The 72,089-nt window shown below is 39.8% G+C and overlaps 1 protein-coding gene across 1 annotated transcript; it reads right to left on the reverse strand.

Annotated features, from left to right (window-relative positions):
- Positions 1 to 13,283: 13,283 nt before the first annotated feature.
- Positions 13,284 to 52,690, reverse strand: LOC141069245 (uncharacterized). Its single transcript, XM_073558699.1, has 43 exons — positions 52,673 to 52,690; positions 52,359 to 52,567; positions 52,120 to 52,226; positions 51,873 to 51,985; positions 51,264 to 51,410; positions 50,890 to 51,098; positions 50,654 to 50,760; positions 50,420 to 50,532; positions 49,830 to 49,976; positions 49,456 to 49,664; positions 49,212 to 49,318; positions 48,973 to 49,085; positions 40,265 to 40,411; positions 39,923 to 40,131; positions 39,332 to 39,438; positions 38,786 to 38,898; positions 37,333 to 37,503; positions 37,010 to 37,248; positions 36,410 to 36,495; positions 36,081 to 36,208; positions 35,633 to 35,779; positions 34,426 to 34,613; positions 32,841 to 32,929; positions 30,510 to 30,625; positions 29,646 to 29,770; positions 29,243 to 29,375; positions 28,898 to 29,107; positions 28,643 to 28,810; positions 26,607 to 26,744; positions 26,464 to 26,513; positions 24,631 to 24,751; positions 24,450 to 24,535; positions 24,019 to 24,142; positions 23,736 to 23,920; positions 23,339 to 23,429; positions 23,141 to 23,261; positions 21,990 to 22,174; positions 21,568 to 21,723; positions 20,221 to 20,354; positions 19,548 to 19,684; positions 19,303 to 19,397; positions 16,665 to 16,854; positions 13,284 to 14,167 (listed from the first exon to the last, which is right to left on the reverse strand). Exons 1-43 carry the CDS (start codon positions 52,688 to 52,690, stop codon positions 14,070 to 14,072), a joined length of 5,886 nt encoding a protein of 1,961 aa, XP_073414800.1. The 3' UTR covers positions 13,284 to 14,069.
- Between the last annotated feature and the right edge of the window lie 19,399 nt (positions 52,691 to 72,089).

Below are 72,089 nucleotides of genomic sequence, written 5' to 3' on the forward strand. Positions count from 1 at the left end.
GAAAAGTTCGATTTTGGCGCGCACGGCGCACCGTCAAAAGTGCGCAGCGCAGGTCAAAGCGCAACTAGCGCACGGCCTGCGCACGATCGGCGCACCCTATGCTAAAGATAGGGTGCGCCGATCGCAGGCGCCGCTGTCCGCTAGGAGGCGGAGCTACAAGGAAGGGGCGGGCACGCCGGGCAGAGAGCCGGCTCGGGGGCGGAGCTACCCCCGGCCGTGCGCGCTCTGAAAAAGCGCTAATGTGAATCCGGCCTAAGGGTGGCAGCAAGATCATCAGTCTTATCCAATTCTGTGAGACATGCAATTTGGTTAAAGTCATGGAGTGGTAATGTGATTTCAAAAATGAAGCTTTGTTCTATTCCCATTAAAGGGAAGTGCATGTTTGGTGGACCAGTCCTTGAAGACCTGCTGGAGAAAGTCTCAGACAAGAAAAAATCCCTGCCTGAGCCTAGAAGCTCTAGGAAAAGATTCTTTTGACCTTCTCAGGAACAATCTCCTCAGTACAGAATAAAGGGGAAGTTGGGCAGGTGGAGTTATCCAAAAGGTGAGCGGGGCAGAAATTTAATTTCTCTATCATGGCCAATGTCAAAACAAACCACGACATCAAGAGAGTAGGTGGTCACATCTCAGCATTCCTTCCCCAATGGTGCAAAATATGTGCAAACACATGGACCCTAAAAGCAGGCCAAGAAGGGGTAAAAATAGAGTTCTCTTCCTACCCTCCACAAAGGGTGAAAGTATCCAAACTCTCCTCTCCAAAGCTTCAAGATACCTTGATATTCGTCCTGAAAAGCCTTCTGTCCTTGGAGGTAATCTCCCTAGTTCCAGAGGTAGGAAAAGCAGGGGACAATACTCCTGACATTTTGTTATAAAAAAAAACCCAAGTGGGGTCCACCAGATTATAATAAACTTGAAACCCCTAAACTGGTACATTGTATACAAGATATTCATGATGGAATCCATTAGATCTGCTGTTTACTGATAGGACAGACACTTTGCCATAGCAACAATCGATCGCCAGGACTCGTATTATCACGTCCCCATTTACACGACATATCGGAAGTTCTTGAGGTTTGCCGTTGCCAAAGGAACACAAATAGTTCATTATCAATTCAATGTTCTTCCATTTAGGATATCATCGGCACCGTGAATCTTCACAACGATTATGGCAGAAGTCATGACTTACATCAAAAGACAGATTTGCATAATATAATACCTTAACGACATCCTACTGGTATTCCCTTCTATACCATTGCTTCAGGATCATATACAAACAACAACCCAGATCCTAACATCCCTGGGATTGCTGGTGAAACAGCAGAAATCAGACATGGTTCCCTCCATGGCAAAAACATGCCTAGGAGTTCTACTGGATTCTCACAGTCAAACATTCTTCTCAACCAAAGAAAAACAGATCCAGTTAAGATCAAATATAGGCATCCTAAGAATGAAAAAATTGATGTTGGTGAGGTTCGCTATGTCGATCCTCGGCTTCATCACATCTTACATTCAAACAGTAACTTGGGCCCAAGCACACACCAAACCCTTACAGACTTATGTTCTGGCAAATTGTGATGGGTCCCCAGAATCCCTGGACAGGAAAATCACAGTACCGGAACAGGAAAAAGCCTCTATCCTGGTGGCTCAGCAAAATGAACCTAAAGAGAGGACTCCCGTAGATCCAGGACTCTCTGGTAACCATAAAATTAGACACCAGCGAAAAAGGATTCTATAGCCTCCCGAAACCTCAGATCCTTGATTTTCTGCAAGAAGGCCTGGAAAAGGCAAGCAGCAGCACTGAGTTCCTATTTTGACTAGAACTTGGCCGATCATAGCTGGATGAAAAGATTCATAGATTCATAACAGCAGCGGGAAGCTTTTGTCCTAGAATGACCAACCTAGTTCCCTCCCAGGACCTGAATATTGTCCTTAAAGGGCTGACGCTTCCACCATTTTTGCCTTTATCGTCAATAAAGTTGGACAGACTGTCCTGGAAAACAGCCTTTCTGGTAGCGACCACTTCATCCAGAAGAGTGGGTGAGCTACAGGCCCTCTCAGTTAACGAACTTGAGAATTCTAGAAGATCGGCTAATTCATTCTCATTCTTTGCCTTGACCCCTCATTTCTCATTTCCACAGATCTCAAGAGATAATTCTTTCATCCTTCTGCAAAAATCCTAGCCAACAAAAGGGAAGAAGAATTCCATACTCTGGATGTACGAAGAGTGGTCCTTCATTATCTCCAAGAGACATGTTTATTTATTTTATTTATTTATTTTACTCATTTATACAGCGCCATTAATTCCACAGGGCTTTACAGACATTATTGGCACTGTCCCCAATGGGACTCACAATCTAAATTCCCTATCAGTATGTCTTTGGAATGTGGGAGGAAACTGGAGAACCCGGAGGCAACGCACACAAACACGGGAGAGCATACAAACTCCTTGCAAATGTTGTCCTTGGTGGCATTTGAACTCAGGACCTCAACAGTGCAAGGCTGCAGTACTAATCACTTTATGGCCAGAATAAAGTGAAGACTTCACAAAGCACAGTTGCCAACTGGATCAAAAGAGCAATTATCGAAGCGTATCAAATTCAGAACCTCTCGCCTGCAGAGAAACTAACGACTCATTCCACTAGAGTGGTATCGGTCTCCTGGCCTCAGGAAACCAGAGTTTCCATCGAACATATTTGCAGAGCTGCTACCTGGTGTTCAGTTCACAACAACTTTTCCAAATATTACAGACGTGCCTTGACGTCTGTTAAAAATCTGTACTTTGGTAGAAAAATTCTCCAGGCTAACATTCATCCGTGAGCATTAGTCTCTGGTATTCCTCCTATGGTGCTGTGTGGAGGCTTATTGGAGAAAATAGAATTAGACTAGTTTGGTTTCTAATGACCCACCACAACAGCACAGGTAAATCCCTCCCTTTTCTCAAATTGTTTCTTACATTATTTTGAATCGAATGAGAATAAATATAATTTGAAGCATGCTTGATAATAACATTGGAGTGAGAATGTGGGAAGGGCTATTTGACCTCTGTTGTGTTTCCTGTCCCTATTAGGGGATGTGCACACGATCAGTAAGTGCTGCGTGCTTATGCAACGTCCAACCCGCATCAGCAAAGCAACAAGATGATACAGCATAGTGGATGGGATTTCAAGAAATTCCATGCCCACTATGTGTCCACACACTCCCACTGCTCGCCGGCAGAGATAGACATTTGGCACGTCTCTCCAGACTGCAGCATGTCAATTTAACAGACCAGGGCAAGGTTACTGATATTACTAATGTCTGAGATGGACCCTACAGGCTCCTTCCTGCCCAGCTCTGCTTGACTGACAGATCAATTCCAATTACAGATTACAATATTCAGATTAATTCCAATTACACACACTTAGATAAAGACCTGTCAGTCAAGCAGGGCAGGGAGAAGCTTGCAAGGGCTTGCCTGTGAGACTAGTCATTCAAGTTACTTAGTTTCTGATAAAGTATGTCACAGTATTTCACAGAAAAATATGGATATTGTCATGCTCTGGCTTTGAACCCTTGAGCCTGTGCTTTGTGGTCAGCTTCTGTGTCTGCTAAGCCACAGCAGATTCACCTTTTCACTGGTTGTTTAGTATCTGTTATCCTTTCTGTAGTCTTTATAGGATAACAGGTGTTTTCATTTACTCATTTGTCTTCCCTGTCACCTTTTGGGTGTGACGTTATATAAATTCCCCATGCTGGTATTTCCTGCTGGTGATGGATTTTCCAGCCATACTGCTCTAGTTTAAGTCAGCTAGGGAAAAGACCAGTTAAGGTCTATCTCTTTGCGGTTTATGATCTTTACGCTGCACCTATCTTTTTTTAGGAACTAGGCGGCATATTTTCTAACAGTACATACTTATTCCTTTATTTTATATTTTGTGGTTTGTTTTACTCACTCTGGAATCTTTTTCTATTTCAGCTCACTTTCCCTTCTGAAGGTAATTTGCATTCTGCTCTGCCCTCCTTTTGTTTAGGAGGAATGTAAAGCACTTGACGGCCTTTCAGGCAGCATAGGTCCGAGTTGCCATTGTCTAGTCTGTGGTTAGGGCTGTCTCAGCTCCCGCAAGAGCCACTAGGGACTGAGGGGTCAGGATCTCTAGTCTGTACAGGAATCGGCAGGGTCAGTTACAGTTTGCTATGTTACCCATTTTCCAGAGTGAGTTGCTATACAGTCATAACAGATATTTTTGATGATGTAGCTTGTCCAGTAGCAAGGTTTGAGATGCTTTGACTACCTGGCTCCTAGGAGTTGTCATGTCTCTGAAATTGCTCTGCTTAGAAAAAACAAACACTGCTACCTGTGGATAAAAATGTAATTGCTGTCTCATGGCTAAGAGCATGATTGCTTAAAATGCCTTTAAATTGCAGCTACTGTCAACAGTATTTTTAAATACTTACATATTAAATAAAAGTTTTAGATTGTAAAATAATTATTGAAGCGGGATGTACTGTATAAGCCTTGGATTTACAGTGGGTGCGGAAAGTATTCAGACCCCTTTACATTTTTTATTCTTTGTTTAATTGCAGCCATGTGGTAAATTCAAAAAACTTCATTTTTTCTCATTAATGTGCACTCTGCACCCCATCTTGACTGAAAAAAACAGAAATGTAGAAGTTTTTGCAAATTTATTAATAAAGAAAAACTGAAATATCACATGGTCATAAGTTTTCAGACCCTTTGCTCAGTATTGAGTAGAAGCACCCTTTTGAGCTTGTACAGCCACGAGTCTTCTTGGGAATGATGCAACAAGTTTTTCATCTGCCATTCTTCCTTGCAGATCCTACCCTGTCCTGTCAGGTTGGATGGTCAACGTTGGTGGACAGCCATTTTCAGGTCTCTCCAGAGATGCTCAATTTGGTTTAGGTCAGGGCTCTGGCTGGGCCAGTCAAGAATGGTCACAGAGTTTTTCTGAAGCCGCTCCTATTTTAGCTGTGTGCTTAGGGTCATTTTCTTGTTGGAAGGTGAACCTTCGGCCAAGTCTGAGGTACAGAGCACTCTGGAAAAGGTTTTCATCCAGGCTATCTCTGTACTTGGCCACATTCATGTTTCCTTCAATTGCAACCAGTTGTCCTGTCCCTGCAGTTGAAAAATACCCCCATAGCATGATGCTGCCACCACCATGTTTCACTGTTGCGATTGTATTGGTCAGGGGATGAGCAGAGCCTCGTTTTCTCCACACATGCCGCTTAGAATTATCACCAAAAAGTTCATCTCATCAGACCAGAGAATCTTATTTCTCATAGTCTGGGAGTCCTTCATGTGTTGTTTAGCAAACTCTATGCGGGCTCTCCTCAGTCTTGCACTGAGGAGAGGCTTCCATCGGGCCACTCTGCCATAAAGGTCCGACTGGTGGAGGGCTGCAGTGATAGTTGACTTTGTGGAACTTTCTCCTATCTCCCTAACGCATCTGTGGAGCTCAGCCACTGATCTTGAGGTTCTTCTTTACCTCTCTCACCATCGCTCTTCTCCCACGATTGCTCAGTTTGGCTGGACGGCCAGGTCTAGGAAGACTTCAGGTGGTCCCAAACTTCTTCCATTTAAAAATTATGGAGGTCACTGTGCTCTGCAGAAATTCTTTTGTAACCTTGGCCAAATGTGTGCCTTGCCACAATTCTGTCCCTGAGCTCCTTGGCCAGTTCCTTTGACCTCATGATTCTCATTTGGTCTGACATGCACTGTGAGCTGTGAGGTCTTATATAGACAGGTGTGTGCCTTTACAAATCAAGTCCTATCAGTTTAATTAAGCAGAGCTGGACTCCAATGAAGGAGTAGAACTATATCAAGGAGGATCACAAGGAAATGGACAGCATGTAACTTAAATATGAGTGTCTAAGCAAAGGGTCTAAATACTGATAACCATGTGATTTTACAATCAAGATGGGGTACATTAATGAGAAAAAAAAGAACTTTTTTGAATTTACGAAACGGCTGCAATGAAACTGAAAAATTTAAAGGGGTCTGAATACTTTCCGTACTCACTGTATGCTCTTATATACGGTACTTGAATATAACTAAGTTGAATTGCCTCATAGTCACATGAGTATAACTTCAGTATTACTGTCCCGTGTACAATTAGATAAATGCTATTATACTGCCCTTATGTACAAGAATATAACTACTATAATACTGCTCCTATGTACAAGAATATAACTACTATAATACTGCCCCTATATACAAGAATATATCTACTATAATACTGCCCCATATACAAGAATATAACTACTATAATACTGTCCCCTATATACAAGAATATATCTACTATAATACTGCCCCTATATACAAGAATATAACTACTATAATACTGTCCCTATGTACAAGAATATAACTTCTATAATACTGCCCCCTATGTACAAGAATATAACTACTATAATACTGTCCCTATGTACAAGAATATAACTACTATAATACTGCACCCTATGTACAAGAATATAACTACTATAATACTGCTTCTATGTACAAGAATATAACTACTATAATACTGCCCCCTATGTACAAGAATATAACTTCTATAATACTGCCCACTATGTACAAGAATATAACTACTATAATACTGCCCCTATGTACAAGAATATAACTACTATAATACTGCCCCCTATATACAAGAATATAACTACTATAATACTGCTCCCTATGTACAAGAATATAACTACTATAATACTGTCCCTATGTACAAGAATATAACTACTATAATACTGCACCCTATGTACAAGAATATAACTACTATAATACTGCCCCTATGTACAAGAATATAACTACTATAATACTGCCCCCTATGTACAAGAATATAACTACTATAATACTGCTTCTATGTACAAGAATATAACTACTATAATACTGCCCCCTATGTACAAGAATATAACTACTATAATACTGCCCCCTCTGTACAAGAATATAACTACTATAATACTGCCCCCTATGTACAAGAATATAACTACTATAATACTGCCCCCTATGTACAAGAATATAACTACTATAATATTGCTTCTATGTACAAGAATATAACTACTATAATACTGCCCCCTATGTACAAGAATATAACTACTATAATACTGCCCTTATGTACAAGAATATAACTACTATAATACTGCCCCTATGTACAAGAATATAACTACTATAATACTGCTCCTATGTACAAGAATATAACTACTATAATACTGCCCCTATGTACAAGAATATAACTACTATAATACTGCCCTTATGTACAAGAATATAACTACTATAATACTGCCCCTATGTACAAGAATATAACTACTATAATACTGCCCCTATGTACAAGAATATAACTACTATAATACTGCTCCTATGTACAAGAATATAACTACTATAATACTGCCCCTATGTACAAGAATATAACTACTATAATACTGCTCCTATGTACAAGAATATAACTACTATAATACTGCCCTTATGTACAAGAATATAACTACTATAATTCTGCCCCTATGTACAAGAATATAACTACTATAATACTGTCCCTATGTACAAGAATATAACTACTATAATACTGCTCCTATGTACAAGAATATAACTACTATAATACTGTCCCTATGTACAAGAATATAACTACTATAATACTGCTCCTATGTACAAGAATATAACTACTATAATACTGTCCCTTTGTACAAGAATATAACTACTATAATACTGCCCTTATGTACAAGAATATAACTACTATAATACTGCCCCTATGTACAAGAATATAACTACTATAATACTGCCCCTATGTACAAGAATATAACTACTATAATACTGCTCCTATGTACAAGAATATAACTACTATAATACTGCCCCTATGTACAAGAATATAACTACTATAATACTGTCCCTATGTACAAGAATATAACTACTATAATACTGCTCCTATGTACAAGAATATAACTACTATAATACTGTCCCTTTGTACAAGAATATAACTACTATAATACTGCCCTTATGTACAAGAATATAACTACTATAATACTGCCCCTATGTACAAGAATATAACTACTATAATACTGCCCCTATGTACAAGAATATAACTACTATAATACTGCTCCTATGTACAAGAATATAACTACTATAATACTGCCCCTATGTACAAGAATATAACTACTATAATACTGCTCCTATGTACAAGAATATAACTACTATAATACTGCCCTTATGTACAAGAATATAACTACTATAATTCTGCCCCTATGTACAAGAATATAACTACTATAATACTGTCCCTATGTACAAGAATATAACTACTATAATACTGCTCCTATGTACAAGAATATAACTACTATAATACTGTCCCTATGTACAAGAATATAACTACTATAATACTGCTCCTATGTACAAGAATATAACTACTATAATACTGTCCCTTTGTACAAGAATATAACTACTATAATACTGCCCTTATGTACAAGAATATAACTACTATAATACTGCCCCTATGTACAAAAATATAACTACTATAATACTGCTCCTATGTACAAGAATATAACTACTATAATACTGCTCCTATGTACAAGAATATAACTACTATAATTCTGCCCCTATGTACAAGAATATAACTACTATAAGGCTATGTGCAGATCCTCCCGCGGACTTTACTAAATCTGCAGGTCAAATGACCTGCATTTTTCCTGCGGATTTCTTCCTTTTTTTTGCGGTTTTACTGCCGTTTTTGTGCGGTTTTCCACCTGCGGATTTGTAGAATGGAGCAGGTGGAAAACTGCAGCAAAACCGCACAAAAGAAGTGACATGCTGCTTTTTTTCCCCCCGCACAAAAACCGAGCGGAAAAATCCGCAGCATGTGCACAGCGTTTTTTTTTTTTTTTACATAGGCTATAATGGTACTGTACATCACCTGCAGTTCTGCTGCAGATCCGCTGCGGCAAATCCGCTGTGGATCCGCAGTAGAAACCGCACCGTGTGCACAGAGCCTTATACTGCTCCTATGTACAAGAATGTACCATAAATATCTTCTCATGTACAAAAATGTATATACTGTAATACTACCTGCTAACACACTATATTTCTAAATGGATAAGAGAACTAGTTCCCTTGGATGGCAGCTTCACACACGTTACTATCCTTTTTTCTGGGTTCTGCACTTTTTTGATTACATGACTTTCCTTGGTTTTTAGCTCCTCCTACTATTAACCCCTTCCTGACATCCGACGTACTATCCCGTCCACGGTACCCGGGCCCGTATGACCGTGGACGGGATAGTACGTCTACCGCGATCAGCGGCGCCCACGTGGTGAGCGCCGCTCATCGCGGCCGGGTGTCAGCTGATTATCACAGCTGTAATTTTGTAATTTTGTCCTGCGGATTGCTCTGCGGTTTTGTCCTGCGGTTTTTCATCTCCTCAATAGAGGAGATGGCAAACCGCAGGAGAATCCGCAGAAAGAATTGACATGTCAATTCTTTCTGCGGATTGAAAACCGCAGATAATCCGCACGGAAAATTCCGCACCGTCTGCACTGCGGTTTTTGATTCCCATAGGGAATCATGGTACTGTACACCGCAGCAGAAACTGCTGCGAGTCCGCAGCAGCCAAAACCGCTGCGGAACCGCAGCAAAATCCGCAGCGTGTGCACACAGCCTTAGGGTTAGGGCTAGGGTTAGGGCTCAGATTAGGGTTAGGGGTGTGTTGGGGTTAGGGTTGGAGTTATAATTGGGGGTTTCCACTGTTTGGGCACATCAGGGGCTCTCCAAATGCAACATGGCGTCTGATCTCAATTCCAGCCAATTCTGAGTTGAAAAAGTCAAATGGTGCTCCTTCCCTTCCAAGCTCTGCCATGCGCCCAAACAGTGTTTTACCCCCACATGTAGGGTATCAGCCTACTCAGGACAAATTGCAAAACAATTTTTAGGGTCCAATTTCTCCTGTTACCCTTAGGAAAATAAAAAATTGGGGGCAAAAATATCATTTTTGTGGAAAAAAATTATTTTTTTATTTTCACGTCCGAGTGTTATAAACTTCTGTGAAGCACTTGGGGGTTCAAAGTGCTCACCACACATCTAGATAAGTTCCGTGGGGGGTCTAGTGTCCAAAATGGGGTCACTTGTGGGGAGTTTCAATAGTTTAGGTACATCAGGGGCTCATGACACCCGCAGACCATTCCATCAAAGTCTGCATTCCAAAACGTCACTGCTTCCCTTCCGAGCCCCGACGTGTGTCCATACAGTAGTTTTCTCCCACATATGGGGTGTCAGCGTACTCAGGCCAAATTGGACAACTTTTGGGGGTCTAATTTCTCCTGTTACCCTTGGGAAAATGAAAAAATTGGGGACTAATTGATCATGTTTCTGGAAAAAATACGATTTTTTTATTTTCATGCCCGGGCATTATTAACTTCAGTGAAGCCCTTGGGGGTTCAAAGTGCTCACCTCACATCTAGATAAGTTCCTTAGTGGGTCTAGTTTTCAAAATGGGGTCATTTGTGGGGGGTTTCCACTGTTTAGGTACATTAGGGGCTCTCCAAAAGCAACATGACACCTGCAGACCATTCCATCAAAGTCTGCATTCCAAAACGTCACTACTTCCCTTCCGAGCCCCGACGTGTGCCCATACAGTAGTTTTCTCCCACATATGGGGTATCAGCATACTCAGGACAAATTGGACAACAACTTTTGGGGTCCAATTTCTCCTGGTACCCTTGGGAAAATAAAAAAATGGTGACTAAAAGATCATGTTTGTGGAAAAAATACGAATTATTTATTTTCACGCCCGGGCATTATAAACTTCTGTGAAGCACTGGGGGGGTCAAAGTGCTCACCACACATCTAGATAAGTTCCTTAGGGGGTCTAGTTTCCAAAATGGTGTCATTTGTGGGGGGTTTCCACTGTTTTGGTACATCAGGAGTTTTCCAAACGCGACATGGTGTCCGATCTCAATTCCAGCCAAAAACGTCAAATGGCGCTGCTTCCCTTCCGAGCTCTGCCATGCGCCCAAATAGTGGTTTACCCCCACATGTGGGGTATCAGCGTACTCAGAACAAATTGCACAATAACTTTTACGGTCCTGTTACCCTTGGAAAAATAAGAATTGAGGGTGAAAAGATCATTTTTGTGGAAAAAATATGATTTTTTAATTGTATGGCTTTATGTTATAAACTTCTGTGAAGCACATGGGGGTTCAAAGTTCTCACCACACATCTAGATAAGTTCCTTAGGGGGTCTAGTTTCCAAAATGGTGTCATTTGTGGGGGGTTTCCACTGTTTTGGTACATCAGGGGTTTTCCAAACGCGACATGGTGTCCAATCTCAATTCCAGCCAAAAACGTCAAATGGCACTGCTTCCCTTCCGAGCTCTGCCATGCGCCCAAATAGTTGTTTACCCCCACATGTGGGGTATCAGCGTACTCAGGACAAATTGCACAATAACTTTTAGGGTCCTGTTACCCTTGGGAAAATAAAAATTGGGGTGAAAAGATCATTTTTGTGGAAAAAATATGATTTTTTAATTGTACCGCTGTACGTTATAAACTTCTGTAAAGCCCTTGTGGGTTCAAAGTTCTCACCACATATCTAGATAAGTTCCTTGGGGGGGTCTAGTTTCCAAAATGGGGTCATTTGTAGGGGGTTTCCACTGTTTAGGTACATCAGGGACTCTCCAAACGTGACATGGCGTCCGATCTGAATTCCAGCCAATTTTGCATTGAAAATGTCAAACGGCGCTCCTTCCATTCTGAGCTCTGCCATGCGCCGAAACAGTCGTTCCCCCCCACAAATCGGGTATCAGCGTACTCAGGACAAATTGCACAATAACTTTTGCAGTCCAATTTCTCCTGTTACCCTTGGTAAAATAAAAAAAATTGAACCTGAAGTATTTTTTTTGTGAAAAAAAGTTAGATGTTCATTTCTTTTTAAATATTCAAAAAAATTCCTGTGACGCACCTAATGGGTTAATAAACTTCTTGAATGTGGTTTTGAGCACCTTAAGGGGTTCAGTTTTTAGAATGGTGTCAATTTTGGGTATTTTCTATCATATAGACCCCTCAAAGTGGCTTCAAATGTGATGTGGTCCTAAAAATAAAATGGTGTTGTAAAAATGAGAAATCGCTGGTCAACTTTTAACCCTTATAACTTCCTAACAAAAAAAAATTTTGGTTCCAAAATTGTGCTGATGTAAAGTAAACATGTGGGAAATGTTAGTTATCAAGTTTTTTGTGTGCCGTATCTCTGTGATTTAAGGGCATAAAAATTCAAAGTTGGAAAATTGCGAAATTTTCAAAATTTTTGCCAAATTTCCATTTTTTTCACAAATAAACGCAAGTTATTTGAATGAAATTTTACCACTAACATGAAGTACAATATGTCACGAGAAAACAATGTCAGAATCACCGGGATCAATGGAAGCGTTCCAGAGTTATGACCTCATAAAGGTACAGTGGTCAGAATTGTAAAAATTGGCCCGGTCATGAACGTGCAAACCACCCTTGGGGGTGAAGGGGTTAATGCTGATTGAATAAACCAGTCAACAAACTGGAGTTTAGATTAAAATATGCTTTTAATTAATTTAAGAATATATTAGAGACATTTGTGATAAATTTTGATCTTGTATAAAAATATCATCCAGTGATGTATATGGCTACTTTCACACTTGCGTTTTTTTGCTGCACGTTTTTTGCGCACACAAACGCATAAAAAAACGCATCATGCGTTTGTGTGCGTTTTTTTGCGTTTTTTGCGCATACATGCAACAGGATGCATTTTGTGCGCCCGAGGGCACACTGCAAAAAAACTCATGCGCATACAAACGTGTTCAAACGCATGTGTATGCGCACCCATGTTAAGGTATAGGGAAAAAAACGCATGCTTTTTTTAGCGCTAAAACACAGCGCAAAAAAACGCAAGTGTGAAACCAGCCTAAGATTTTTATTTTGCGACATATGGACAGACAACACAGTAGATATACACACAGACACAATGCAGCTCAGGTTTATTCAGTTCCAAAGGGGGTATAGTTTGTAAAGTGTAAATTACTTAAAAAAATTAAGTTTAATTGAAGCTGGTCCTGTGACGGGAGAAGGTGAATACTTTTGAGAACTGGCTTCCTCTGGGTGGAGATACGGTGCAGGGACTTATCTCCCTTTTCTCCTATAAGGCCGGAGTCACACTACAGCGAGATACCGCTGAGTCTCACAGGTTAAAATCAAGCTCTGGCACCGGCACTCCGGAGCGGAGCGTGCAGCTCCATGTATTGCTGTGCGGCTGCACGCTCCGCTCCGGAGTGCCGGCGCCAGAGCTTGGTTTTAACCTGCGAGACTCGGCCGTATCTCGCTGTGTGTGATCCCGGCCTAATATTGCATGTTGGGAGGAAAAAGCTCTTCCAGAATTATCTGTTTTTGGATGTGGGGTCCTCGTCAGACATTTGGTCTATATAGTGAGGTCTTGCAAATGCAAATTTGGCCCATACGTAGGTAAGCCTATATTGAATATTTGGTCAACATGTTGAGGTGATGTGTATTATTTTGCAGAATACTGATACTTCAGCTTGGTGTCTTGATTTTAATATTTTTTTTTATTATTGTGGATTAGATAGTGGGACATGCTGACAACATGGGCTCCTAGCTCAGCAAGTTGGCTTCATTTTACAAGGTCTCAGCCCTTTACAGAAATTTTGGGCCAATTTAAATGCTTCCCACAAGATTTCATACTTTCTATGATCTCCTCAGTCTTGAGGCTCATGATTGACTGGAACTATTTTTGGCAGTGACACTACTAGTAAGCCGGTTATTTGGAATAATTGGTTTTGATCTTGACAGATCAGTTATAGACTTGTATCCTGGATATACCCCCTAATGTTGAGTGATACAAGAGTATCATAAACAGCATTGGTTACCTCATAGACTGTTGTTGTCTCGGTCACCATGATGCGTATGATGAATTGTAAATGTAATTCATGGACTGTGTAAACATCACTATTGAGGTATCAGTAGAATATAAAAAAGCAGCTTGTGCCCTGAGCAAGTGTGAATACTGCTTATCCAAATACCTCCCACCTTAGGTTATGAAAGGTGGATGTGAAACATTGGAAATGTAGGCTGGTTATAGAAAGAGGTTATTTATGTAAAATATGACTACTAATGTGCAAGCATTCAAGAGGTAGATAAAGCTGAATGATGATGCTCCGGAAGTGGGGGTTACTGTAAAAGAAAAAAAAAGGTAGGTGGTTAGGTGAATGCATAATTCGGGATTCTGTTGGATTCCTGTTATTTGAAAGCAGTGCAATCCTAAAACTAACCCCCATTACCTATTCAACAGAATTTATCATAGGTCTTTCATTATCTGTGCACCTGCCACTGAGACCCTCACCGATCTTGAGAACAGTGGTCCTGTTTGCCAGTCGGGATGAACCGGTAGTGCGTTTACTTCAAAGTCTATGAGACTGATGAAGAAAGGGGAACGCTGTTTTTGGTTGTTTCGACCTGTCCCATAGACTTTGACCGGAGCTGTGCCGTATGTGACCAGTAGCTTTTGGTAGCATAATATCAAGATTTCTCACATTGATTGCTACAGATTCACTGGCTAACAACCATGTTTACTTATTGATGAGTAGTATATCTGTAGCGACCAGTCTGTGTTGGCTCACCTAGGTCTTCAATTCAAGGTTGTATTGTCAATGAGGTGAAGGTAGAGAATAGGCAAGGAGACTTGGCATACCACTGCTTATCTCTTACTTCCATATAATCAGATTTTGGTGAAAGTTAATCTAGGTGGAGAACCCCTCTAAAGAATGCAGTTACAATAAGACACATTTGATGGGAAGATTGACATCAAACATCTTCTGACATCACATCAGAAGATGTCTCTGTTGGGTTTCAGTGACCATTTCCAACCATAGTCGAAACCCTCTGTAATCCTTCATTGTCTGACTATGAGGGTATGTGCACACGTTGCGGATTCTGCTGCGGATCTGCAGCGGATTTGGCCCTGCGGATCCGCAACAGTTTCTGCTGCGTTGTACAGTACCATATAAGTCTATGCAAAATGAAAAACGCAGTGCACACATTGCAGATTTTTGTGCGCGGATTTGCTGCGGTTTTAAATCCGCAGCATGTCACTTCTTTGTGCGGATTCCGCAGCGGTTTGGCACCTGCTCCATGACAGGTGTCAAACCGCAGGCAAATCCGCAGATAAACCGCAGGTCATTTGACATGCGAATTTACCTGCGAATTTAGCAAAATCTGCGCGGAAAAATCCGCAATGTGTGCACACACCCTGAGAGAGTCAGATCATTAAAGAAGCAGTCCCAGTTTTTTACCCTTCTATAACAGCACCCCCAACTGATTCTTAATTAGATTGTACACTTATTTTATATACAGTGTACGTATTTCAGTGCAATTCAACCTTTTGTTTTGTTCCCTTCAAAGAGGTTGTACCGCGAACAAAGTACATTTTAATGAATAGATCTTGGAATAATAAGTTATACAATTGGATATGTAAAAAATGTTCCTGTTCTGAGATAATTATATAACTGTGGCCATGCTTTGTAGTTTTTTTTATTTGCGGTGTCCGACCTTGTAGAGCTGCTCCAGCTCATGATTAGCACATACCACAGCTCCTGGCCGGGGATTGAAGCACAGGTCACTTATGATAAGAGAGTATACAGATGCAACAGCAAGGAGTTGCTTGCTTTGTGAGGTAACTAATTTTCCTGGCTGTTGTATCACAGGAGCGAGTGTTTGCTGCGGTGTCTACAGGTCTGTGAGATCATCATAAATCAAGTCAGTGGTGTAGGATCTTCCTATGACATTTGAGTGCCTACATCACTCACTTGAGTTATGAGGAACTCAGAAGCCCAGAGATGTGACAAAAACAATCGCTCCTGTGATAAAACAGGTAGGGAAATGTGTTATCTCAGAAAGCAGCAGCTGCAAGCCCCTGCTGTATCATAAATTACTTATTCTTCCTCTCCACTGGCCAGGAGCTGTGGTAAGTGCCGACCATAATCTGGAGCAGCTCGACATGACTGGACAGATAAAATAAGACAGTACATAGTAGGTGCACATTCATAATATTTATCTCAGCCCAGGAACTTTTTTTTAACTCATCCAATTGTGGAACTTATTATTATTCCAAGATCTATTAATTAAAATATACTTTGTAAGTGGGACAACTCCTTTTAAGCCTTGATATCTCCCATTCAAAAATATTAAAAATGTTTTAAAGTGAAACTTTCCTTTATTCTTGGGAAGTGGAAATTTATGTTGTTGTCTACGCTATTTTTTGGCTCACATGTTATCAATGTTAGCTGAAAAGCCAAGGATCAAAACACGTTACCTTCTTTATACCATAGTTATGAGATGTTGAAGACAGAACGTACCCTCTAACCTGTTGTCACTCCTAAAGAGCGGTGGCCACCATTATACATTGATGAAATATCCGTGAAGGAAAACCCGGCCAAGACATCTAAAAGGTAACCCTGTCTCTGTGTAGTCTTCCTTTCCTCAATATTTTTGTTATGGGATTTTCTATGCTTCAACACTGTCTGACTTAAACCAATACTAAAGAGTATACTAAAGAGAAAAAAAATGGTAGACTTTGCAAAAGAACTGTTTATCTTCGTACACACACACTCTTATATTTCCACGTATGCTTGTAGTGTAGCTATGGAGTGTAATAAAAGAATCATCTTGTTACCTAGGCTAATGGCTATGAAATCGTCAGGCAATGTCTCGTTGACTCCTCCCGTTACGCCAAGTCCCAGTTTGTTGATCTCTGTCTGTGTGTTTACCGACACCCAGGCTTGGAGTACAGAGCTGTTGTTTATCGTGTCGATGTCGGAGATGCTATTTCCAAGGAGAGCCTTAATATTTTCTGCACTCAATTTCTATTAGACAATGATAAGAAAAAAACTATGAAAAAGTCAGATTAAACTCTTATTTTTTCAGAATATATCCTGTGAATAATAGAAAAACACCATAGGTTGTTCACCATGATAATAGTTTTTGCTTTGAACAGGCGATGGACTGTGTAAGAGTCCCGTTACACTAAACGACGCACCAGCGATCCCGACAACGATACGACCTGGTCAGGATCACTGGTGCGTCGCTACATGATCGCTGGTGAGCTCTCAAACAGGCAGACTCACAAGCGATCAGAACCAGCGAGGACGCTGGTATCCAGGGTACATAGCGGGTAACTAAGCCATGCGCGCGCTTAGGTACCCTCTATTTACCCTGGATACCAGGTCCCAGCGTCTGATTACAGCGCTGGGAGCTCGATGATCGTTGGTCTCCCACTGCCACACGCAGCGATGCATGCTGGCCAGCGGGAGACCAACGATCAAAAAATGGCCCAGGACATTCCTACACGATCAGCGATACCTGGCAGGGGGGGGCGGTCGCTGATGCATATCACACAGCGAGATCACTGGCAAGATCGCTGATGCGTCATAAAATCGGGGACGCATCAGTGATCTCGCTAGCAATCTCACTTAGTGTGAAGTACCCCTAAGTAGTTGTATGATATGAGACGCGGGGGTCTGCTTTTTATCCAGAAACAATGGCACTCTTGTTCATGGGCTGCATTTAGTTTCTCAGAATATCCTCGTAAGGAACTGAGATGCAATGCCATGATAAAGCCTGTGGCGAACGGGATGCTGTTTACAGAAAGTAAAAAAAAAAAAAAACATTTGTAGTGCAATGGTTATGCCTGGGATTGTGATAATTCAGCTGCTGCTGACCAGAAGGACATTGTTTGGGGAGGAAAAAAATAAAAAATCTATTTATAGATAAAAGCTCCAAATATAGTGAAGTAACATTTGGTAAAATTAACTATAAAAGACTGGAATAGAATGAATTAAAACGGAGTTGCCATCAGAAGGATGACGAGGAGTCAGGAATCCAAGACTGCGGTTTATTGGTCAACGCGTTTCGAAGTATCAGATTTCTTCATCAGGACAAACCCCAGTGGTTTTGCTAAGGTTTGTCCTGATGAAGAAGTTTGATATTTCGAAACGCCTTGACTTTAAAATGAAAATGTGGACATATCATTATATCATGAAAGTTCTGAAATTCTGTAATATACTCGTTGCCAACATCAGAGTAGCAGTGCCGGTCCTGGAATGATATTTATTTTTTAAAATCTTCTGTTAGGCAATAAAGAAGGGGTTGTCCAGTAGTGGGCTATCCCTTTAAATGTATAAAACGTTCCTATAACTTTAGTATATAATGACAGACAGAGGCAAGCATCAGGGGAAAAGTGACCAGGAAGTGACAGAAGGGAGACACAGGAACTTAAATAGGACTCCTCCAGGGCAGGCAGACTTGGGCGCTGGCTACTACAATATGTAACTACTATGTATTTTTCTTGTAACTACTACAAAATGGAGACCTCAAAGAATTTTAGAAGAAATCATCACAAATCTGCCTGTTATAGCCACAGCAAAAATTCTGGATTAGCTAATATACAATTTACGGTAATCCCTTCTCGACATCACCATGTATTTATTTTGCTGTTTAGAATTACTCCTCCATATACTCTGTACCTGTGCGGGGCTGTGAAGACGCAGACTTAAATCTTTACACCCTGTTGTTACTTTATTAATACACAAATAGTAGAGGAACAGCACCATTCCAAGAGATAAGAGATTCAGATTGTTTTTTACATAGTGGGGAATACAATTATTATTACTAAAGCAAACATGTCAGGATCGAACATGGGTCTATTTTATGGTTCATAGTTTACTGTAAGAAGCTGAAAAGGAAGAATCAGAAAGGGGAGAGAGAAGCAGGGCACAACACTACTTTTGGCAAGTCTTTTTAATGATACCGTCCCACTATTACAGTTTTCACCTGCTGTATCTACAGGATAGGTGATAAGTTCCTGATGGCAGGGGGTCTCATAAATTACAAGAACAGGGTCTTCCATTTAAATAAGATATCACTGCTGCCCAATTCATTGTCAGTGGGACTGACGATAATAGACATCTAATAAGTTAATAAGCGTGATAAGTGAATAGTTGATATGTTGTCATTGTAGGTCAACCCATTAATTAATACACATCTGAATGCAACATTAATATATTTGGTTCCTAAATCATTAGGTTTTTGAAGCAAAAATGACTAAGTAGTCTGGAGTACTGGTATGAAATTAAGAATGTTCCTATTCCCTACAATCAGCAGATATCTTGAAAAATGTTGAGAATTTCGATGATGTCCCTCGTTTCTATAGAAATTAATATACTTTTTTTATGAACAGGAGTTCATCATGCGGAATGGTTTTCAATACTGTGATGGAGGTAGGGACAGATATTCTTAATTTTATACATTTTTACCTTAACTTCAGATGGATTCAATGATGTAAATGTAGTAATATCCATTTCTGGGTTACTTTTTGCAAAAAGGACCAGATCCTCAGATTTTGAGCCTCCTGCAGGAGAAATAGTTAAGTAAACATTTTCAGTTTCAATTTGGGGAAATATTGGAAACAAATTACAATAAGATCGTAAAGTACCCCTCTCTCAAAAGTTTCTTTGATATTGACAAAACATTTGCAAAGTTCCACAACGTAATCTCTTACCTATCACCGACGACATAATTTCGTAATAAGCGTTGGAAGAGTTCTCAGAGGTTGAGTAAGCTGACTTCATCTTGCTGAAGAGGAGATCCTTCTGGCCCTGAGTACAAGTTGATGTATCCAGAGGTTGGCTAGAAATTCTAAAATCAAAACAAATAATTTTGCATGCATCAAATTCCACATTAAAGGGGACCTGACAGTTGATACATGCTGTCCAAGCCACAGACAGCATGCATAAGGCATTGGCTGCATGATTTCAGCCGCATATGTTTGACTCTAAAATGCAGTAACATTTCAGAAAAAAACACACCTTTAAAGCCGTCTGGGACTGAGCCGCATGGCAGAGTTGTCAACCAAGCGGGTCCCCAACGGCTTCACACCTCCCGCTCCCCTTGTGCGACAGGTCTCTCCCGTGTGCATGTACAGGGAGAGACCTGCACTCCAGGGCAGTAGGCGGGGAGAAGCCACTGGAGACCAGCCTTTTCGACTAGTCTACTATGCAGCTCGATTCCCGCCTAGCTATTAAGGTTCATTTTACGTATGTTTTTAGGTTTTTCACAGTTAAACATACCTGGCTGAAATCATGCAGCTACTGTGTCCTAATATTGGATTATCTTAGAAATTATTTATTGTACATTAATTCCACTAAAAAGTTAATAGCACAGAGGATACTTACTTAAGTTCATTATCAGGAATTTTTTGAATTGTGGCTTCGTTTAACCCGCAGATGTAAGGGGCCAAGACAGTGAGTGCAGTCCCATCCAAACCTTCAGTTGAAGAACTTAGATATTGTGTCACCAAGGCATTAATCTGTCAATAATATAGCCAAATAATTAGAAGATTGCAACAAAATGCTGGTAGTCTATGGGGTGTGTATGTGTTTATATATGTATACATATATACTGTTATATGTACTGTACATCTAGTAGACAGAAATGTCTAAAAAAAAGGTAACTAATTTTAGGGTCCCGTCACACCAAATGATGCACCAGCGATCCCGACAATGATACGACCTGGTCAGGATCGCTGGTGCATCGCTACATGATCGCAGGTGAGCTGCCAAACAGGCAGACACACCAGCGATCAGGACCAGCGAGGACGCTGGTATCCAAGGTAAATATCGGGTAACTAAGCGTGCACGCCGCTCGCTTAGTTACCCGATATTCACCTTGGATACTAGCTCCCAGCGTCTGCTTACAGCGCTCGGAGCTTGCTGATCGTTGGTCTCCCGCTGCCACACGATGCGTGCTGGCCAGCGGGAGACCAATGATCAAAAATGGCCCAGGATATTCCTGCACGATCAGCGATACCTGGCGGGGGGGCAGTCGCTGATGCGTACCACACACACAGCGAGATCGCTAGCGAGATAGCTGATGCGTCATAAAATCAGCGATCTCGCTATGTGTGACGGGCCCCTTAGTCATCAGTGTCTTCAGTGGAAAGGCTCAGCAGTTTTTAGTGTGGGGGGAGGGACACAATGGCTTCATTATCTGGTGTAGCTGTGCCTTTCTTTACTGACCCCTGAAAAACAAGCTCAAAGCACTTTCCCATCTCCGCCAAATTTTACAGTAGGCATAGAGCATTCAGGGGGTAACGTTCTCCTAATATTCATCAAATGCAGATGGAGATGTGTGATCCATCACTCCTCCAGAGCCCAGTGATGGCTGCTCTACACCACTCCCTCCGACACTCAGCATTGAGAATTGTGATGTACGGCTGCGTTCAGCTGCCCAGCCATGAAAAAAAATGTGCTACCAATACTAAATGTCTGCACATCCTCTTAAAATTTTGACATCTTATTAGAGGACCGTGTTAGTATTCGTGATCTTTTTAGAACAAGGTGCTCTTTCACACATGTTAATAAAGGCAGATGGCATGGAGAAGGGTCGGTGGATAAACATCTGCAACAATAGGACTTAATAAAAAAAACACCTGAATTAAATTATTATGAAGTCCATCCCTATACTTTTCTCCATATAGTGAATGCTTGAAAGATTACATTATTATGCTCCAGGAGTCTTACCTTCGAGTCATTAGTTTGCCAAGATGCACCTTCTAGAATATCTGCTAAAGTGTCCACTGTTGTTATGTTCCACAGACTCATTTCGTCTGTGCTATACATCCTGGCAATATTCCCTATCTGGATGAGATACTCATTTGGTACAGTAGTAGGAAAGATCTGTGAGGGGTGAAAAACATAAAATGAAATCAACTGATGTCAGTAATTAATGTTTCATAAAAGTTTAGCAGCAGGCACCCACCACTTGGAGGAGGTTCAAATGTACTAAAGACTGTATAAATCTCTTTACCCAGTGTGGTTTGCAGGCTACCTGAGTTTTAGAAGCAGTGGAATTGGAACACTATATCAAGCTTATTGGCTTTTGGAGGTCTGTCTGTGTTAAGCAATTTCTACTAAAAAGAAAACATATATAGTAGACAACTTACCGTATCCAGTTTACTTTTGAGGACTTGGAGCTGGTCATTTTCAAAGGCCAGGCTTCCAAGGATCTCCAGGTTATCTTTTAAGGTTATGTTACTGAGACAGGCATCCAGCTGTCCGGCTGTGTAGCTGATAACAATATATTCCTTCTGCTTGGCAATCAAATCTGTAGTAAGCTCTTCACAATCAGCTGTGCAGAGACATAGGGAAATATCAGAAACATTATACATGGACATATGTGGACCACCAAAGTTTCTACTAAGACAGGTTCTACATTAGATGACCTCTTGGAATATTTGTGCTCCTTTATAATGGTATCACATCTTTGTTTTTGTGTAATGAATTTAACAAACTGTATTGCTTAAAATCATGATTGGTTAGTCATTTTGGCAAGCTAGGCTGGAAGTCTCATGGAGTTTCCATAGCCTAGTCAATAAGTACTTTGCAACTATTAATACCAATAATTAGTACAAGATAAACATAATTAAAACCCTAAGGCCAGGCTCACATAGCGTTAAAACAGTCCGTTCAACGCATAGCATTGACGGACTGCATTGACGCTAAGGCATAACACGATCACATTATGCTATACCGCTAGGGCAAATGATTCATCTGCGCTAGCAGTGATGGACCCTCGGACGCTGCAGACCGCGTCCGAGGGTCCGTCACAGAATGACGGCACATCGGTAGCGCATGCTGATTAAGGCATGCGTTAGCTATACGCTCCGTAAAGGTTGTGAATGGCAGCATTAACTGATGCATTACATCGCGTTATGCCGCTGTGTAACGCAATCCGTTAAACGGACCTGCCAAACGCAGTATGAACCCAGCCTAATATGTAATGTTTTAAGATATGTCAGCAGCAGGTACACGTTAACTCTATACTACACCTAAAACTGTAAATTAGTTAGCTATATGTGTGGCTTAATCCATTGTTTTCCATTTCCAGGATCAGGTGTAATGAGGCTTCACAATTGTCCCAGGAAGGTGCTGTTCAGGAGGCTAAGATTTTGCATATGCATAGTTGATCTACCAGAAACCTATTTATTTCTTCTTGCGCTACCAACACAGAGCAACTGGCAGCTTTTTGTATAAGTTTGTGTGCAAAAGGTCCCTTTAGTCAAATATCATATGAAATGTATTCTATAAAACTTACGTGCTGCTCGAGTGGCGATTCTTGATGAGACCTTCAGTTGACTCATCACAAGATGGAAGACTGTCTTATACTGCGTCTTCATTGTTGTCAGAAATCCGGGGAAGAACTGCCGCTTTACAGCCTGCAATGTAAAAAATAGTTTTTAGTGTGCTCTTTAGATTATCGTTGATATGGTGGAGTATTTGAAGTTTGTATTACCGTGTTGATCAATTTAAGGGTGGCACCATCAATAGCGCTGGAGAGGCTTCCAATCTGTCCCATGGTTGAGACTGTCCAGAGAGAAGGATCTCTGAAGAAAAGAAGCACACTTTGTGAGATAACTGACTAGAGGTTTCCAGTCGTCAGCTTCAATCAGTATGATAAACTGGCGGATACCTTTCCCTATATAGGGAATAGAGGAATACAACATTATGGACCCCATTCACAGATATGAGTGTATTCTGAAATTTTGGCTGTAGAGAGACACAGATATTTCCAAGCAATAAATCTGAGGAGCATGATCTTCAGAAGATCTCGTCATTCCTTAAATCGATGAAAGTCCCATCTCACAGAATCCCGCCAATGAAAATTCATTGGCATGGTTTCACATACGTACCCATATGTGGCCTTCAACTTCAGTAAAATAGCCGACTTCTGGGAGTCAGTGAAAGACGTGCAGGATTTAAGAGCTTGTAATATGTAGGGATCTGAATTTTTAATTTCATTGTCCGACAGGTCACAAGCAAGGCTTCCCAACTTCTGAATGGTCTCCTTAGTAATAACGCTCGCACTGCCTATATTCTGCATTAGACAGAAAAAACGGACATTACACAGCATTATTTATGTATAGCATGGTTAATTGTCGCTTTTTAGAAACCACTGTCCCTCCATAGCCTTACCAGACAGGTTCTTGCACTGCTCATTAGAGATACTCTCCTTGCAGATCCCTGGGCCAGCAGATCTATATTAGCCTTTCCTACACTTGTGAAATAATTCTCACATTCTGATGGTTTGGTATAGGGTCTAAAAAGGAAATAAACATTGGGTTAATCTTAGGTTTTTAATGTGTTCTTATACATAAACACAAAAGCTTTATATTTAAGTAATTTCGGGCATGGATTCCGAAGCCAGTGGGCACACAACGTTGACTTCCTAATCTTCACCACATCCAGTGGTGAAGTCTCATTTTGTAGAACCCTGTTCCTGTTACGTTCCAGAGTTTTGATAAACTTCCAAATTCTCCAGTACATAATGGTTATGAATTGCCCCAGAAAAAAATGTATCTCCTCTCACACTTTACACTCTGTGCTATAAATCAAAAAGCGTTTACCCTAAGTATAGAAGAACATCACTGGAATAGCTGCTGAAATCTGCTGTTGCTCCACTGATTGTGAGTCTCTTGGCCAAGCAGTTTAGCTGCAAGAAAAAAAAAAGAAAAAAAATATAGCATACCACTAACACGATGCCGTCTTGGCCGCATTATGTGCAACTCTTTGTCTGGAATTTCTTACCTGACTACTATCTAAGTTCACTGATTTGCCATTCATTGATTTAATAAGATTGACAAATTGATTATTGTTTAGGTTATTGGCAGCTCCACATGTAAAACCTTGCAGGATATTAGAAGATAATCTAAAAGAGAAATGTAATAAAATTAAAACTGTTTTTAGAACCTGTCTTCTGAAGTTATCTCTCTATCCTATGATAGAAGGACATGATTTTCTTTGTCCGTTTTGTAATGGAGAAGAATAGAATTAAGGGCCTGTTACACTAAGCGATATCGCTAGCAATATCGCTATAACGTCACTGGTTTTTGTGACAGTTTTTGTCTGATACTTACCTCCGACCAGCTCCCCGCTGGTTATCGCTGATCGCGCGAGAACGTCCTGGGCCGTTTCTCGTCGTCAGCTTCCTGCTGGGCTTCCTGTGGCGCCGACAAGCGATGCGTGGACGCAGGCGGGAGGACGTCAGGATCGCCTCGTCTGACAGGTAAGTAGCGACCCCCGACCCCTGCTATGTCGCTGGTGAGATCTGCCTGTGTGGCAGCTCACTAGCGACCACTTAGCGATGCACCAGCGATCCTGATCGCGTCATATCGCTGGTCGAGACCGCTGGTGCATCGCTAAGTGTGACACTACCTTAACCCTTAACAATTGCGTATATATACTGACCAAAACTGATGGAATATGGTTCACATTTGTGTGGAAGAACTAGTACATTTTTTATAGTTTTCTAATGTATTAGAAGTATTAAAGGGTTTTATTACAAAATGCTTTCTTAATGTAAGTTGGGCCTGCAAATAGATTGCAAAACATAACCTCTGAAATTGCAACCAGAGGATATCACCTCGGCAAGTGCTGACTGGGCTGCGACATAGGAAATCTTATACAAACATAATAGATAGAGCGACCAGGACCAAGAAGCAGGAGCTTCTTATAGTTTATATATTCTCATAGACAGTATACCGTGTTTTTCGGATCATAAGACGCCCTTTTTCCCCAAAATTTTGGGGGAAAATGGGGTACGTCTTATAATGCATATATACCTTTGCTGCAGGCCGTAGGCTTGGATGAGGGGGTGTTACGGGGGTGTCCGGCAGTGCTGCTGCGGGTGTCTCCGGTGTCTTCGCTGTCTCCGCTGCTGGCGAGGCTCTGCCAACATTTTGTGAAAGGCCAGAACCCCAGCAGTTCCATGGTTTCCTGTGCGGTGGACTCCAGAAAAATGGCCGCCAGGGGCGGTGCATGCGCAGATGGATATCTCGGCACCAAGTTCTCGGGAGTTGAGATCTCAGCGCTGAAATGTCATCTCCTGAGATCTTGGTGCTGAGATCTCCATCTACGTATGCGTCGCCCCAGGCGGCCATTTTCCTGGAGTTCACCGCACAGGAAACCATGGAACTGTCGGGGCTCTGGTCTTTCACAAAATGTCAACAGAGCTCCGGCAGCAGCGAAGACACCGGAGACACACAGCAGCACCGGGCAGCAGCACCGGGCAGCAGCACCGGACGCCCGCACTAGCACCAGACATCTGCAGCGGAGCGCCGCACATCGGAACACCCAGCCTGCGGTCTGCAGCATCACCCCACTCCTGCCTTCTCCAGCAGCGACCCTGGGACCCCGCTTCACCTTGGCCACCACCCCCGGTAAGCAATAAGACGCATGGATTATAAGAAGCACCACCATTTTATTAAAAAAAAAATATTTTTTTTCCTATTTTTCTCCTCAAAATTTGGGGTACGTCTTATAATCCGGAGCGTCGTATAATCCGAAAAATGCGGTATTTTTTTTCTTTAAGTACACAGTAGCACAGTGTGCCACTTTACAGTTTGCAAACAAGTCACTTACTTGGAATAGTCCGTAACTTGGATAAGCACAGTCCGGAAAAATACTCGAGCCTGCAGAATGAAATGGATAAAAACAATAGAATAATGTATATTGTTTATGAATTTACTAAGTCCGAAAAAAGAATGAAAGAGCGGTTGATGTACCTGGCTGGTTCTCCATTTCATTCCCGATATATCACTGAAATTAAGGCTGGACGATAGTAAGTTTGAGGCAGGGATCTCACTAGCTAGATTAGGTGGTACAGACTGGAAGATGTTCTTACTTGAGCTGGCCTGAATAATCTGTAGAAAACATAGTTTGTTATGTGAGAGCTGTGTCATTTTTGTAAAGAATATTAAAATATGGACCATCATCTCTATAACAAAGGAACAGTGTCGAGGCACAGTGACATAAAAAATGATGATGTTCCACCCCATAATCATATTAACAATTATTCTGTCTGCATAGAATGCCTATTGGCCTTCCCTAATAGGCCATTAAATGGCCTCCAACTAACTTGCATGTGGCCAGTTGGGAATGTCGTCTAGTGGTCGCATGTACCCGGCGATTTTCAGTTTTTTTCCTTCACTGCTTCCTAAAACCATATATTTTTATTTTTCTGACCATATAGCCAGATGCACGCTTATTTTTTGCAGGATGAGTTGTACTTTCAAATGACACCATTCATTTTAACATACTGTATAGTGTATTGGAAAACGGGAAAAAAATTCCAAGGGCATTGAAATTGCAAAAACAATGCAATTTCACAATTTTCTTTATTTTTTATTTACCATGTTCATTGTATGGTAAAACTAACAATATAGTTCCCAAGATCAGTATAAGTTTTTTTTGTTATTTATGGGGTAAAAATAAAAGTCATAAATTTGTAAAAATAATATTATTTTTTGTGCCTTTTTACGAGGCCTGTAATGTTTTAATTTTTTTACATCTGGTGCTGAGTGAGTTCTTAGTTTTTGTACCCTGAGCTGATGTTTTTATTGATACCATTTTGGGGTAGATACAATGTTTTGATCGCCACTTATTGCATTTTAATGCAAAGTTGTGGCGGATAATAAAACGTAAGTTTATCTTTCTGATTTATTTTCTTGTCACGCTCTGTACAGATCGTATTAGATTATTATATATTTTGATAGAGCGGACATTTCTGAATGCAGAGATACGAAATATGTGCATTTTTTAAATTGTTTTATTTTTAATGGGAAAAAAGTGGGGTGATTTGAACTTTTTTTTCATATTTTTTTAAATTTTTTTTTTTTGCTGTCTTCAATAGTCCCCTTGGGAGGCTTGAAGCTATGATCACCTGATCGGATACGTAGCATACTATGTATAGCAGAATACACGATCTATGAACGGCAGCCACGGTCCAGCGTTCACAGCATGCTGATAATGACAGGCATGGGGGTCACCAACAGACCCTCAGCTGTAATGACAACCCATTGGCGCCCCTGATCACATGACAGGGGCGCCGATGGCCGGGATTATTAACACACTTCCGACTGATAGGTATTAAGTCCCGCTGTCAGTGATTAACAACTGGATTTAACAAGTTAACAGCCGTAGGTGGAGCATCAAGTGCTGGGAACACGACCTTTGATGTACACGTCAAAGATCTATTTAAAATCAGATCCTCTTTGGAGGAAGAATTAGTGGATTGACTGCTGCGTTGCTTTGAAGGTGAAGAATGAAGATATTTTGCAGGCGTTGAAGCCACCCATGGTGAAACTGGAATTTCCTAACTTGTAAAGCTGCCTCTATGAGTGCACACTCCTGTTTATGTTATCTTGACAGCCACTTTCTTTTTATATTCAGTTGACAGCTGGAGGAGGGTAGGTGTGCGTGAATGGTCACTAATTGTTCTGCTTGTTTTACTCGTGTTGTTTTCGATCATAGTACTTGACTATACAAGGGCTTTACTATAAAAGGTGCAATCGCAGACGGGTCCTGGAGCCTAAGGTGCCCAAAAGGTCCTTTTGGACCATATGAAAAAACTTTAAAATTAAAGGTCTGTGATAGTTTGGGCCCTATTGGAGATTTTGTATTGGGGCCCACAATCTTCAAGTTATCCCACTGTGAATATATACACAATCAAAAGTCCTGTCTCATGGCAACATAGTGATAATGCAATTCTTTTGGATACTCTTACCAACTTTTTATTAGCATGATGACTGGACACACTTACCATTTGGACAAATTTTTGTTTGAGTGCAACTGGGGCTTGCTCCATGTGGGCGCTAAATATCGAGTTAGAAGCCAGAGCTAAGACGTTTTCAGAACTCAAGCTGCTTATTTTAGAAGATGATACTCCAATAATTAGGGTGCCAAGATTTTGAAACATGTTCACAGTGATCTACAAGAATAAAACATATTCCTCTTATTAGTTGAGGCATACATTATGTAGCTTTCCTTCACCTAATGTCTACAAATTTCATCTTACCGGAGAATCAGTTTGTATTATTTTGTTAACTATGGCGGACGCCTGAGTGACTGTCCAACCGTCGATGTTAGACAGGGTGGATAAGCTTTCACTTAAGGTGATGCTGTCTGTGTTTTCAATTGTGGATGTGGATAGTCCAACCGCTAGAGAGCCAAGTGATTGAAGGAGAGATGACGTTATCGTAGTAGAAGACAGGAGACCAGTCAATGCCTGCAAAAGCAAATTTCATGTCGACTTAGTAAATAAAGGTAGCTACAAACGAACTGGAACCTGGAGCTGGCCACCGACGACCCTTCAGAGCAGTATATCGATTATCAATAAAATCAACGTGATTGAATAACTCACTTCTTTATCCACAGTAGAGTTGATGCCATAGTTGCATGACTTCAGGAGATTCAGTGTAACTTTAGCTTGGTCACCAGTGATAGTTCCAATGTTTAGGTTAGCAATTGCGTAGCAAAGAATATTTTGAGGAATGCTACAAATAAAAAAAAAAAAGCCAAATTGTTGAGGGAGTTTGGTTGATGAATTAGGAACATAGAAAATATAACATCTTTGCTCTGCTCTAATGCATGATTAGATAAGTAATTGTATTATCTGAAAGTAGACAGCTTAACGACTGATGTAATACTCCAGATTCCTTATTGATGGAGAGGGAGAATAATAAGGAAGAGTCTACACACACAGAGCACCCCACATATATTCTATTCCTCTAACAGCAAACTTATTAAAAAGGAAACCAGCTTACTTATTTAATGGAAAGTTGGAATTTTCTGTGGTCAGTAACTGTGCATAGTACGCTTTAAGGTCTTCATTGAGAGTTAGTCTTGCAACCAAATCCAATGTTTTGTTGTCCACTGAAAACATTTGTAACTGTTGAAGACAAAATAAAAGGGGTGAATCAATGCACCTTCAGTAACACATTATTTGCAAAGTACCTCAGCACTGGAAGATTGTATATAGCTAAAGGTTTGTCTGTCCTATCGTGAAGGGGTTGTCTGTTAAAAATATATATATATATATATATTCAAGTGCCCAATTCATGAATGCTGAATTAATGCAATGGTTTTTTTTTTTTCATTGTGGACCCTAATTGATTATTATTAAGGTTACAACAAGCACATGTCACTCTGGAGAACTTGGCATATACATGCATTACATGGACATCTCGTTGATTTCAGTAGACACAATAAAATGCTTCATTTCTCCTATATTCTTGCTGTAGAGGAATTGAAGTTTTGCTGCCTGGTTCTCCAGCTAGTCTCTGAAGGCCTACACAGTGAAATACCCTATTATCAGCCTACTGTTGAGGGGAAAAAAAGGATTGTCTAAAGCAAGCAACCCCTTTAAACTTTTCAGAAAGGATTTTAACAATAGCTGCCTCTAGACAACAGATATTTTGCCCTAAAGAAGCTGCTAACATACAGGTAATTTAGCCCCCAATCCAACCAATGCTTTATAGATCCCTGACAACAATTATTTTGCAAAAAACATTTGGGCTGGCAAACATGCTTTCATTGAACTAATGAGATGCTAGCTTGAATATGGATCCCACTGAGGTGATCTTCAGAAGTAAAAAAACAAATATGGATGAGACTTAATTCATAGTTACCAATGCTTCGCTACTGAAGGATCTGAGATCATCAGCACTGCAAAAGCTCAAATAATCTTCCAAGTGGTAAACTATCCATGAGTAGTTCCCCTCTGTATAGCACCTTGGATTAGGACCTAAGGAAAAAAAAAGTAGAAACCAGAGAAAGATTTATAAGTAAAACTTCCAGTATAGTATATTTGGACTTCAGCAAAGCATTTGATAAAGTATCTCAAACTATCCTTATTAAAAAAAATTACTAAGTATGGGATTGACAAGGCTGCGGTTAGGTGGATTCATAACTGGCTCAGTGATTGTACTCAAAGAGCAGTAATAAATGGCTGCACATCCAATTGGAAGAGTGTTTGAAGTGGGGACCACAAGGCTCTGTCCTGGCCCCAGTGTTGTTCAACATTTTTATAAATGATCTTGATAAGGGAACTGAAGGTAAATTGATCAAATTTGCAGACAATGCAAAGCTAGGAGGGATAGCTAACACTAGAGAAGACAGAAAGGATTCAGAAGGATCTAGATAAGATTGAACAGTGGGCAGCGACTAATAGAATGGTATTTCTACATTTGGTCAAGAAAAACAAAAATTACATCTACAGATTGGGAGGAATAGAACTAAGCAAGAGCACTTGTGAAAAAGACGAGTATACTAATTGATCACAGATAGCATATGGGTCAACACTGGGAAAAGGCAAACACAGTTCTAGGACATATTAAAAGAAGTGTAGAGTCTAGATCACGTGAAGTAATTATCCCCCTCTACTCCTCCTTGGTCAGGCCTCATCTGGAATACTGTGTCGAGTTTTGGGCGTCACATTTTAAAAAAGATATTGAAAAACTAGAGCAAGTTCAGAGAGGAGCTACTAGGATAGTGAGCAGACTGCAAAGTATGTCCTATGAGGAACGGTTAGAGGATCTGGGAATGTTTAGCTTGCAGAAAAGAAGGCTAAGAGGAGACTTAATAGCGGTCTACAAATATCTGAAGGGATGTCACAGTGTGGAGGGATCATCCTTATTCTCATTTGCACATGGAAACACGATAAGCAATGGAATGAAACTGAAAGGGAGAAGATACAGATTAGATATTAGAAAAACTTTTTGACAGTGAGGGTGATCAATGAGTGGATCAGGCGGCCACGAGAGGTGGTGAGTTCTCCTTCAATGGAAGTCTTCAAACAGAGGCTGGACAGACATCTGTCTGGGATGATTTAATGAATCCTGCACTGAGCAGGGGGTTGGACACGAGGACCCTTGAGGCCCCTTCCAACTCTAACGTTCTATGATTCTATAACCAGTCATCTTCTGTCAGAGCAGGAAAAGATTGTTCAAACCAAACATGGCACATTGTAGGTTCCATAGCAATAATAAAAATCATATCTCTTGTGTCTAGATCCATTGCTTTGTTTACCACAAGTCATTCCTCATTCAAATGTGTTATCGAGTTGCTTGGTAAACTCTTGACATGGCTTAGTAGGTCCGTGCATCTTTAAACTTACTTGATTTCCATATATCTCTGTCCTCTGGCTCCTGTAAAGCCAGAGCTGTCAATCATGAAATATGAGGGAAGAGACATTCAAAACAAGCTGCTGAGAAGGTGCACTGAAGTGGCTAGTCACACTAAAGGTGCACCAAGCACAAATTTCTGGCAAATGCACTATTGGATTTGGACTCTAAAGGTATGTTTTTTTACCTGGTGCAATTGTCTTATTTCACAGTCAATTTGTATTGACAGACATTTTTAAAGGGATATTCCTAAAATAGTAAGTTATCTTCTATACACATTAATTGCTGAGCGTTCATATGCAGGGACCCGAAGCGATTCTAAGAATGGGGCTCTGTTAGCTCGTCTTAAAATGAGTGGAGGTGCACATGTTCTAGGGGACTGCTGGAAATAGCAGAATGCTATAGTTGTCTTTTTCCACCGGTCATATAGACCATCACTGGTACAGGGGTCAAACGTGCTCACCTTCCCCTTCATTCAAAATGGCATATTTCTGATCCCGGATCTTGGTATATTGAGCCCCATTTTTGGGACCGCCATGGGGCCCAACAGTTGGACACTTAATAATAAGTGAAATTTACCCTATCCTATAAATAGTAAATAACTTACGAGTTTGGTAAAAACTCTAATTACAGATAATGGATCACTTACAAATTTGGTAATAAACCCTCATTATGGGTCCTAAATGAGTTGTGACCCAACGTTCCAAGACTCTAGAATAGCAGAATTGCTTTTAATGGTTGGCAGATTTGAAAAATATAGAGGGGAGTAAAGGAGATCAATAAAGGCAGATAGATAAATCTGTAGATAGAGCGATGTTTGTTTTCATATATACAGACCTGTCTGGAGGTACTCCTTGAGGACATTGTAAATGTCTTGACGTGTATTGTCATTGTATTCTCCATAATGTTTAGATAGAGTTTTCACTCTGATGGTAAAATAAATGAACAGTCAATAGTTAAATAAATGACTTGTTCACTGAACTTTGATTGATAGATCATGCTTAAAATCATTGTGTAGTTGTTTAATGTAGAATTTGACTAGGATTTTGAAAAAAACTTAAGCTTATGGGAGCTAAATTTAATCCCAATATGCGTAAACATCGTCCATTTTTTCACTTGACCACATCAATTTTTTCACAAGCTATATTATGCCCCTCCTGAGGAGAAAAAAATGACTAATCCCAAATATATCAGATGGTCATTGGGAGTGTCAGTGATCACAGAATAAAATGTCTGCATTCAATAGTCCGAGTTGGATAGGCACCTGGATATCAATGCTGATTATTTTTCCCCTTATTTTTATGATATATCTAAACAAAAGTGTGCAAAGGCTAATAAGTGGTAATTAAAAATATGTTTTATTGCAACATTAACGATTAATACTTGGTTAAAAAAGAATATACAGTAAGTACATCAGAAAAATAAGTGGGTGAACCAAGGACAATTCAATATTATATAGAAATAGAAAGTGCAAATAAATATCCTTGAGCAAGAAACTACTAAATACTATTAGGGGAAAATCATGGTTTAATGTCTGTACTGTAGGCATTGTTGTCCACAATCCCTCCAACACCAATAGGAAAAAGGAGGCACATCACCATACAATATACATATAAGTAAATATATACAAGTATACTAGGTCTCGTATGGATCACCCACCTGACCCGACTCATGTTTCACACTTTGCTTTGTCAGGGGTGACGACCCATGATGAAGCTACGAGTGAGTAGCTTGTAAGATCCAGTGGGTGAACCACCTCTGTGAATTAATTGGATTTCATACAGGTCCTAGGATACTTATATATATTTACTTATACATTTACTGATGTGCTTCCTTTCACCTATTGGTATTAAAGGAATTGTCAACAATGATTCCTACAGTATTGCTCTTAAACCGTCATTTTCACCTCATTAATAGTATTTCCTTGTTCAAAAGTATTTATTTGGACTATCTCCTTCTATAGAATATTTGTTTTTGGTTCGCCCGCTTATTTTCTGGTGTACTTTATATCTTTTTTAATCATGTAAATTTTTAATGTTTTTTACAATAAAATGTGACTTTTTTTCATTACTTATTGGCCTTACTACGTTTTTTTTTTATTAGGTATTTTGATTTTATCTTGTGCTTATAGGCATAACATATTATTGTGATGTACATTGTTTAGTTTTTTCCCTTATTTTTATCGTAAAATTCTAGAAAGATTTTTCAACGTGTCATAAAATCTTAGAGCTTGATTTACAATGTTCCACATTAGTGGATGTGCCTGACATTTTGCCAATATATAGTATATATATTGACAATTGTTCATGAGCAGTGCTACAGTATATCTGATGTAGAGTCGCTATAGTAGTCAGCCTTCTTCACTCTCCATTCGAAGCTGGCTGTAAAGACATTACTGTACAAAAAAAAAGTATATTCTTACAGATTTTCGTAAAAGAGGCAGTTTGCGTTGATAACTCCCGTGACGTTTAGCTGCTCCAATGTTATCAGTTTTATAGAGTTGTTGAATCGATCACTGAACCATTTTTGCATATCAGAGTCATTGAGAAGGTTAGAATTTGACACAAAAATTGGCCATACGGACTTGAAGACAGCCAGATTGATATCATCCTACAAAACAAATAAAGCATAAGAAACATATTATTCTGTGGGTATTAATGAATTATTAATCTAAGTGGAAAACCTCTTATGGTGCAGGATCTACCAAGGCATGGCAACAAGGGATTGTCCCTCTTTAGCTATCATGAGCTGAGAGTGTTCTCCGCTCATGATGGCTAAAGAGGGACAATCCCTTGTTGCCATGCCTTGGTAGAATATTACAAAGACCTGACCTTTAGTCTGCACCCTCTTATTTGCCATTATTATGAATGTTTTCAAGGGTAGAGATTCCTATGGCAGAAGAAGTGGCTAAAGTGATTTAGAGTCCTCTTCTTACAGGCCCAATAGAAGCTTAGTAAACACTCTCTATGCTAGATATATTGTTGGGCTATGAAACCTCTAAAGGTCACAAATGCAGCAAGGAAAAAAGTGTTGAGATGCAACTGTGATGAGTGAGTGTACTCGTTGCTCAGATCTCCCCGAGCATGCTCGGGTGTCCTCCGAGTATTTTGGTGTGCTTGGAGATTTAGTTTTCAACGCTTGAATACATGTGAGGAATGCCTGTTTGTTAGGGAATTTCCACATGTATTTAGCCTGTCTACAAGTCGCAAATCATGCAGCTGAGACGACGAAAACTAAATCTCCGAGCACGCCAAAATACTCGGAGGACACACGAGCATGCTCGGGGACATCCGAGCAACAATGCTACTCGCTCATCACTAGATGCAACCTCAACATATTTATCTTCTTAGCACTTAGTTCCCAACATCTGCTTTGGTCACAAGACCTTTTACGACGTCACAAAAATGTTTCCTTAAACAATATGTGTATTTTTTTGCCAATCTTTCCATATAAATTACATGATACAAAATCATATAGCTTGTAAGAGATGGGACTATTAATGCTAACTTTTCAGATGTCTGACTGTAAATTGGAGTCATAAACCGAATCACAACATGATACTTCCTCCATTAATAACCTTCATCATATTTGGGTTCTTATTGCGAATTTCTACGAGTTTGCATTCTTACCGTTTTAATATTGAGCCGGTCTATGACTTCTCCCAACTGGCTAATGTCTGTGTAATGCGAAAGAATTATTGACCATAGAGTACTATTTGTGTTAGTGTCAGGCTGCAGATAGAAGACCAGATCCTGTGGCGTCAAAGAGTTGAGTTTCTGCAAGTAAAAATAACAGAACAGGTGTTCAACGCGAAGGTACGGATTCTGGAATTGGATTCCTATATCAGCAATAGTTTGGAAGTTTTCGGCTTTCAGTGTTCAGTGTTAGTTATAGTGCGTCCACGTTTAGCGAGGCAGTAGATAAGGAAATGTAGAGAACCCCATAGCATGATCAAATGCTATGCCAACCCATGGTGACCTGTTAGGTCCATCACCCTGCCCCAGGTCATCCCTGTGCTGTATCTGTCTACAGTTTTAGAAACAAAAATTAATTGTCTACACCTTTTAACATACTTACCGCAAGGAGCTGCTCATTTTGAAGAAGAGACACTAAGTCCTCAGGGTTTAACAGAGCTGAGGATGCCTCAAAATACTCGTCAAAGAAAAGCTGAAGGTCAGAAGATGTGTCACATAACAAGGCAGATCCTATCACGAGAATGTAAACATGAGAGTTATTGATATTTAGGAGACTGTTGCTTTTGTATCAATCATTACGTAATTTTTAATACTAGGTTTATTACAGATTTTTTCTAGCCTTTGTGCATCCTTTATAGAGCACAAAAAAGCAACATGTTTATAATACTTATATTACAGTTTACCGTAGATTTATAAAGTAAATGAACATACCTTTATGGTAATCCAACAAGTACTGATATACTGCTTTCTGTATATTAGACGCCAACAGGCCAAAGGAGGAATTGATGGATGCGATTCTGAGTGAAAGAACATAAGATGATATATTGTTGGTTTCAGAGTATTAGTTTTGTGTTTCCTGTGACTGATTTGCCCTTGTTAGGCCCTGTCCTCACCAATATAATCATATGACTTTATAGGTCACTGCCTACTAAAAGATCAACATACTCTTCTGCTGCTGTCAACATTTACATTATTTGACCGGGACTTTCCTAACTGCACTTTATGAATGAAGAGTTATGCTACTACAACTATTTTCATTAACTCATTAGTCTGATTTTATAGATTTGTGATCTATGGTCCACTTTCGGATTGCAATACTGCTGGATCTTTTCACTGGAACATACTGCTTGACAATTAGTACAGATCAGGAGATTTTCCTGTTGGACCAGTTATTGTAATCTGAACATGGACCGTATTTCATGGTTGTGTGATGCTGTCATTAGTCGCATAGTATATTTTCCCCTCACTCACATTTAAAAAAAAAACACCCTGGTTTCAGCCCAATACTCATCTATTATATTTGCAACTTACATTCCCTGGGCAGTTTCACATTTAATGTCTTTAGGGAACTGAGAGATGGTTGGCTCTGTGATTTCCAGGGAAAACATTTTGGCCATTATTTTGAAATTCTCCAGCCATTGTTGTTCGATGCTGGGACTCCAGGATTTCTCAAGAACATCCCACACAGCTGAGAAAATGGCAGACTTTGTGCTGTTCTGAAGAACCGCTGAATTTGCACACAAAGATGTCCCGGATGATGGCGAGGAGATCTGCTTAAGGAGTACACAAGGTTTTTGTTTTTTAATCTACTCTATAATTGGTATTTATACCCTATAGTGCAAGGCAATACTTACTGCACACACATAGCTTTGCAGTTGGACAATGTATTCATTTAACTGCGTCATTGACTTCAATTGCTTGATATTGGTTATTACGATTCCATTTAGAGTAATGTTTTGGATGGCGTCCACTGTTATCGTCATATCAGCAAGGTTGGTGGGTGTGATGGTTGCAATAGATTCCAGCTGGATAGAGGGATATCAATCAGTAAGTATGGGAAAAAACCTTTGGTTTATAGGATGCAGTGGGCGATAATACAGTCCAAATGTCAGTTGCATCAGCATATACAGTATGCTAAACCCTTTTCACTGCTATTATTGTGGCTCTGTTATACAGCATGCTAAACCCTTTTCACTGCTTTTATTGTGGCTCTGTTCCTCCAAGCTCTTAGGTAGAACAATTACATTTGCTGTTTATTTGCTGTGTGTGGATAGGCTTTCTTATGCCTGAACATACACAAGACACCTGTCACGATTGGGCTGGCGAGTAAACTGGGACCAGGGGCAGCTTTCATGGCCCTGACACTAGGGGGCACCCTAACTCGCCCTGTTCCCCGGGATACCTCAGATGGCGAGGATGCTGGGTACTCTGCCCTAGCCCTGTCTCCTAGCTTTAGCCCTGCATCTGTCCCCTTCCCCGTTCCCTATTGCAGGGCCCACCGTTGTAATTGTGTCCCCGGTGTCCCCTTGTTTTGTCTTGTTGTTTGGTGACCGACCGATCGTCAGGTCGCGTCATGCAGGGCTAGTCACATCGTGACAACACCTTTTCTTTAATAAAATCATTTTTTCCAATGGAAAATGGTTTGTTGCTGTATGTTGAAAATATCATACCTGAACAATAAACATTTTTGACATCGTGGATAAATATTCAGATCAATACATTTCCATTGGCTGCAGTCATAGATTTTACCAGCTAGACTGAGGCAGCAAAACCATTGTGAGGACCCTATCAAACAGTTCCAATGTCCAGAATGTATCACGTGGTGGGAAAATGAATATTGAGAGTCAGAGCCCAATGTTAGACGCTGTTTTAGCTAACTTCAGTCACTTCTGAATTTGTAGTTTTTAGTGGAGTTAAAGGGGTTATCATCTATCTACGGGAAAGGTGATCACTTATCGATTGGAGGGGTCCGACCACGGTAACCTAAACTGATCAGCAGAAAAGGGACTTTATATCTTTGTTAGGGAACTTTTTCCTCTGTTATAGCAAGGAGAGGCAGGTCGGATTCCCATTTGCTTCTTCTATATGGACTAACAGAAAAAAATGAATACAGTGATTGACAACTCCATAAGGATTGAATAGAGCAGCGACCAAGCATGCACACTGCTGCGCCATTCTATAACGGGGATAAAAGTACCTGTCTTGCAGATCGGTGCAGGTCCCATTATTGAGACGACCACCATCAGTCAATAAGTTGTCACCAATCTCATGTAACTATCACATATTTTATTATGTGACTGTCCTCACCTTTGTCAGATTTGCATTGAAAGCACTTAGGTCCTCATAACTTGATTCTGCAACAAACTTTCCAAAGTTAAGCGTAAGCCAAGTTTCTTGATTTCCAGTATCACAAGCCACACCTGCAAAAGAAAATGTTAGCAATGGTTAAAAAAAGATAATGCTAGAAATATTCCAGCTCTAACAATGCCTCCTCGGGATACCACTTATCAGTACACAATTCTTAATAAAATGCTAAACTGTAATAACATGCAATCTTATTCAAGTACAAGATTGTATCAGCAAAATCTGAGTTGTGCGGTGGTACAGATTGCACAATGTAAATGATATTCTGTCGCATCATAGCTGCAATTCTAAGTGTCTCATTTCAAGAGCTTGATTTTATTATCCCATTCTGTTAAACAGGCTTTCTCATCAGTGCCATGATTCTGTCTGGTGTCCCATCTCCAACGATCTGTTATTGATGACCTAAGGATAGGTCATCATTATTAAAATACTTGACAACACCTTTAACCACTGAGCATAGAAGCAACATAGCGTGCAGTTTACATTTACCTGTAGGGAATGATTGATGACCCATATAGTTCTTAATAAAAGAATTATAAATGTCCACTTTAGTCTCTTTTGTCAGGGCTGTAAAAACTAAGCTGAATCCTTTCATTCTGTGTTAAAAAGAAATAACATAATTACAAATATAACAAAAAATAATATAAATTTATGTGAAATAATATAACAAAAATAAACAATACCATAGTACATCAAAGTATTGTTACTTTTTAGGGCACTTTATTTTACATTTCATCTTTTCAATCCTTCAATACTCCTTGTTAGTGATGAGCGAGTATACTCGTTCCTCGGGTTTTCCGGAGCATGCTCTGGTGTCCTCCGAGTATTTTGGCATGCTCGGAGATGTAGTTTTCGTCGTCTCAGCTGCATGATTTGCGACTTGTAGACAGGCTGAATACATGAGGGAATTCCCTAACAGGCATTCCTCACATGTATTCAAGCTGTCTAGCAGTCGCAAATCATGCAGCTGAGACGACGAAAACTAAATCTCCAAGCACGCCAAAATACTCGGAGGACACCAGAGCAACGAGTATACTCGCTCTACACTACTCCTTATGCTGCTGTCTTTATGGTACTCACATGGCTTGGAAGGAAGAGCAGGGAATGCTTATAGGTAGCATTTGAAGAGTTGTTTGGTTAAAATATGGAATCAAGATGGCCATTTGCACCTCAAACAACTCTGTCCATTGTTGAGTGCTATAGGAAGAAAAGTTGGACTGAAGTTGCTGAAGCTGCACTGTCAGAAGAGTTCTTCCTATGGTTGCCACTTGATCCACAGTTAGATTTGCCTTTTTAGGGACACAAATATTTTTAAAAAGTTTTGTTAAAAGAGAGCTGCTATTGCTTGCAAAATGTTAATACAATTTGGAATATATAATACATGGTTACATTGCTTTAAAGCAAATGCCCGTTGACACATACCTTTTCTGATGAAGATGCCAATGCATTTACAAAAGCTGTAATATTTTCCAGGTTTATCTTGCTTAGATATGAAATAAGCAGTGTTTCATTAGCCAGAACCTCAGGGCTGGTTACTGAGATAGCCATGGAGGCCAAAAATACAGCACCCTACAATAAATACATTCAGTGTTCATAATCAATGACTTGTAGCATATTCTCTGTCATATAGTTATGGACTATGTCCAGAATATTCATCATTCTCTTCTTAATTGTTTTTAAACCCCTATTAAATTTCCTTTATTCTTAAAGGTGTTGTCCACCTTCTTTTAACAAATGTGTTGAGGACAGGATTTTTTTTTGTGCCTACTTAAATTAGAGGTTCTTCTCCTGCACTTGTTAGTGTAGCCTTTATCATACTGCACAAAGCTTCTGCTTCTAAATGGCCACATATGGACGGGCATGTGAAAAGACCTGTCCGTCAGCCACTTCCAATTCAAAAACACTACACATATGAAAATTATTTTCCAATTGCCTCGCTAAACGACTGCTCTTATCATTTCCTTTTTCATAAACTATAATTTTAAAAACATAAGCCCTGCCTGAACACTCTATGAGAAAAGCTGGACTAGAAAGTGCAGGAGAGAAACCTATCAACTTTATACAGTTTATTAATAAACAACGCAAAATCATGTTCTCAACATGTTTGTCTTGAAGTTGTATGTTGAATTAGAAGATTCAGTTGCGTCTATTGTTAAACAAAGCCATTGCCTGTAACTTCAACTAATATTGTGTAGTATAGATGACATACCAAAGGAAAGTCTGAGCCAATAGGATGTATCTGCTGCCTATTTAAACTCATCAACTCCTGATTAGCAACAAACGTTCTAACTGGTGTTTCTGTATTTTTAATAAATGCATCTCTGCATAGATATTGTGAAACAATAGCATATTAGTACAATAGCATGTACAATAATATGTTCTCAAAAATGCACATTCCCATTGAACGAATTATACGGTCCATGTACAGCAAAAGTTTTCATTTTTGTTCCAAAGTCCATCTGTTAATGCCATTTTCAACTATAAATCTAAAGTGAAATGTATTTATCGATTCAAGTACAGCGCCTTGCGAAATTATTCGGCCCCCTGGAACTTTACAACCTTTTCCCACATATCATGCTTCAAACATAAAGATTCCAAATGTAAATTTTTGGTGAAGAATCAAGAACAAGTGGGACACAATTGTGAAGTTGAACGAAATTTATTGGTTATTTTACATTTTTGTGGAAATTCAAAAACTGAAAAGTGGGGCGTGCAATATTATTCGGGCCCTTTAACTTAATACTTTGTTGCGCCACCTTTTGCTGCGATAACAGCTGCAAGTCGCTTGTGGTATGTCTCTATCAGTTTTGTACATCAAGAGACTGAGATTCTTGCCCATTCTTCCTTGGCAAACAGCTCGAGCTCAGTGAGGTTTGATGGAGATCGTTTGTGAACCGCAGTTTTCAGCTCTTTCCACAGATTCTCAATTGGATTCAGGTCTGGACTTTGACTTGGCCATTCTAACACCTGGAAACGTTTATTTGTGAACCATTCCATTGTAGATTTTGCTTTATGTTTGGGATCATTGTCTTGTTGGAAGACAAATCTCCGTCCCAGTCTCAGGTCTTTTGCAGACTCCAGCAGGTTTTCTTCAAGAATGGTCCTGTATTTGGCTCCATCCATCTTCCCACCAATTTTAACCATCTTCCCTGTCCCTGCTGAAGAAAAGTAGCCCCAAACCATGATGCTGCCACCACCATGTTTGACAGTGGGGATGGTGTGTTCAGGGTGATGAGCTGTGTTGCCTTTATGCCAAACATATCGTTTGGCATTGTTGCCAAAAAGTTCGATTTTGATTTCATCTGACCAGAGCACCTTCCTCCACACGTTTGGTGTGTCTCCCAGGTGGCTTGTTGCAAACATTAAATGACACTTTTTATGGATATCTTTGAGAAATGGCTTTCTTCTTGCCACTCTTCCACAAAGGCCAGATTTGTGCAGTGTACGACTGATTGTTGTCCTGTGGAGAGACTGTCCCACCTCAGCTGTAGATCTCTGCAGTTCTTCCAGAGTGATCATGGCTGCATCTCTGATCAGTCTTCTCCTTGTTTGAGATGAAAGTTTAGTGGGACGGCCGAGTCTTGGTAGATTTGCAGTGGTATGATACTCCTTCCATTTCAATATGATCGCTTGCACAGTGTTCCTTGGGATGTTTAAAGTTTTGGAAATCATTTTGTATCCAAATCCGGCTTTAAACTTCTCCACAACAGTATCACGGACCTGCCTGTTGTGTTCCTTGGTCTTCATGATGCTCTCTGTGCATCAAACAGAACCCTGAGACTATCACAGCAGGTGCATTTATATGGAGACTGGATTACACACAGGTGGATTATATTTATCATCATTAGTCATTTAGGACAACATTGGATCATTCAGAGATCCACAATGAACTTCTGAAGTGAGTTTGCTGCACTGAAAGTAAAGGGGCTGAATAATATTGCACGCCCCAATTTTCAGTTTTTGCATTTCCACAAAAATTTAAAATAACCAATAAATTTCATTCAACTTCACAATTGTGTCCCACTTGTTGTTGATTTTTCACCAAAAATTTACATTTGGTATCTTTATGTTTGAAGCATGATATGTGGGAAAAGGTTGAAAAGATCCAGGGGGCCGAATACTTTCGCAAGGCACTGTATATGATCTTTATGTGGAGGATTTGTCATCTGAGATCCCAGGTCTATTTTTTTGACCATTGAAAAGTACTGAAAAGAATAAAAATAAACATATGGTAGATAGATAGATATCTTATCTATCTATCTATCTATCTAAAAAAAGTAAAAAAAATAGGCAGCACTCAAATTAAATGTGAAAAAAAAGTGGATACTTTACTGATCCTCAAGTGGCAACGTTTCAACGGTGACCCGTCTTTATCAAGCCAAGATAAATTGTTAATTTGGCTGTTGGGACACTGCTGAATAGGTTTTGCACCAACTATTTAATTTTGGTAGTGCTGCCCTTTTTTTGATTTATCTATCTATCTATCTATCTATCTATCTATCTATCTATCTATCTATCGTCATAGAAAATATATAAAAAAAATCTTTGAAGTCACTCATATCCACTTTCACTCCATATTTCGTCCCTTTCTCATTTTCCATAACGAAACAAGAACTGGCAATCTAGATGATACACTTGGAATAGACTACTACAAGTAGGAAATTGATCCTGTCACTGAATACTTGCACGGTTCTTGCGAGAATTCTGTGCAGAGTTTTGAGGAATGAGACACAGTATTTTTAGCATTTTCTTTTATCTGGGACATTACTGTATGTGTAGCAGTTACATCCCTCCCCTTCTCTTGTCCTATCTTTTATTTGGCAATGTTAGGCTCATTTGAAGAGCCCTATTATAACTAGTAATCCAAGGACACCCCCTTTTTGCCCTCTGTGCGCAGAAATGGATTAACTCCATGGGCAAAACCAGGCACCGAATGATTGCTGAACTGTTGCAAGGTGCCCCAGAGCTAGTCCGTCAGCAGAGCCCTGATGACGGAGAAGCCAGCCCAATCGCTGATAGCACTGCTGCAGAGGTCCAACCGGTGAATGTCAGTCATGCGCGCAACAAGAGTAGTGTGGAGTCCCTCCTGCAGATGGCCTTGGTGCATCTCGATGCAGACGATCGCAAGGGATGTCTGAACCTGATTCAGCAACACTGACAGGCCCCAGCTGAGCGGGAGGAGAGACACTACCAGCTGAAGTTAGCCTGAATCCAGCTCCAGAGATTTTCCCGATCCGGCAGTGAGTCTAGCAACGCCAACTGCTTTAAACCTCTTCCCGAGCATGTTCCTGTAATGGACAAGGACTTGCACATATTTGTGTGTGGATTTAAAAAACCTGCATGCTGTGCCAGCTGCCTCAGGACCAATTTGCCTGATATTTAACCCCAGGGCTACTAGGAAAAGCTTTGGAGGTGTTTGCTTCTCTCCCTCAAGATCAAGAAGGAGACTATGAGGCCATCAAGCAGGCCCTGATAAAAAAGTACCAGCTGACTCCTGAGGTTTACCATAAAAAGTTCCGAGCCCTACAGCGTGGACCACATGACAACTATAGTGATACGGTGGATGGGCTCAGAACCAACTTTGAACAGTGGGTCCAAGGACTGTCAGACACCACCTTCGAGGACTTAAAGGATCTGATGGTAAAAGACCAATTTCTTAATTTTTGCTCAGTGGAGGTACGAAAGTTTGTGCTTGACCAGGAGCCAAAGGAGGTCGCCAAAGCGGCACAGATCACCAATGCGTATGATGCCAATCATACACCGGAGGTGTGGAAGACAGCAGTCACCCGCTGGAAAGGGTAAGCCAACAGCCACTCTAGGTGACTCTACCAGCCAGCCCTCAGGGGGGCCTGTCCCATTTTCCAGCACCTGGCCTACATATGATTCCCAGCGGTGATATACCTGTGACTGGAGTTGTCATTTTAGCCTCATTTGTCTGGAGAGGCAGATGAACTCCACACCTGAGTCCCCGGGGCCTAATGCAGACATTCTTTTTGTGGATGGGGCGGATAGGAGAGCCCATGAGAATTTGCAACCGGTTACTGCGGGCAGCACCATTACTGTTGGACTTAATGACACTGCCGCAGAACATACGCTCGTCCATCCTAAGTTTTGTTATTATTTATTATTATAGCGCCATTTATTCCATGGCGCATTACATGTGAGGAGGGGTATACATAATACATACAAGTACAGTAATCTTAAACAATACAAGTCACGACTGGTACAGGATGAGAGAGGACCCTGCCCGCGAGGGCTCACAATCTACAACGGGACGGGTGAGGGTACAGTAGGCGAGGGTAGAGCTGGTCGTGCAGCGGTTTGGTGGATCGGTGGTTACTGCAGGTTGTAGGCTTGTCGGAAGAGGTAGGTCTTCAAGTTCTTTTTAAAGATTTCCATGAGAGTCTGATATGTTGTGGTAGAGAGTTCCAGAGTAGAGGGGATGCGCCGGAGAAATCTTGTATGCGATTGTGGGAAGAGGAGATAAGAGGGGAGTACAGAAGGAGATCTTGTGAGGATTGGAGGTTTCGTGCAGGTAAGTACCGGGAGACTAGGTCACAGATGTACGGAGGACTCAGCTTGTGGATGGCTTTGTATGTCATGGTTGTTACCGGAGGAACACATTCCTGGGAAGACCCTTACTGTCACCGGGTTTGGGGCTGGTCACCCTCTGTTACCAATGGCCCTGGTTTTTATTGGATTGGGGTCCAGGGAAGTGGTGGTGTCTGACAATCTCCCCACAAATGTTAATTATTGAGAACTGACCTGGGACGGTTGGTTGCCCAATGCACCTCTGACAACCCTCCCAGATCTGATATGTCATGTGATTCAAGTGTCAATACTGTCAATGTCATGCCTAATAACAATGTGTGTTGTGGTAAGGGAGAACTCAGTCATATCATGCTGCAGGGTGATGTTGCTGAGGATCCCCTAAAAGAAGCAAGCATAAGTGCTAAGGGCGATGGGAATAGCCACAGAGACCATGAAGCAAGTGATCCTGTGCAGCTGACCAGTGTCACGATGTACGGTGTATGGCCAGTAGTAGCTGCCCCATGATTGGCACAGCTCATGAGGTAATGAGAAAGGATGGGCAGAAGCACAGGGATCATAAGGAAGGTAGTCCCATGCATCTGACCAGTGGCACGATGGATTGTGACGTGGTCAGTGGTAGTTGCCCTACAGTTAACACAGTTTCTAAGGTAACAAGGACGGCAGAGAAGGTCTTATACCCAGCCCATATGGGGATTGGGAAAGTATGTCCCACAACCGGGCAGAGTGAGAGAAATTTGTGTCTCACTGCCTGTAAGGAGGATCGGAAAAAGATACCCATAGCCTGTCAGAGGGGTGGGAAAATTGTTCCCTGAGTCAGTCAGGGTAATCGAAAAGCAGGATTTATAGTCGGTCAGGGTGTGGATAGGTGTGTCCCACAGCCTGTCAGATAAATAGGAAAATGTAATCCCTCGGGGAGACAGCCAGTCTAGGCTCTGTCACCCGTGGCCCGAGAGCCCAGAACGCAGGTAATGTCCTTCCTTCTGGACCCTCATCATCCAGTGGGATAACAAGATCACTGACTGACCCAGAACTGGACCCAGAAGGTTCCTGTGAGATAGGGGCCTTAATGCCACTTCTGGCTACCTCTAGCCAGGATTCTCAGACCTGTCGCGTGAGATGAGTAACCCCCCAGAGAAGTCTATCTTCAAAACAGGGCATTGTGGGATCCAGGAAGGGTGAGCCATAAGGTAGGCTTAAGGGGCAATCTGTAAATCAGCCCCTACGCTATCTCAAAAAGGGTGAGATGTCATAGAAAATATTTTTAAAAAATCTATCAAGTCACTCATATCCCCACTCTCTTTTTCTTCCCTCTCTCATTTGCCATAATGGAAAAAGAGCTGGCAATCTAGTTGACACTCTTGGTATAGACTACAAGTGGGAAATTGAATAGTGAACCAGATTAACATGCAAGAGCCTCTTGCAGGACAAAGGCCATGAGGATGTATATTGTGTATAGACAAATAAGCTATACAATAGATAGGTCACTTGTTAGGGTTGGCGGAACGCACCAAATGAAATATAATAATAATAATGTGCGTTCGCAACCCGGGGTCCACCGTGCAGCGATGGAACCTGCTGCTAAGCAATGGCGGAACAAAATGGCAGTTGAACACCAAAAACACACAGGTTAGATGTCACCCGGTGTGAACAGCGCAAACTCTGTTACTTCACAGAGCCGCAGCAACTATGAAAATAGAACGCTGTTCCCTGTTAAATGTCACATGACTCAGCTGATATGGTGCGAGTGAGGTCTCTAGGCTCAAGCCCTATAACGCGGGGACTCAAGTCTGACCAGACCCACAATGCGCATGGCGTCGCACTACTTGACGCTGGGCACTGACTCTGCTTCCTACCTGCACTATCAGCCTAGGCACTAGCTGGCAGGGCTGAGCAACTTATGCATACCAAGGGTAGGGGTTTCATAATGAGTCAGTGACCAGAGACAATCATACGGGCATACAACACACACCACATGGTCTATACTAGCACACGGCTGTGCGGCTGTGAGATCCTTTTAAAGATCCCAATCTCGCAGGACCTTGCTAGTGGACCAATCTGTGCTCTCTTGAAGACCTGAGCAGCTGACTGCCGACCACCAATGAGAGGTTCCCACCTCACGTGCATGCTCAGTAGGGTGAAACCTGGACTTAGTCTCAGGAGCGACTGCTCGCTGCTGTTTGCTGTTGATTGCTATAGCTGAACCTGGAGAGGCAGCAGCAATCAATCGCACAGCACGGGTTTGAGGAATACGTGACCGATGTCTCTGCTGAGGAGGATCTGCTGCGGCTGAGACTGAATGGGAGACCACAGGAGAAGACATGGCTTGGGATTCCTCCTGTGCAGAGGGAGAATCCCAGCGCCTAACAATTGAGGCAGGAGAAGTACTTTTCAGAGAGTTGAACAACAAAGTGGAGGAAACCTTTTGTCCACAGGAAATACATTGTCCACTCAAGGGAAAAATTTTACATGTACACTAGACACCTTTGCCCCCACCGCCATCTCTGCAAGGGATGTGTTCCACCTGCGAAAGAAATATGACTTCGAAAGAAAACCTAGAATATTGTAATTTCTATACATCTCTTATTAATGAAACATAAATTTAGCACCGGGGCTAACCAAGGAAAAATATATTTTCTCATAACTTTAACCCCCGCCCAAAGGCCCCAAAGCCATAGAGGCCATATAACTGTCAACCGCTATGCTAATTTTAGTCTCTCAGTAAAGATAAAATCCCTATAAAAAATGTGACATCAGTCTGAAAGTTTTGTGGTCGTCCGGTAAGGAGTTATTGCATAAGTTTGGATTTCATAAAATCATAAAACCAGCCCACAAAACCAGACCATGTGAGGTCATCATGGTAGGTTGTGTGGGTGGCACTCAGGATCTGATAAAAGATCCAGCTGAATTATGATCTGGGTTTGTGTCGAGAGATACATATCGTGTATGCAGGGACCCCGTTTATGCAACTGCCAATCGAAGTGCTTTCCTGTGACTAAACTAAATCATCTCTGTGTTCTGCGTAGCCAATTCTCTTGTTAATCCCTTTTATTTTCTGTAACTGTATATGCTGTATTGTTTTGTCCCGCTTGTAAAATCTTTTGTATATATTTCATAAACACTGCCTGTCTTTAGATTAAATTTAAAATTTAATAGTTCTGTTCCTTTTGTTCTATACACACACCTTGAAGCCATATACTACTTTTAACGGCGTGCAATCAGCCAAAAACGGATTGGTGGTGGCAGCGAGTAGTCTTGGAGTATCGTGGAGTTAGCGGTGAATGTACGGGGGTATGTACACATATTCCGTATGTTGGAATCTGTGGGTGTATATGCCATACGCTCTCTTAGTTTTACGATAATCGGCATAGTAGTGAGAACAGCTTGCGGTCTTCTCTGTTGATCGTCGAACAATCGTGTAATTGTCTGGACAATAGGGGGCAGCAGAGAGCTGTTCACTCCAAAGATCACAGCGGGTGGTACTCATGACCTTCCCGGCCTGTGATATTGTGAATTTGTGTGATTAAGAAATTACTGACACATATGTATATAAAAACCAGAAACTATGGACATTAACTTACCTCTGTAAAAGTTTTGTTGTAAAAGATAGATTCCTCTGCTGTACAGTATTTGAAAAAATAAGCAAAATTATTCTGAATCCATATTTCATAGTTAACAGCGCCACAAGCGAAATCTGTATATGAACAAAAGGGACAAACTTGCCTTGTCAAAAGATTCTAAAAATATGGCATAAAGTCAAGAGAAATACTAGACATGTATGTGTATTTTTATAGTATAATTATCCTGTGGGGAGTCTTACCTGCAGAAGTTGCTTGTTGAGTCATATATCTTTTGATAAAGTAATTATAGATGTCTCTCCCAGTGTCATCGCTTAGTGCAGAAGAATCAAGACTAAATCCTTTTACTCTGTGTCAAGAAATAAAGATGAAATTGATGTATCGGGATTTCATCAAAATATTGTTGTTTTGAAAGCCCTTTTTCTCTTTTAAATGACGATAGGTTGAGGATATTTTTGCATTTCTCTGTATATATTTGGTACTTACATAGCTTGATAAGAACTGCAGGAAATGCTTGTTGGCAGGAGCTCAAGTAAAGTTGCATTGAAATATTGGATCAAGAGTGTTAAGCGGATCTCAAACAAATCCTGCCATTGCTCAGTGGTATAACTAGAGAAGCTAGACTGAAGTTGCTGAAGCTCCACAGCCAGGAGAGTTTCTTTTACATTGTCTACCAGCTCCTGAGACAGATTTGCCTATGGAAATAAAATACGTTTTACTAACATCTCGAAAAAACATTTGGAATCTAACTGGTACCCTACTAGTAAACTTTGGCGTGAATGATAAATTAGCCTCGAACTGCAAAAGTTATGATCATCTTTAAGTTCAAAGACATCAGATTGAGGATCAGCATTGCCTACCTTTTCTGCTGCAGATGTCAGAGCAGTCAAAAAGATGGTGACATTTTCTAACTCCACCTTACTTAGATATGAAATGAGCAAGGTTTCATTCTGAAGAACATCTGTCCTGGTCACAAGGCCAGCCAACTCATTTGGTGTGAGAGCAATCTGGAAAAAACATAGTCTTGGTTAAAAAAAAGCATTCCTGGCATTCTTAAAAACTAAGTTTCCACATTCCAGATCCTTTACATAAAAATATCAATATATTTCTACTTTAGATACAGTTGAACATGGTACTTTGTGATGAACTACTGAAGAGCTAAAGCATTCTTTGAGCCATGATATTCTTTAAAAATAACCGTGCACCTCTAAACTTATGGTGTTGTATTTGTTTCCTCCATACAGCAATGTCTAACTTGAGGTAAATATACTTAAATAGAGTAATAATTTATAAAACTGCAAAAACACTAGTTGGCTCTAATTCTACGTTTTGTTGCCCTTTTGACTATGGCACTTACTGCAGTTAGTGTATAAATTGGAACCATGAAAGTAACCATTTGAATAAAGGCTATAGCCTTATTGCTTGTTAACCTATTTGGATATCCACCTACCTGTGTAAGGTTTTTGTTGTAAATTATCAATTCCTCTGTTGTGGCATACTTGAAAAAATAGTCAAAATTAATCTGAATCCAGGTTTCGTAGTCTACAGCGCCACAAGCAATATCTATGAAAAAGAATCAGAAAAATCCACGATTTGTTAAAAGTTTATGTACAGCAGGAAATAAAGAAACATATTTACAGAAATTGTGAGTTTTCAAAGCTTAGCTATTATTCTGGAGTCTTACCTGCAGAAGTTGCTTGTTGAGTCATATATCTTTTGATAAAGGAATTGTAGATGTCTCTCCCAGTGTCATCACTTAGCTCTGAAGATTCAAGACTAAATACTTTTACTCTGTGTCAAGAAATAAAGATGAAAATGATGTATCAGGATTTCATCATAATATTGTTTTGAAAGTTCTTTTTCTCTTAAATGATAGGTTGAGGATGTTTTTGCATTTCTCCATATTTATATGGTACTTACATAGCTTGATAAGAACTGCAGGAAATGCTTGTTGGCAGGAGCTCAAGTAAAGTTGCGTTGAAATATTGGATCAAGAGTGTTAAGCGGATCTCAAACAAATCCTTCCATTGCAAAGTGGTATAACTAGAGAGGCTGGACTGAAGTTGCTGAAGCTCCACAGCCAGGAGAGTTTCTTTTACATTGTCTACCAGCTCCTGAGACAGATTTGCCTATGGAAATAAAATAGTTTTTACTAACATCTCGAAAAAACAGCTGTAATCTAACTGGTACTCTACTAGTAAACTTTGGCGTGAATGATAAATTAGCCTCGAACTGCAAATGTTATGATCATCTTTAAGTTCAAAGACATCAGTTTGAGGATCAGAATTGCTTACGTTTTCTGCTGCAGATGTCAGAGCAGTCAAAAAGATGGTGACATTTTCTATCTCCACCTTACTTAGATATGAAATGAGCAAGGTTTCATTCTGAAGAACATCTGTCCTGGTCACAAGGCCAGCCAACTCATTTGGTGTGAGAGCAATCTGTAAAAAACATAATTTTTGTCAAAAAGCAGCCCTGGCATTCTTAAAAAATAGCCTCCACGTAAAAGATCACATACAGAAAAATATCAATAGATTTATTTTTGGAGACACAGTTAAACATGGTATTTGTTGATGGACTGTTGAACAGCTTAGGCATTCTTTGTCCTTGGTCCATGAAATTTCTATTAAAATTACTTTGTATTTCCAAACTCATGGCATTGAATTCAATGGCTACATTTGAAAGTATACATGGGGAGGTAAAATTAGTGAAACGCAATGAAAACCTTCAAATTCTAAAGAAAAACAATATTAACCCTAAATTCTAGATTCTGTTGCTTTTCTGACATTGAAACCTACAGGAAAAACAAAATATGGATATGAAACGCTAAAGTAAGCATTTAAAAAAATAACGACCATAGCCTTAATTTATGGTTTATCTAAACTTATTTGGAGTCTACCTACCTGTGTAAGATTTTTGTTGTAAATGATCAGATCTTCTGTTGTGGCATATTTGAAGAAATAGTCAAAATTACTCTTAATCCAGGTGTCATAGTCAACAGTGCCACAAGCAATATCTGTAAATGAAGAATGGGAAGAATGATGCCTTGTCCGAAGTTCATAAAGATACGGCATAAAATGAAGGAAAGCAATATTTATAGAAAATCTGTTTATTTTCATAGCTTATCAATCTCAGCAGGGGCATCCATACCTCCAGAAGTTGCTTGTTGCGTCATATATCTTTTGATAAAGAAATTGTAGATATCTCTGCCGGTGTCCTCGTCCAGGTTGGAAGAAGCAAGGCTGAATCCCTTTACTCTGTGTCAGGAATAAACATAAATATTATATATCAAGATTTCATCATGTATAGGTATCTTGAAAGTTTTTTGTATTTTATAAAAGAAGAGGTTGTAGGTGTCATTTAGTTTCTGTGTATTTGTTGGGACTTACATGGCTTGATAGGAATTGCAGGAAATGCTTGTTGGCAGAAGCTCAAGTAAGGTTGCATTGAAATATTGGACTAAGAGAGTTATGTGGATCTCAAACAAAGCCTGCCATTGCTCAGTGGTATAACTAGAGAAGCTGGACTGAAGTTGCTGAAGCTCCACAGTCAGGAGAGTTTCTTTTACATTGTCTACCAGCTCCAGAGACAGATTTGCCTACGGAAACAAAAGAAGGTTTTACTAAATCTTTAGTTAAACAGGTCCAACCTAGCTGGCACTCTACTATTAGTCTTTGGTGTGACTGTTAAATTATTCTCAAACTGAAAATATTGTGATCATCTTGAATTTCACAACCCTCAGTTTAAGGATCTTAGTTGCTTACCTTTTCTGCTGCGGATGTCAGAGCTGTCAAGAAGACGGTGACATTTTCTAATTCCACCTTACTTAAATATGAAATGAGCAAGGTTTCGTTCTGGAGAACATCTGTCTTGGTCACAAGTTCAGCCACAACATTTGGTGTGAGAGCGTTCTGAAAAACGCATACTCTTGGTTAAAAAAAAGCAGTACTGGCATTCTTAAAATCTAAGTTTCCACATTCCAGATCCTTTACATAAAAATATCAATATATTTCTACTTTAGATACAGTTGAACATGGTACTTTGTGATGAACTACTGAAGAGCTAAAGCATTCTTTGAGCCATGATATTCTTTAAAAATAACCGTGCACCTCTAAACTTATGGTGTTGTATTTGTTTCCTCCATACAACAATGTCTAACTTGAGGTAAATTTTCCTAAATTCAGTTATAATTTATAAAACTGCAAAAACACTAGTAGGTTCTAATTCTACGTTTTGTTGCCCTTTTGACTATGGCACTTACTGCAGTTAGTGTATACATTGGAACCATGAAAGTAACCATTTGAATAAAGGCTATAGCCTTATTTCTTGTTAACCTATTTGGATATCCACCTACCTGTGTAAGGTTTTTGTTGTAAATTATCAATTCCTCTGTTGTGGCATACTTGAAAAAATAGTCAAAATTAATCTGAATCCAGGTTTCGTAGTCTACAGCGCCACAAGCAATATCTGTGATGAAGAATCAGACAAATCCATGATTTGTCAAAAGTTTATATACAGCAAGAAATAAAGAAATATATTTACAGAAATTGTGTGTTTTCAAAGCTTAGCTATTATTCTGGAGTCTTACCTGCAGAAGTTACTTGTTGAGTCATATATCTTTTGATAAAGTAATTGTAGATGTCTCTCGCAGTGTCATCGCTTAGCGCAGAAGAATCAAGACTAAATCCTTTCACTCTGTGTCATGAAATAAAGACGAAAAAGATGTATCAGGATTTCATCGTAATATTGTTGTTTTGAAAGTTCTTTTTCTCTTAAATGACAATAGGTTGAGGATATTTTTGTAATTCTCTGTATATATTTGGTACTTACATAGCTTGATAAGAACTGCAGGAAATGCTTGTTGGCAGGAGCTCAAGTAAAGTTGCGTTGAAATATTGGATCAAGAGTGTTAAGCGGATCTCAAACAAATCCTGCCATTGCAAAGTGGTATAACTAGAGAAGTTGGACTGAAGTTGCTGAAGCTCCACAGCCAGGAGAGTTTCTTTTACATTGTCTACTAGCTCCTGAGACAGATTTGCCTATGGAAATAAAATAGGTTTTACTAACATCTCGAAAAAACAGCTATAATCTAGCTGGTTCCCTACTAATAAACTTTGGCGTGAATGATAAGATAGCCTCAAACTGCAAATGTTATGATCATCTTTAAGTTCAAAGACATCAGTTTGAGGATCAGATTTGCTTACGTTTTCTGCTGCAGATGTCAGAGCAGTCAAAAAGATGGTGACATTTTCTAACTCCACCTTACTTAGATATGAAATGAGCAAGGTTTCATTCTGAAGTACATCTGTCCTGGTCACAAGGCCAGCCAACTCATTTGGTGTGAGAGCAATCTGAAAAAAACATCATTTTTGTGAAAAAGCAGCCCTGGCATTCTTAAAAAATAGCCTCCACATAACAGATCATATACAGAAAAATATCAATAGATTTCTCTTTAGAGACGGAGTTAAACATGGTATTTGTTGATGGATTGTTGAACAGCTTAGGCATTCTTTGTCCTTGGTCCATGAAATTTCTATTAAAATTTGTATTTCCAAACTCATGCCATTGAATTCAATGGCTACATTTGAAAGCATACATGGGGAGGTAAATTTAGTGAAACACAATGAAAACCTTCAAATTCTAAAGAAAAACAATATTAACCCTAAATTCTAGATTCTGTTGCTTTTCTGACATTGAAACCTACAGGAAAAACAAAATATGGATATGAAACGCTAAAGTAAGCATTTAAAAAAATAAAGACCATAGCCTTAATTTATGGTTTATCTAAACTTATTTAGATGTCTGCCTACCTGTGTAAGATTTTTGTTGTAAATGATCAGATCTTCTGTTGTGGCATATTTGAAGAAATAGTCAAAATTACTCTTAATCCAGGTGTCATAGTCAACAGTGCCACAAGCAACATCTGTAAATGAAGAATGGGAACAATGATGCCTTGTCCGAAGTTAATAAAGATACGGCATAAAATGAAGGAAAGCAATATTTATAGAAAATCTGTTTATTTTCATAGCTTATCAATCTCAGCAGGGGCATCCATACCTCCAGAAGTTGCTTGTTGAGTCATATATCTTTTGATAAAGAAATTGTAGATATCTCTGCTGGTGTCATCATCCAGTTTGGAAGAAGCAAGGCTGAATCCCTTTATTCTGTGTCATAATAAAGATATAAATGATATATCAGGGTTCCATCATATATAGGTATCTTGAAAGTTTTCTTTGTCCTCTTTTACAAAAGAAGAGGTTGTAGGTGTCCTTTAGTTTCTGTGTATTTGTTTGGTACTTACATGGCTTGATAGGAATCGCAGGAAATGCTTGTTGGCAGAAGCTCAAGTAAGGTTGCATTGAAATATTGGATTAAGAGAGTTATGTGGACGTCAAACAAAGCCTGCCATTGCTCAGTGGTATAACTAGAGAAATTGGACTGAAGTTGCTGAAGCTCCACAGCCAGGAGAGTTTCCTTGACATTGTCTACCAGCTCCAGAGACAGATTTGCCTATGGAAATAAAATAAGTTTTACTAACTTCTCAATAAAACAATTGTACTCTAACTGGTACTCTAGTAGCAATCTTTGGTGTTAATGCTAATTTATCCTCGAACTGCAGATGTAATGATCATCTTTATGTTCAAATACATCAGATTGAGGATCAGAATTGCTTACCTTTACTGATGCCGATGTCAGAGCAGTCAAAAAGATGGTGACATTTTCTATCTCCACCTTCCTTAGATATGAAATGAGCAAGGTCTCGTTCTGAAGAACATCTGTCCTGGTCACAAGGTCAGCCAATTCATTTGGTGTGAGAGCAATCTGGAAAAAAAATAGTCTTGGTGAAAAAGCAGCCCTGGAAATCTTAAAATAGGCTCCACTTAACAGATCATACACAGAAAAATATCAATAGATTTCCTCTTGTAGATGGAGTTAAACATGGTATTTGTTGATGGACTGTGGAACAGCTTAGGCATTCTTGGTCCTTGATATTTCTATTAAAATGACTTTGTATTTCCAAACTCATGGTATTGCATTTATTGGCTACATTTGAAAGTATACATGGGTAAGTAAATTTAGTGAAATGCAATGAAAGCCTTCAGAATCTAAGCAAAAACAGTATTAACCTTAAATTCTAGATTCTGTTGCTTTTCTGACATTGAAACCTACTGGAAAAATGAAGTATGGATTGGAAACGCTAAGTAAGGACTTAAAAAAATAAAGACCGTAGCCTTATTCCTGGTTCATCTAAATTTATTTGGATGTCTGCCTACCTGTGTGAGGTTTTTAATGTAAATGACCAGATCTTCTGCTGTGACATACTTGAAGAAATAGTCAAAATTACTCTGGATCCAGGTTTCATAGTCAACAGTGCCACAAGCAATATCTGTGAATTAAGAATGGGAAGAATCATGCATTGTCCAAAGTTAATAAAGTTACTGTATAAAATGAAGGAATGCAATATTTACTGAATATCTGTTTTCATAGCCCATCAATCTCACCAGGAGCATCCATACCTGCAGAAGTTGCTTGTTGAGTCAAATATCTTTTGATAAAGAAATTGTAGATATCTCTGCTGGTGGCATCGTCCAGGTTAGAAGAAGCAAGGCTGAATCCCTTTACACTTTGTCAGGAATAAAGATATAAATGATATATCAGGATTTCATCATATATGGGTATCTTACATTTTTTCTTCGTCCTGATTTACAAAAGAAGAGGTTGTAAGTGTCCTTTAGTTTCTGTGTATTTAATTGGTACTTACATGGCTTGATAGGAGCCGCAGGAAATGCTTGTTGGCAGAAGCTCAAGTAAAGTTGCATTGAAATATTGGATTAAGAGAGTTATGTGGACATCAAACAAAGCCTGCCATTGCTCAGTGCTATAATTAGAGAAGCTGGACTGAAGTTGCTGAAGCTCCACAGCCAGGAGAGTTTCCTTTACATTGTCTACCAGCTCCAGAGACAGATTTGCCTATGGAAATAAAATAAGTTTTACTAACTTCTCAATAAAACAATTGTACTCTAACTGGTACCCTAGTAGTAATCATTTGTGTGAATGCTAGTTTATCCTTGAACTGCAAATGTAATGATCATCTTTATGTTCAAAAACATCAGATTGAGGATCAGAATTGCTTACCTTTACTGATGCCGATGTCAGAGCAGTCAAAAAGATGGTGACATTTTCTAACTCAACTTTACTTAGATACGAAATGAGCAAGGTTTCATTCTGAAGAACATCTGTCCTGGTCACAAGGTCAGCCAACTCATTTGGTGTGAGAGCAACCTGGAAAAAACATAATCTTGGTGGAAAAGCAGCCGTGGCATTCTTAAAAATAGCCTCCACTTACAGATCACACACAGAAAAATATCAATAGATTTCCTCTTGTAGCTGGAGTTAAACATGGTATTTGTTGATGGACTATGGAACAGCTCAGGCACTTTTTGTCCTTGTTCCATAAAATTTCTATTAAAATGACTTTGTATTTCCAAACTCAAGGTATTGCATTTATTGGCTACATTTGAAAGTATACATCGGGAGCTAAATTTAGTGAAATGCAATGAAAACCCTCAAAATCTAAGGAAAAAGAATAATATCCTTAAATTCTAGATTCTGTTGTTTTTCTGACATTGAAACCTATCGGAGAGACGAAGTAGGGATCGGAATCGCTAAAGTAAGGACTTAAAAAATAAAGACCATAGCTTTATTCCTGTTCATCTAAATTTATTTAGATGTCTGCCTACCTGTGTCAGGTTTTTGTTGTAAATGACCAGATCTTCTGCTGTGACATACTTGAAGAAATAGTCAAAATTACTCTGAATCCAGGTTTCATAGTTCACAGTGCCACAAACAATACCTGTAAATGAAGAATGGGAAGAATCATGCATTGTCCAAAGTTAATAAACATACTGTATAAAAAGAAGGAACGTAATATTTATAGAAAATTTGTTTTCATAGCCTATCAATCTCACCAGGAGCATCCATACCTGCAGAAGTTGCTTTTTGAGTCATATATCTTTTGATAAAGAAATTGTAGATATCTCTGCAGGTGTCATCATCCAGTTTGGAAGAAGCAAGGCTGAATCCCTTTACTCTGTGTCATAATAAAGATATAAATGATATATCAGGATTTCATCATATATAGGTATCTTGAAAGTTTTCTTTGTCCTCTTTTACAAAAGAAGAGGTTGTAGGTGTCCTTTAGTTTCTGTGTATTTGGTTGATACTTACATGGCTTGATAGGAATCGCAGGAAATGCTTGTTGGCAGAAGCTCAAGTAAGGTTGCATTGAAATATTGGATTAAGAGAGTTATGTGGATCTCAAACAAAGCCTGCCATTGCTCAGTGCTATAATTAGAGAAGCTGGACTGAAGTTGCTGAAGCTCCACAGCCAGGAGAGTTTCCTTGACATTGTCTACCAGCTCCAGAGACAGATTTGCCTATGGAAATAAAATAAGTTTTACTAACTTCTCAATAAAACAATTGTACTCTAACTGGTACCCTAGTAGTAATCATTTGTGTGAATGCTAGTTTATCCTTGAACTGCAAATGTAATGATCATCTTTATGTTCAAAAACATCAGATTGAGGATCAGAATTGCTTACCTTTACTGATGCCGATGTCAGAGCAGTCAAAAAGATGGTGACGTTTTCTAACTCAACTTTACTTAGAAACAAAATGAGCAAGGTTTCATTCTGAAGAACATCTGTCCTGGTCACAAGGTCAGCCAACTCATTTGGTGTGAGAGCAACCTGGAAAAAACATAATCTTGGTGGAAAAGCAGCCGTGGCATTCTTAAAAATAGCCTCCACTTAACAGATCACACACAGAAAAATATCAATAGATTTCCTCTTGTAGATGGAGTTAAACATGGTATTTGTTGATGGACTATGGAACAGCTCAGGCACTTTTTGTCCTTGTTCCATAAAATTTCTATTAAAATGACTTTGTATTTCCAAACTCAAGGTATTGCATTTATTGCCTACATTTGAAAGTATACATCGGGAGCTAAATTTAGTGAAATGCAATGAAATCCCTCAAAATCTAAGCAAAAAGAATAATATCCTTAAATTCTAGATTCTGTTGTTTTTCTGACATTGAAACCTATTGGCGAGACAAAGTAGGGATCGGAATCGCTAAAGTAAGGACTTAAAAAATAAAGACCATAGCTTTATTCCTGTTCATCTAAATTTATTTAGATGTCTGCCTACCTGTGTCAGGTTTTTGTTGTAAATGACCAGATCTTCTGCTGTGACATACTTGAAGAAATAGTCAAAATTACTCTGAATCCAGGTTTCATAGTTCACAGTGCCACAAGCAATACCTGTAAATGAAGAATGGGAAGAATCATGCATTGTCCAAAGTTAATAAACAGGAGGCGTGGTTTGCAGGGGAAGGGAGCAGACCTGTGCTTCAGGAGCTCCTGAAAAATCCCCTATTTAAGCTACTAAAAGCTTACTAAAAGTGGAATTTTTTGGATTAAAGCTGAAGAAATATGCCTGGAACTGACTACCGGATGCATGGACTTGGATCTACAAAGAAAAATCCCCTAAGCAGACATGTGAATGGTCGGGGAGAACCTGGCAGGGGCCCACTCCCAGCTGGAGGACAACACAGACCGATGCTACAAGCAAAAGCCTCCAGCTCACCAGCAGTAAAATCGGGACTCCCAAGAGACTTACAGGCCCATGGGTCGCCCTCGGAGAAGCCGACGCATGTTACGGCTCCACTACCAGCTGACGGTAATGTGAGGAAGCGCTCAGGCGTCAGGAAACAGCTGATGTGGCAGGGAAGAGACAATGGTGACTCAGCAGCTTCAGCCCTGGGGCCACAGCTGATTGTAGAGACTTCCATAGCGCAGGGAGACCCAGGAGAGACCCACCATCTGGATGCCCCAGGAGACTCACCAGCCCACAGGTTGCCCTCAGAGGAACTGATGTCTGTATCTGCTCTGCTGCCTGCTGGCAGCAATGTGAGGAAGTGCCCAGGAGCCGCAGCGTGTTCAGAAGCAGGGGAACAGCTGATGAGGCCAGGTAGAGAGAGCAGTGACTCAGCAACTTCAGCTCTGCAGTCACAGCTGATTACAGAGACTTCAACAGCACTGCGAGACACAGCAGGGACCCTCAGTTTAGATGCCCCAGTGTTTGTGCCAAGATCAGCTCGTAGTGAAGAGAGTCGGGCATTGGAACCGCAGGTAAAACCAGAGGAGGGTGCCTGTCAGCTGCTGCACACCAGGGAGAAACGAGACTGCCACTCTGGGGAGGGGGATCACTGTGAGGCTGGGAAGAGACAGATTTTAGGCAATGAACCCCCTGTGTATACCACAAATAAAGATGAGCTTTTTACTTTAATTAGAGAGACTGCTAATTTAATACAGGAGATGGGAAGCAACACACAGCGATTCTTTCATACACCCACAGAGCTAAAATCTCCCCCTGATGACAAAATACAAGCTGACAGGTCAGAGGAATATAGATCTGTTCCAGGGGTTAATAATGGAGAGATATCCCCTAACCCATTTGTTAGTATTCCTATGCTTAAAGGGGAAGTGTATCAATTTACTGAGGGAGTGCAGCAGAATGGAGCTGCTAACACACATGATGGTAAAAGTTCTGATCTTACTCAGTCATCCTTGGGGGACTATTGTGACATGAATCTCCATTTGGATCAAGGCGGAAATTCTTTAAATTCCTCAAGTCCTTTGGAAGATCTTGATAGTCTGTATTCAGAGGAGTTTGTGGTGGAGGCTGATTCATATAATGATCATGGGAGCGATTCCTCTATGGACAGGGTGTCTAATGAGACTTCTTCCTCACGTTCATCTTTAGAGGTAAAGGACAGGCTCGAGAAAATTACCTCATTATTAGATGACATACCTGCCTCAGATGACTATCCCACAGAAGGCTTTGTAGCCAGGATGTTTAGAGCTTTTTTGGAATCTTTGGATGTTTCCGTTGGAAATCACGTTGTCCAGGGAAACCCACTTAAGCAACATACAGAATCTAAGGCATCTGAGGTTTTTGTAAAAAATTTCTTTAAAGACACCTTGCTGCGTTTAACTGATGATTGCTATCCAAATTCCACTAAGGATTTTGATAAATTTACAAAAAATCAAAAAATACCGGATTCTCTTAAAAATCATGACACTGTAGATTCAAAACTACCTCAGATCCTCCCTACATTCACGGAATCAATGGATAAATTACGAAAAGACAATATCTCCTTTAGGGATTCCTTGGCTAGTTTTGAGGATTATAAGCGGAGAAATAACATAAAGATTAGAGGAATCCCTGAATCAGTGCAGTCCTCACAACTGAAAGAATACATTTCCATGATGACCTCCCATTTGATCCCGAATCTTAAAGAAACCAATTTGATTGAAAAAGCTTTCAGAATACGTAGACCGCCTTCACTGCCCTCAAGTGTAAGCAGAGACGTTATTGTCTCATTTTACCCCAATTGGGTAAGGAATACACTTTTAGGGATATCAAAAGACCCGCTACTACTACAGTCTCCATATAAACACCTGATGTTCTTTAAGGACCTGTCTAGATCAACCCTACAAAAACGCAAGCTGTTTCAATTTACCACCCATAAGCTCCTGTGTAGCGGAATCTCTTATAACTGGACTCAATTTTCTACTTTGCAAGTGAAGTTTGCATCCAGAATAATTCCTGTTTCCTCACCAGAAGAGGGAATCAACTTTTTAATATCTGCTGGAATAATCTCTTCTGGGGCCTCAATTGGATCCTCCTCGCCGCCCAATTCAGATCCGTGTCCAAACTGAGTGTCTTGAGGTTTATAAGTATTTTGATTGGCAAAGAAGTATTTTCCACTTTATGGCTCTTGAATGAACCGGACTTTACCTCCCCAAGGTCTTAGGGTCACTTATATGTGTACCCGGACGCGACAGGTCTATATATATTTATTAAGCGATTACTTGCAGTGATCTGTAGTCTCAAGTATTGTAAAACTATATACTTTGTGTACTGTCTTTTTGTATTTTAACAAGTGTTGGCGTTTATAATAAGCAACTTTCTCAGCTTCTGTATTAAACTGTATGTGTTTTGCTAGGAGTAACTTAGGATTCATTGAGGTATATTATTGTATTGCTTTTTTATTTACAGGTGTTGGCGTTTGTAATAAGCAACTTAAACCTTGTGCAGATTTACTGTATGATATGCACACAATCATTTACTGGATACTTTATTAAGCTTTACGTGTTCAACTGTATATAACCCATGATAGTGTATATATGTATGCCTGTCTTTCCCCTATCTTTATAGGGGTTTTTTTTTTACTACTTTCCCCATCCGTTCTTTCCCTTGTTCCATTGCCCTTTCCTCCTTATCACCTTACTTTCCTACCTCTTTTCCCTACCCTTTACCCATACCTTTTAAAAATTTAAAATACCAATAAAGATCATTTGAAAACAAAGTTAATAAACATACTGTATAAAAAGAAGGAACGTAATATTTATAGAAAATTTGTTTTCATAGCCTATCAATCTCACCAGGAGCATCCATACCTGCAGAAGTTGCTTTTTGAGTCATATATCTTTTGATAAAGAAATTGTAGATATCTCTGCAGGTGTCATCATCCAGTTTGGAAGAAGCAAGGCTGAATCCCTTTACTCTGTGTCATAATAAAGATATAAATGATATATCAGGATTTCATCATATATAGGTATCTTGAAAGTTTTCTTTGTCCTCTTTTACAAAAGAAGAGGTTGTAGGTGTCCTTTAGTTTCTGTGTATTTGGTTGGTACTTACATTGCTTGATAGGAATCGCAGGAAATGCTTGTTGGCAGAAGCTCAAGCAAGGTTGCATTGAAATATTGGATTAAGAGAGTTATGTGGACGTCAAACAAAGCCTGCCATTGCTCAGTGGTATAACTAGAGAAATTGGACTGAAGTTGCTGAAGCTCCACAGCCAGGAGAGTTTCCTTGACATTGTCTACCAGCTCCAGAGACAGATTTGCCTATGGAAATAAAATAAGTTTTACTAACTTGTCAATAAAACAATTGTACTCTAACTGGTACCCTAGTAGTAATCGTTGGTGTGAATGTTAATTTATCCTCGAACTGCAAATGTAATGATCATCTTTATGTTCAAAAACATCAGCTTGAGGATCAGAATTGCTTACCTTTACTGATGCCGATGTCAGAGCAGTCAAAAAGATGGTGACATTTTCTAACTCCACCTTCCTTAGATATGAAATGAGCAAGGTCTCGTTCTGAAGAACATCTGTCCTGGTCACAAGGTCAGCCAATTCATTTGGTGTGAGAGCAATCTGGAAAAAAAATAGTCTTGGTGAAAAAGCAGCCCTGGAATTCTTAAAATAGCCTCCACTTAACAGATCATACACAGAAAAATATCAATAGATTTCCTCTTGTAGATGGAGTTAAACATGGTATTTGTTGATGGACTGTGGAACAGCTTAGGCATTCTTGGTCCTTGATATTTCTATTAAAATGACTTTGTATTTCCAAACTCATGGTATTGCATTTATTGGCTACATTTGAAAGTATACATGGGTAAGTAAATTTAGTGAAATGCAATGAAAGCCTTCAGAATCTAAGCAAAAACAGTATTAACCTTAAATTCTAGATTCTGTTGCTTTTCTGACATTGAAACCTACTGGAAAAATGAAGTATGGATCGGAAACGCTAAGTAAGGACTTAAAAATTAAAGACCACAGCCTTATTCCTGGTTCATCTAAATTTATTTGGATGTCTGCTTACCTGTGTGAAGTTTTTAATGTAAATGACCAGATCTTCTGTTGTGACATACTTGAAGAAATAGTCAAAATTACTCTGAATCCAGGTTTCATAGTCAACAGTGCCACAAGCAACATCTGTGAATTAAGAATGGGAAGAATCATGCATTGTCCAAAGTTAATAAAGTTACTGTATAAAATGAAGGAATGTAATATTTATTGAATATCTGTTTTCATAGCCCATCAATCTCACCACAAGCATCCATACCTGCAGAAGTTGCTTGTTGAGTCAAATATCTTTTGATAAAGAAATTGTAGATATCTCTGCCGGTGGCATCATCCAGGTTAGAAGAAGCAAGGCTGAATCCCTTTACTCTGTGTCAGGAATAAAGATATAAATGATATATCAGGATTTCATCATATATGGGTATCTTAAACTTTTTCTTTGTCCTGTTTTACAAAAAAGAGGTTGTAGATGTCCTTTAGTTTCTGTGTATTTACTTGGTACTTACATGGCTTGATAGGAGCCACAGGAAATGCTTGTTGGCAGAAGCTCAAGTAAGGTTGCATTGAAATATTGGATTAAGAGAGTTATGTGGACGTCAAATAAAGCCTGCCATTGCTCAGTGCTATAATTAGAGAAGCTGGACTGAAGTTGCTGAAGCTCCACAGCCAGGAGAGTTTCCTTGACATTGTCTACCAGCTCCAGAGACAGATTTGCCTATGGAAATAAAATAAGTTTTACTAACTTCTCAATAAAACAATTGTACTCTAACTGGTACTCTAGTAGTAATCATTTGTGTGAATGCTAGTTTATCCTTGAACTGCAAATGTAATGATCATCTTTATGTTCAAAAACATCAGATTGAGGATCAGAATTGCTTACCTTTACTGATGCCGATGTCAGAGCAGTCAAAAAGATGGTGACATTTTCTAACTCAACTTTACTTAGATACGAAATGAGCAAGGTTTCATTCTGAAGAACATCTGTCCTGGTCACAAGGTCAGCCAACTCATTTGGTGTGAGAGCAACCTGGAAAAAACATAATCTTGGTGGAAAAGCAGCCGTGGCATTCTTAAAAATAGCCTCCACTTAACAGATCACACACAGAAAAATATCAATAGATTTCCTCTTGTAGATGGAGTTAAACATGGTATTTGTTGATGGACTATGGAACAGCTCAGGCACTTTTTGTCCTTGTTCCATAAAATTTCTATTAAAATGACTTTGTATTTCCAAACTCAAGGTATTGCATTTATTGCCTACATTTGAAAGTATACATCGGGAGCTAAATTTAGTGAAATGCAATGAAATCCCTCAAAATCTAAGCAAAAAGAATAATATCCTTAAATTCTAGATTCTGTTGTTTTTCTGACATTGAAACCTATTGGCGAGACGAAGTAGGGATCGGAATCGCTAAAGTAAGGACTTAAAAAATAAAGACCATAGCTTTATTCCTGTTCATCTAAATTTATTTAGATGTCTGCCTACCTGTGTCAGGTTTTTCTTGTAAATGACCAGATCTTCTGCTGTGACATACTTGAAGAAATAGTCAAAATTACTCTGAATCCAGGTTTCATAGTTCACAGTGCCACAAGCAATACCTGTAAATGAAGAATGGGAAGAATCATGCATTGTCCAAAGTTAATAAACAGGAGGCGTGGTTTGCAGGGGAAGGGAGCAGACCTGTGCTTCAGGAGCTCCTGAAAAATCCCCTATTTAATCTACTAAAAGCTTACTAAAAGTTGAATTTTTTGGATAAAAGCTGAAGAAATATGCCTGGAACACTACAGGATGCATGGACTTGGATCTACAAAGAAAAATCCCCTAACAAGACATGTAAATGGTCGGGGAGAACCTGGCAGGGGCCCACTCCCAGCTGGAGGACAACACAGACCGATGCTACAAGCAAAAGCCTCCAGCTCACCAGCAGTAAAATCGGGACTCCCAAGAGACTTACAGGCCCATGGGTCGCCCTCGGAGAAGCCGACGCATGTTACGGCTCCACTACCAGCTGACGGTAATGTGAGGAAGCGCTCAGGCGTCAGGAAACAGCTGATGTGGCAGGGAAGAGACAATGGTGACTCAGCAGCTTCAGCCCTGGGGCCACAGCTGATTGTAGAGACTTCCATAGCGCAGGGAGACCCAGGAGAGACCCACCATCTGGATGCCCCAGGAGACTCACCAGCCCACAGGTTGCCCTCAGAGGAACTGATGTCTGTATCTGCCCTGCTGCCTGCTGGCAGCAATGTGAGGAAGTGCCCAGGAGCCGCAGCATGTTCAGAAGCAGGGGAACAGCTGATGAGGCCAGGTAGAGAGAGCAGTGACTCAGCAACTTCAGCTCTGCAGTCACAGCTGATTACAGAGACTTCAACAGCACTGCGAGACACAGCAGGGACCCTCAGTTTAGATGCCCCAGTGTTTGTGCCAAGATCAGCTCGTAGTGAAGAGAGTCGGGCATTGGAACCGCAGGTAAAACCAGAGGAGGGTGCCTGTCAGCTGCTGCACACCAGGGAGAAACGAGACTGCCACTCTGGGGAGGGGGATCACTGTGAGGCTGGGAAGAGACAGATTTTAGGCAATGAACCCCCTGTGTATACCACAAATAAAGATGAGCTTTTTACTTTAATTAGAGAGACTGCTAATTTAATACAGGACATGGGAAGCAACACACAGCGATTCTTTCATACACCCACAGAGCTAAAATCTCCCCCTGATGACAAAATACAAGCTGACAGGTCAGAGGAATATAGATCTGTTCCAGGGGTTAATAATGGAGAGATATCCCCTAACCCATTTGTTAGTATTCCTATGCTTAAAGGGGAAGTGTATCAATTTACTGAGGGAGTGCAGCAGAATGGAGCTGCTAACACACATGATGGTAAAAGTTCTGATCTTACTCAGTCATCCTTGGGGGACTATTGTGACATGAATCTCCATTTGGATCAAGGCGGAAATTCTTTAAATTCCTCAAGTCCTTTGGAAGATCTTGATAGTCTGTATTCAGAGGAGTTTGTGGTGGAGGCTGATTCATATAATGATCATGGGAGCGATTCCTCTATGGACAGGGTGTCTAATGAGACTTCTTCCTCACGTTCATCTTTAGAGGTAAAGGACAGGCTCGAGAAAATTACCTCATTATTAGATGACATACCTGCCTCAGATGACTATCCCACAGAAGGCTTTGTAGCCAGGATGTTTAGAGCTTTTTTGGAATCTTTGGATGTTTCCGTTGGAAATCACGTTGTCCAGGGAAACCCACTTAAGCAACATACAGAATCTAAGGCATCTGAGGTTTTTGTAAAAAATTTCTTTAAAGACACCTTGCTGCGTTTAACTGATGATTCCTATCCAAATTCCACTAAGGATTTTGATAAATTTACAAAAAATCAAAAAATACCGGATTCTCTTAAAAATCATGACACTATAGATTCAAAACTACCTCAGATCCTCCCTACATTCACGGAATCAATGGATAAATTACGAAAAGACAATATCTCCTTTAGGGATTCCTTGGCTAGTTTTGAGGATTATAAGTGGAGAAATAACATAAAGATTAGAGGAATCCCTGAATCAGTGCAGTCCTCACAACTGAAAGAATACATTTCCATGATGACCTCCCATTTGATCCCGAATCTTAAAGAAACCAATTTGATTGAAAAAGCTTTCAGAATACGTAGACTGCCTTCACTGCCCTCAAGTGTAAGCAGAGACGTTATTGTCTCATTTTACCCCAATTGGGTAAGGAATACACTTTTAGGGATATCAAAAGACCCGCTACTACTACAGTCTCCATATAAACACCTGATGTTCTTTAAGGACCTGTCTAGATCAACCCTACAAAAACGCAAGCTGTTTCAATTTACCACCCATAAGCTCCTGTGTAGCGGAATCTCTTATAACTGGACTCAATTTTCTACTTTGCAAGTGAAGTTTGCATCCAGAATAATTCCTGTTTCCTCACCAGAAGAGGGAATCGACTTTTTAATATCTGCTGGAATAATCTCTTCTGGGGCCTCAATTGGATCCTCCTCGCCGCCCAATTCAGATCCGTGTCCAAACTGAGTGTCTTGAGGTTTATAAGTATTTTGATTGGCAAAGAAGTATTTTCCACTTTATGGCTCTTGAATGAACCGGACTTTACCTCCCCAAGGTCTTAGGGTCACTTATATGTGTACCCGGACGCGACAGGTCTATATATATTTATTAAGCGATTACTTGCAGTGATCTGTAGTCTCAAGTATTGTAAAACTATATACTTTGTGTACTGTCTTTTTGTTTTTTAACAAGTGTTGGCGTTTATAATAAGCAACTTTCTCAGCTTCTGTATTAAACTGTATGTGTTTTGCTAGGAGTAACTTAGGATTCATTGAGGTATATTATTGTATTGCTTTTTTATTTACAGGTGTTGGTGTTTGTAATAAGCAACTTAAACCTTGTGCAGATTTACTGTATGATATGCACACAATCATTTACTGGATACTTTATTAAGCTTTACGTGTTCAACTGTATATAACCCATGATAGTGTATATATGTATGCCTGTCTTTCCCCTATCTTTATAGGGGTTTTTTATTTACTACTTTCCCCATCCCTTCTTTCCCTTGTTCCATTGCCCTTTCCTCCTTATCACCTTACTTTCCTACCTCTTTTCCCTACCCTTTACCCATACCTTTTAAAATTTAAAATACCAATAAAGATCATTTGAAAACAAAGTTAATAAACATACTGTATAAAAAGAAGGAACGTAATATTTATAGAAAATTTGTTTTCATAGCCTATCAATCTCACCAGGAGCATCCATACCTGCAGAAGTTGCTTTTTGAGTCATATATCTTTTGATAAAGAAATTGTAGATATCTCTGCAGGTGTCATCATCCAGTTTGGAAGAAGCAAGGCTGAATCCCTTTACTCTGTGTCATAATAAAGATATAAATGATATATCAGGATTTCATCATATATAGGTATCTTGAAAGTTTTCTTTGTCCTCTTTTACAAAAGAAGAGGTTGTAGGTGTCCTTTAGTTTCTGTGTATTTGGTTGGTACTTACATTGCTTGATAGGAATCGCAGGAAATGCTTGTTGGCAGAAGCTCAAGCAAGGTTGCATTGAAATATTGGATTAAGAGAGTTATGTGGACGTCAAACAAAGCCTGCCATTGCTCAGTGGTATAACTAGAGAAATTGGACTGAAGTTGCTGAAGCTCCACAGCCAGGAGAGTTTCCTTGACATTGTCTACCAGCTCCAGAGACAGATTTGCCTATGGAAATAAAATAAGTTTTACTAACTTGTCAATAAAACAATTGTACTCTAACTGGTACCCTAGTAGTAATCGTTGGTGTGAATGTTAATTTATCCTCGAACTGCAAATGTAATGATCATCTTTATGTTCAAAAACATCAGCTTGAGGATCAGAATTGCTTACCTTTACTGATGCCGATGTCAGAGCAGTCAAAAAGATGGTGACATTTTCTAACTCAACCTTCCTTAGATATGAAATGAGCAAGGTCTCGTTCTGAAGAACATCTGTCCTGGTCACAAGGTCAGCCAATTCATTTGGTGTGAGAGCAATCTGGAAAAAAAATAGTCTTGGTGAAAAAGCAGCCCTGGAATTCTTAAAATAGCCTCCACTTAACAGATCATACACAGAAAAATATCAATAGATTTCCTCTTGTAGATGGAGTTAAACATGGTATTTGTTGATGGACTGTGGAACAGCTTAGGCATTCTTGGTCCTTGATATTTCTATTAAAATGACTTTGTATTTCCAAACTCATGGTATTGCATTTATTGGCTACATGGAAAAAGCATATATAGAATGCTATATAGAAAGCATATATAGAATGGGAGGAATAGGGCTAAGTGACAGCACATATGAAAAAGACTTGGGTATACTAATAGATCACAGACTGAATATGAGTCAACAGTGTGATGCAGCAGCAAAAAAGGCAAATGCAATTCTAGGATGTATTAACAGAAGCATACAGTCTAGATCACGTGAAGTCATTATTTCCCTCTACTCCTCTTTGGTCAGACCTCATCTGGAATATTGTGTCCAGTTTTGGGCACCACATTTTAAAAAAGACATCAACAAACTGGAGCAAGTTCAGAAAAGAGCGACCAGAATGGTGACCGGTCTGCAAACCCTGTCTTATGAGGAAAGGTTGCAGGATTTGGGAATGTTTAGTTTGAAAAAGAGAAGACTGAGAGGAGACTTAATAGCTGTCTACAAATATCTAAAGGGCTGTCACATTGTAGAAGGATCAACTTTATTCTCATTTGCACAAGGAAAGACTAGAAGCAATGGGATGAAACTGAATGGGAGGAGACACAGATTAGATATTAGAAAAAACTTTTTGACAGTTAGAGTGATCAATGAGTGGAACAGGCTGCCACGAGAAGTGGTGAGTTCTCCTTCAATGGAAGTCTTCAAACAGAGGCTGGACAGACATCTGACTGGGATGATTTAGCGAATCCTGCTTTGAGCAGGGGGTTGGACCAGATGGCCCAGGAGGTCCCTTCCAACTCTACGATTCTATGATTCTATGATTTGAAAGTATACATGGGTAAGTAAATTTAGTGAAATGCAATGAAAGCCTTCAGAATCTAAGCAAAAACAGTATTAACCTTAAATTCTAGATTCTGTTGCTTTTCTGACATTGAAACCTACTGGAAAAATGAAGTATGGATCGGAAACGCTAAGTAAGGACTTAAAAATTAAAGACCACAGCCTTATTCCTGGTTCATCTAAATTTATTTGGATGTCTGCTTACCTGTGTGAAGTTTTTAATGTAAATGACCAGATCTTCTGTTGTGACATACTTGAAGAAATAGTCAAAATTACTCTGAATCCAGGTTTCATAGTCAACAGTGCCACAAGCAACATCTGTGAATTAAGAATGGGAAGAATCATGCATTGTCCAAAGTTAATAAAGTTACTGTATAAAATGAAGGAATGTAATATTTATTGAATATCTGTTTTCATAGCCCATCAATCTCACCACAAGCATCCATACCTGCAGAAGTTGCTTGTTGAGTCAAATATCTTTTGATAAAGAAATTGTAGATATCTCTGCCGGTGGCATCATCCAGGTTAGAAGAAGCAAGGCTGAATCCCTTTACTCTGTGTCAGGAATAAAGATATAAATGATATATCAGGATTTCATCATATATGGGTATCTTAAACTTTTTCTTTGTCCTGTTTTACAAAAAAGAGGTTGTAGATGTCCTTTAGTTTCTGTGTATTTACTTGGTACTTACATGGCTTGATAGGAGCCACAGGAAATGCTTGTTGGCAGAAGCTCAAGTAAGGTTGCATTGAAATATTGGATTAAGAGAGTTATGTGGTCGTCAAATAAAGCCTGCCATTGCTCAGTGCTATAATTAGAGAAGCTGGACTGAAGTTGCTGAAGCTCCACAGCCAGGAGAGTTTCCTTGACATTGTCTACCAGCTCCAGAGACAGATTTGCCTATGGAAATAAAATAAGTTTTACTAACTTCTCAATAAAACAATTGTACTCTAACTGGTACTCTAGTAGTAATCATTTGTGTGAATGCTAGTTTATCCTTGAACTGCAAATGTAATGATCATCTTTATGTTCAAAAACATCAGATTGAGGATCAGAATTGCTTACCTTTACTGATGCCGATGTCAGAGCAGTCAAAAAGATGGTGACATTTTCTAACTCAACTTTACTTAGATACGAAATGAGCAAGGTTTCATTCTGAAGAACATCTGTCCTGGTCACAAGGTCAGCCAACTCATTTGGTGTGAGAGCAACCTGGAAAAAACATAATCTTGGTGGAAAAGCAGCCGTGGCATTCTTAAATATAGCCTCCACTTAACAGATCACACACAGAAAAATATCAATAGATTTCCTCTTGTAGATGGAGTTAAACATGGTATTTGTTGATGGACTATGGAACAGCTCAGGCACTTTTTGTCCTTGTTCCATAAAATTTCTATTAAAATGACTTTGTATTTCCAAACTCAAGGTATTGCATTTATTGCCTACATTTGAAAGTATACATCGGGAGCTAAATTTAGTGAAATGCAATGAAATCCCTCAAAATCTAAGCAAAAAGAATAATATCCTTAAATTCTAGATTCTGTTGTTTTTCTGACATTGAAACCTATTGGCGAGACGAAGTAGGGATCAGAATCGCTAAAGTAAGGACTTAAAAAATAAAGACCATAGCTTTATTCCTGTTCATCTAAATTTATTTAGATGTCTGCCTACCTGTGTCAGGTTTTTGTTGTAAATGACCAGATCTTCTGCTGTGACATACTTGAAGAAATAGTCAAAATTACTCTGAATCCAGGTTTCATAGTTCACAGTGCCACAAGCAATACCTGTAAATGAAGAATGGGAAGAATCATGCATTGTCCAAAGTTAATAAACAGG

Source organism: Dendrobates tinctorius, unplaced genomic scaffold, assembly GCF_039654945.1.
Source record: "Dendrobates tinctorius isolate UK_male_01 unplaced genomic scaffold, ASM3965494v1 ptg000257l, whole genome shotgun sequence".
Classification (NCBI taxonomy): domain Eukaryota; kingdom Metazoa; phylum Chordata; class Amphibia; order Anura; family Dendrobatidae; genus Dendrobates; species Dendrobates tinctorius.

Excerpts from the sequence above, each read along its gene's own strand:
- LOC141069245 (XM_073558699.1), bottom strand. Across the intron at positions 50,533-50,653 it reads TCAACAAGCAACTTCTGCAG|ATATTGCTTGTGGCGCTGTA; the intron begins GTAAGACTCCAG and ends TCTTTTTCATAG. Across the intron at positions 26,745-28,642 it reads AACAAAAATTTGTCCAAATG|ATTATTCAGGCCAGCTCAAG; the intron begins GTAAGTGTGTCC and ends TGTTTTCTACAG.